Source organism: Chenopodium album, chromosome 18 (assembly GCF_948465745.1).
Source record: "Chenopodium album chromosome 18, dcCheAlbu1.1, whole genome shotgun sequence".
NCBI classification, from domain to species: Eukaryota; Viridiplantae; Streptophyta; class Magnoliopsida; order Caryophyllales; family Amaranthaceae; genus Chenopodium; species Chenopodium album.
The window spans coordinates 41,162,092-41,234,180 of NC_137851.1; the positions used below are offsets into that span (position 1 = coordinate 41,162,092).

The 72,089-nt window shown below is 35.5% G+C and overlaps 2 protein-coding genes across 3 annotated transcripts; one reads left to right on the forward strand and one right to left on the reverse strand.

Annotated features, from left to right (window-relative positions):
* The first annotated feature begins 22,318 nt into the window (after positions 1–22,318).
* Positions 22,319–31,480, forward strand: LOC145590882 (retinoblastoma-related protein-like). Its single transcript, XM_081647276.1, has 19 exons — positions 22,319–22,576; positions 22,710–22,814; positions 23,006–23,110; positions 23,352–23,494; positions 23,589–23,685; positions 23,756–23,802; positions 25,317–25,515; positions 25,758–25,824; positions 25,958–26,137; positions 26,223–26,416; positions 26,799–27,675; positions 28,204–28,360; positions 28,508–28,580; positions 29,697–29,891; positions 30,002–30,118; positions 30,227–30,371; positions 30,486–30,592; positions 30,945–31,060; positions 31,140–31,480. Exons 2-19 carry the CDS (start codon positions 22,716–22,718, stop codon positions 31,282–31,284), a joined length of 3,063 nt encoding a protein of 1,020 aa, XP_081503402.1. The 5' UTR covers positions 22,319–22,576; positions 22,710–22,715; the 3' UTR covers positions 31,285–31,480.
* Positions 31,481–32,382: 902 nt separating this feature from the next.
* On the reverse strand, positions 32,383–39,572 carry LOC145592412 (filament-like plant protein 4). 2 transcript variants are annotated; one of them, XM_081648862.1, is made up of 6 exons: positions 39,314–39,572; positions 37,234–37,362; positions 36,557–36,833; positions 33,962–36,389; positions 33,706–33,766; positions 32,383–33,346 (listed from the first exon to the last, which is right to left on the reverse strand). In XM_081648862.1, exons 2-6 carry the CDS (start codon positions 37,354–37,356, stop codon positions 32,906–32,908), a joined length of 3,330 nt encoding a protein of 1,109 aa, XP_081504988.1. In that variant the 5' UTR covers positions 37,357–37,362; positions 39,314–39,572; the 3' UTR covers positions 32,383–32,905. The 2 variants fall into 2 exon arrangements, with proteins under 2 accessions (XP_081504988.1, XP_081504987.1); XM_081648861.1 differs by lacking the exon at positions 39,314–39,572 and adding an exon at positions 37,824–38,342.
* Between the last annotated feature and the right edge of the window lie 32,517 nt (positions 39,573–72,089).

Below are 72,089 nucleotides of genomic sequence, written 5' to 3' on the forward strand. Positions count from 1 at the left end.
TGGTATAAGCTATACCCACCTCCCCATTGAATTTCTAAACTCCACACCTTGTGGGTTACAAGTATGGGTTTAGAAATTAGATGTTTCTTAAACAAATATTAGGAATGGGTTTTACTCATTTTAACCTATATCTCATACCTAAAATATAATCTATTAACCAAACACCCCCTTATGTATTGCTCCTTTGGGTTTTACCAAGTTAATTAATTCATTATTAAAAAAAGGTCACACCGAGTACAATATAGGTTTGTACAAAAATAAAATAAAATAAACGACAAAATAAATTATAAAATAATTGAATCAAATAATATTATTGGCAAAATCGTAATCGTTGTGGATTATTATTATTATTATTTTTTTTTTTTTTTTTTTTTTTGTGACAAAAGTGGGTGAAATTTGACATTGATGTATTATCTCTTTTATATTGTTGTTTTATACAACACTCTACTAGGGGGGTCTTTTGATCAATAATAGTTTTCAAATCATCAATCAATCTAATATATATATACATAAAAGGGAGTTTTTTCCCGAGTTTTTAGAGAGTCACGTAGGATTTAATTTTTTCAGCGCGCCATGTAGGATAATAAATTTTAGTGGTAGCCAATTAAATACGAGATTATTAAGTTCTTTTAGAATTAAATAATTTAGATGACACGTAAACAAAATTGGCGAATAAGATTTTCCAGTTTAAATTAATTAAATATAAAATATTATCTTTTGATATCAGACTTCATGTAGTATATAATAATATATACTAAAAGACACACCAACAATGACACGTGTCATCTCCTGGTGTGTCCTTAGTTTTTTTTGAAAAAAATTTAAGAAACAAATTTTTATTACTTATAAAGTATAATAGAAGATTTGGTGTATCCTTCCATAACATAATTTGCGACATATGGAGTTTTTTTTTTTTTTTTTTGAAAGACATAATATGTACTACGTTTATTACAGCAAGATCATATTTTTTTCTTGAATTTATTTTTTAAAATCTATCTATACTATATATTAAAAGGCGTTCCTTTTAAAGGAACAGTGCCACGTGGCACTCTTCAACGTATATGACAACATGTCACAATGCCACGTCAGCGACATGTAAGCTTGCGACTTTATTTAACAAAATTAATAAAATATGGTTTTATAAAGGCGTTCCTTTTAAAGGAACAGTGCCACGTGGCACTCTTCAACGTATATGACAACATGTCACAATGCCACGTCAGCGACATGTAAGCTTGCGACTTTATTTAACAAAATTAATAAAATATGGTTTTATCTAGATTCGAACCCTCAACCTCAAACAAATAAATGCTACACACTTACCATTTCAACCAACTTTTATTAGTGTTTTAAATTTCACACATTTAACATTATATATTCCTTTTAAATTAGAGGTTATTTAATTTATTTATTTTACACAAGATTAGAAAATAAATACATATGAAAAAAAAAAAACTGTAACATCCGAGACAACGTCCAAATCACACACTAGTTATACAACAGTTAAACATAATTATCAAATTAAAGAAGTACAAACTAGCAATCCGGGGTATTGCCCGGGACACACGCTAGTTATATGTTAAAAGCTACAAATTTTAATAATGAAATACAATTATCAAATCAACAAATGATATTTTTGCTATTTCTTTGAATAATTTATGATTAAAATTTTAATCAATTAATAATCTATAATTAATTAGGAATAATTCAATGATACTAGATTGTCATAAATACACATGCTGATTATTCTTAGTGTGATTTTTTCCAAGCATTTTTTTATTGTTGTTCTTAATCATTCAATTGATATGAATATAATAACATATGAAAGTCGAAAATTTAATATAATGTTAATTTGATAAAAGGTTATTGAAAATTACCGTACACGGCACGGAACCTAACCTAGTTGAATAAAGTTTGATGCGATTGACAGTTAACGTTTGTACGACATCGCACAAATTTCATCTATGATGAAAATTTTCTTGGTATTTCAAAAATATGTACCTCCAAACTCTCATTAGGAAAGAGATAAAACTCAATACCTAGGTAGATATAACAAAATAATTTGGTACATAAGATAAGGTAATGTGACTATGTGAATCTAGACTCATGGTGAGACACTAAAAGGCTATTAAGCATTTTATATATGAACATTTTAGTTTTTAATTTTTAGATATAAGTTAATGGACATATCAATCAATTACATACTACTAAAAGCGAATTTAAGGGGACACTTGACAATATATTATTGTAGACACCCAAAAGTGTCTCCCCAAAACCAAACCCGGTGATGAATACCTTTCACGTTGAATCATAATCGAATGAAGTGAAAGTGTGGAAAGTTTAGTGTTGCGGTTAGTTTTCATTTCTTTTCTTTCTCTCTGTTTTCGAAAACCTATTTTATGAAAATAGCCAATCCAGTTTAATTTGGTCCATGGTAAGGGTCCAATAATAATGTAGTTGGATTGGGGTCGAAGAGAGCTTTCCGACGATATATTATAAGCCCAATTCCGATGAAAAATGAGGAAGTTATGGCCAAAATACTAAACTGGGCCCGGTTTGACTTTTTTATGCGGCCCAATGATCTAGAGGATGGCCCATTATGATTTATGGTTCCTAATGCAATTAGGATTGATTATAGTCTTCTAGAATTTTCTAAAAGGTTCTTTTGAATCCTAATGTGATTAGCATTGATAAATGAGTTTTATTTGGAATAAAAGAAGCATTTTAAATAAAATTACAGTTTTATCCCTCGTACGCTAAATTTTATCAGAAATAGGAAAACGTGTGGAAAAATTGTCTGCAGCGCCGCACCACAGGCTGTCGCCTGGCGACAGCGTCGTGTTTTATTCCTTTTCGAACTCCGATTCCTTTTTTATCATATCCGGACTGTTTTCATTATAAATAGGGTCCTTAGACCTCCCTTTTTTTCAATAATCTACAATCATTAATTCTCATCTACAATTAGCTATCATCTCTCTCTTTCTCTCTCTAAACTTTTTACAAACAAAATTCCGCATTCACAAGATCTAGACACACCTAGCCAAGTTCGAAGTTGCCTTCACCCTAGACGTAAAAGGTTTAATTTCTGAGGGTTTGGTCCCAAATCTTTATTTCAATTATTTGATTTAATTGTTTGATTTTATAGTTTTCCTTGAAGTTACTAACGTGTGTGTTTTGTTATTAGAAAGAGATACGAGGCATCCAAGTAAGTACTTTAATTGTTTAATTGATATTTTGATATAGAAATCATGTTGAGATTGTTATTTTGGTTCTTGGTATCATGTTAGGATGCTTTCCTTAGTATGATATTTAGGGTGATTTGCTTATATCGATCATGATTTCTAGGATGCTTCCTATTTTCTTTCCTAATAGCATGTTAGTATCATGTTAGGGCTAAAATTTTGATTTTTATTGTTTAGTGACATGATAGGGTTTGTTATTAATCTTGTTAGTATCATGCCTAGGATCTTGCTATTAATATTATGCTTTAATATTATTATTATTATGATTATTAATATGATGATTGTTATCATGTTGCTTGATGATTATTTATTGTTATTGCTTGATCACACCTTTTATGCATGTTTAAAGGGAATTTATACTTGTAATCACGCTTAATAAGATAATTAATAATCTTGTTTAGGGTTAATTTGATTATAATTCAAGTGATCGCCAATAATAGTTTTGCCTGTGCATTAAATTCAACCAACATAGATAAACAGGTTTAGGGTTAATCTATTGATTGCATGTTAGTCAGAAAGTGCACATGAATACGAGTAGAATAAAGTAGAGGCCTATTATTAGGGCAGGTTCAATCTCTTTTAGGTTGAATTTGTACCTTCATCCCCGAACACCAGTCATGGTTCCAGACCTATTGGAGTTAACGATCTCCTGGATCGTTAAGGGGTGTAACCTTCACCTTGTGAACGGTTTACAAGTTCCTAAAACTTGTTGGCGACTCTTTTGCTCTAGCTTCCTTCTCTTTGGACGCCACCATGCTTAAGTGTATGATCACAGTGGGGCTCAAGCGTGGGATGCTTGAAATATTCCCTACAATTATTAAAAAAATTTCCGCCAAAATTACTTTCTAAAAAAAACATTGTTGTATAAAAATAAGGTTTACATCTAGATTAATTATGACTTTTATTTTATATAATTATATAAAATCTAATTCTTAAAATATTAACTTGCACTTTATAACTATTACATATTTAAATATTTTTTATCACTTGTTTGAAGAGTTTTAATATGAAGTATATTTCATGCGTTTTAATACCTGGTCAATCGATTCACTATTTTTTTTTTCTCTCTTTTTTTTTTTTATAATTATTACTCCGTGTATAATATTTTTTTTTTATATAATAATTATTCAGCATCCGTGCATTGCACGGGATTTAACCTAGAATATTATATAAGTAATTGGGAGTGTCGTATAAGCTTCTTGATTTCTAAGATTTCAGAATTCAAATATAAGTTTTTAACATTTTATATAAGTTGTTAGACATTGTCTTAGTTTTAATATTTCGTATAATTTTTTATGGAGTATTTGTCTATATTAGTATTCAAAATCTGGTATCAACTCTTCACTATATAAAATCAAATTTAAAATGTATTCATGTTATTGTAATCTTGGGGGCTGCCCAATTATTTTATCTGTTCTCATAGTCACATTACCTTAAGTTCCAAATCAACTTAATAAAATCAACTTTAAAATGTATTCACACAGCCACCATATTAAAACTTAGGGACTGCCATCGATTTTTATCGATGTTAAGCCCCAAATTCTTCTTTAATTAAATGTTTTAGTCAATAGAGATCACTGAGAGAATATGAGGAATGTTTGCCATGACTTCTCATTCATCAATAGATTAGTATATATACACCAAAGGATTCTAGGTTAAGCTATGGCTAAGCTAGGAAAGATATACATCAAAGTATACTAAGATAATTACAAAGATTTTTTACATAATCTAACGCACCCCCGCAGTCGAAATGGGAGGACTGCGAACGTTGAGACTGTCCCGAAAATCATCAAATAAAACCTTAGGCAGACCTTTCGCGAAAATGTCTGCAATCTGATAACGGGATGGCACATGTAGGACACGAACTTCGCCCCATTGTACCTTCTCACGAACAAAGTGTATGTCCATCTCTTTATGTTTAGTGCGCTGATATTGAACTGGATTACTAGAGAGATAAATCGCACTAACATTGTCACAATAAACCAATGTTGCTTTAGAAATAGGCAAACGGAGCTCGAGCAACAAATTTCGAACCCAACAGGATTCAGAAACAACATTTGCAACACCTCTATAATCTACCTCGGCACTAGACTTAAAGAAAGTGGGTTGGCGTTTTGACGACCACGAGATCAAATTATCACTAAGGAAAACACATTATCCTAATGTGGAACGGCGAGTGTCCGGCAACCCGCCCCAGTCGCCATCTGTGTATGACAGAATAGAAGAAACAGATGACTGATAAAGATGTAAACCAAATTCTTCCGTACCTTGGATATATCTTAGGATGCGTTTTAATGCATCCATGTGCTCAACTCATGGTGAGTGCATAAACAAGCAAACCTGTTGAACTGCATAAGAGATATCTGGGCGAGTGAATGTAAAATACTGCAAAGCACCACAAAGGCGCCGGAAAGAAGTAGGATTATCGCATAAAGCACCCGTTTGAGTGCTCAATTTGCCTTTGGAGTCAACAGGAGTAGGCGAAGGCTTGCAGTTTGCCATCCTTGCTTTTTCCAATATGTACTGTGCATACTTTTTTTGAGACAAAAATAAACCACTTTTGTCTCTAGTATCAGCAATACCCAGAAAACAGCTCAATTTACCCAAATCTTTCATTCCTAATTCAGAGCTAAGCTGTGAAATAACATGTCGTCGGAGAGACTCCAAAGAAGCTGTAAGAACAATATCATCAGCATAGAGATGAATGTAAGCAGTATCATTACCATGGCGATAAACGAACAATGAGTTATCAGATTTGTAGTTAACAAAGTCGATAATTGCCACAAAATCTGCAAACCGTTGGTACCAAGCTCTGGGTGCCCGTTTCAGACCATATAGTGACTACCATAACAAACAGACATGATCAGGTCGAGTAGGATCTTTAAATCCCATAGGCTGATACATGTAAACCGTTTCATTCAAATTGCCATGTAAGAAAGCATTTTTAATATCCAGTTAATGAATCGGCCAAGACTTGGATAGAGCAATGCTAAGAACCACCCGAAAAGTAGCCTGTTTGACAATCGGACTAAACGTTTCATCATAATCAATTCCTTCCCTTTGAGTTTTACCATCACCAACAAGACGAGCCTTATGTCTTTCAAAAGAACCATCAAACTTAGTCTTATGCCGAAAAATCCACAACGATCGAATAATATTCACATTAGTCAGCCACGGAACTAATTCCCAAGTTCCATTATCAATGAGAGCATCATATTCTTCCTGCATAGCAATTTTCCAATTATGGTCTTGAAGGGAATGAATTGGATTCTTTGGAATAGGTGAGATGGAGGTAGAAGTGTGATGTGCTTAATCTTAACATTTTGGATTTGGCTCAACAATTCCATGTTTACTACGAGTATTCATGGAATGAGATGGAGTGGATGTCGAATGGGAATGAGAGTTGGATGAGAAAAGTGGAAAGAGATCACGCTCGTTGGTCTTCCCTGCCAGAATGGACGTCTCCCACTCTAGCACCTGCTTGTGACTCGAGGGGGATGGTAGGCGTGGTAAAAAAACACGCTGCTGAGTGCTAGGGGGAGTGTCATGGGCTGGTGAGGTAAAACCGTGAGTGTGATGCTGCAACGAGGAGGTAGAAGAGTGAGGGAGTTGCGGGGAGTGTTGGTCCGAGGGAACCAATGCACTCCGCAGGGGCCGCGACATGTGGCAGTTCCCCGCAGGCAGCCCACCTAGTGTGTTGGCTGTGCGAGTGCTGCCCAGCAGAGGAAGGTGTTGCACTTGCCGAGCCAGCGCCCGTTGGAAAGCGAGCTGGTTGAGAAGTAGAATCCGCATGCTCTACCCTCCCAACACTAGCTCGCGCTGGTTGTGCTGTGGGTGAGGTAGGTGCTTGTGGCTGTCCTTGTGATTCAACTAGCTGTTACACCATAGAAACATAATCATTGCCCAAAAAAATCATAAGTGTGTGTTTGTGGAGAATGTATTTTAGAGAATGGAAAAACCGACTCATTAAACCACACATGTCTTGCTACAAAAAATTTTCGACTTGACATATCATAACACTTATACCTCCTATGATTGGAAGGAAATTCTAAGAAAACACAAGGAGTTGATCGAGTTTGAAGTTTGTGTATTTTAGAAGAAGGGAAAAGAGGATAACACAAACAACTGAAGACTCTAAGATGAGAATAGTCGGGATTCTTTTGATAAAGAATTTGAGTCGGTGATTTGTAGCTAAGAATTTTTGTGGGCAAAATATTATGAAGGTAGGCAACCATGTCTAAGGCATAATGCCAAAAGGAAGGAGGCAAAGATGCATGACATAGAAGAGTACGAACAATGTTGTTGATCGTTTTTATTTTTCTTTCGGCCTTGCCATTTTGAGGAGAAGTATATGGACATGAAAGACGAAAAGTCATGCCATTTTGATGACAAAACTTAGTAAAAGAGTCATTGTCGAATTCACGACCATTGTCACATTGAAAAGCTTTAATTTCTCTCTCAAATTGAGTTTTAATATATGTTCGTACACGATTAAACAAATTATGGACTTGAGACTTAGATGAGATCGGAAAAGTCCATAAAAAATTCGTGTAATTGTCAAGAAATAGAACATAATATTTGTGGCCTAAGGAACTTAGAACTAGAGAGGATGTCCATAAATCACTATGAACAAGATCAAAAGGCATAGTAGTATGAGCCTCAGAATCATAAAAAGACAATTTTATTAATTTTCCCAAAGGGAAAGAATGACAAACATGTTTAATAGCCTTATTACAATTGATAAGATTACTACTACACAAAGAACTTAAAACCACCTTTCCCGGATGACTAAAGCGGGAATGCCATACACTAGGAGAGATAACTGTAAAAGCTGACGGAATAGAAGTTGAAAATAGTTGACGATCGGTGAAGAAAGGATAGAGATCGTCATTGCTATTACATCTCACTATTTTGCTCCCCGTCTACAAGTCTTTCACAGAAGTCCCAAAAGGATCAAACTCAATAGACACATTATTATCAATTGTGAATTTTCAAATTGAGATGAGATTTTTGACAAGTTTGGGAACATGTAGGACATTTTTTAGTTGTAGTGTGTTGTGATTTGAAGATTCGTGACCATAACCGTGAATTAGAATTTTTCTACCATCACCAACAATGATAGAATTATTATTATTTATGCTCAAATTGAAATATGACGATAGATTACCTTGATAGTTTGTCATATGCGATGTAGCACCGGTATCCATATAGTAATTCCGGTCGGCAAGGGACATAGTATGCATTGCTTGCTCGATGTTGGTAGGCATATACCCCGAACTAGAAGACGGATTGGGAATGAAGTATGCTTGAGGAGGCCGAGGCCCAAGAAGACTGGGCTGTTGCTGGTAGGCTGCCTAACTCGGCCTAGCTAGCGCCCACTGTGCTGGACCCGGACCTTGTGTTGGGTACGGGAAGGGGGGGTGTAGGCCATGGCCCCTACTGCCAGTAGGCCCATGGTGGAGGGAACATCCCCCCTTGTGTTCCTGCTGAGATGTGGCGGCCGAATCTCGCTGCTGCTGCTGATGTTGCAGCTGGGTGTTCCGGCCAGCAGAACCACCGCCACCTTTGCCCTTGCTGCAACCACGTCCTTTTTTAGGTTTCCGTCCACTATTTTTTGCATTATTCCCACGAGAACCACCAGAATTTGGGAATTTTCAGCATGATTTTAGGAAGCCGAAATTGAGGATTGAGCCATATGCGCTTCCTCATGAGACTCAAATTGAAGGTCAGCAACATTGCTTTGCTCTTCCAATTCAAGCATCGAACACAAAGCATCAAAAGAGGGCAAAGGATTTAGATGATGGACAAAGATTCGAAAAGGTTTGTAATCCTCCGATAAACCTTTCAAAAGCTGTAACGCCATACGATTGTCAGAAACTTGATCCCGGAAATTTTCAAATTATCAGCAAGAGTTTTGAGATGGGTGCAATAGGGCTTCAAACCATAAAAATGTTCAAGCTTGGTATTTGTGAATCGAGCATTCAATTGCAATGCCCTAGCAGACTTATTATTGTGGAAAAAAATTTCCAATCGTTTCCATGCATCAACCGCTTTATCATCCAAATCAATGATGGAATTAAGAAGGTCATTGGAAATTGTTCCATAAATCCATTGACGCACAATATCGTCAAGTCGTTGCCAAAGATCCATGTCAACAGGTTCAACATCCTTAACGGCCGGATCAACAACGGTCTTAGGTTTGGGTTTAATATGGTCGATGACCAAATTAGCACGACAGTGAAGTTGGAAAAGGGTAGATCAATTGTTGTATTGAGTGCCTGGGTAATCAAGAACAATGGGAAGGGAAGCCTTGATATTAGGGACCATGGTGGCCGGATGGAGCTTCGAATTTTCAGCCATGGAGGAAGAGGGCCGAAAGTAAGGGAGGGAGAAGAGGAGAAAGAAGAGCGGAAGAGATTAGAGTTCAAGGTCGAAACCTAGACTCGTGATACAATGAGAGAATATGAGGAATGTTTTTCGTGACTTCTCATTCATCAATAGATTAGTATATATATGTAGACACCTACTTTTGGCCTCCTGTCTCGATAGGAAGTGCGATGATGTTACAAAAACCCGTTCTTCATGCTAGATCAAAGTTGAAGTGTTTATGGACTACTAAATGCATTATGAAGTAAGTTAAAACCCATATTTGAGACCAAGTTATCTTAGAGCCTTGTCCGATTACTAATTAGGCCTAAAATGTGCTCATACATGTTTAAACTTGATTAATAACGGACCCAAATGCGTCAATGCAATGATTAGGTTCAATGAATCTTACATTGTGAAAAATCGAGCCAATAAGATAAATTAACCATCAAACTTCTATTAAAGGCCTATACAGATGGATATCCCTTTCAAAGAGCTTTCAAACGGTATATTATAAGCCCAATTTCGAGTTAAAACGAAGAAGTTATTATCAAAACACTAAACTGGGCCCTAAAACCGACACCCTTGCACTCCAACGACCATATCTTTTGGTCCATAACATATTTTAACCTAATTCTAACGGCATTGGAAAGTAGACATTCAGAGATTTCTAATGATATCTTACACTCCTTAATCCAACTTCGCAACCAAAAGTTATGGAAGTTTTAAAAATGCATTTTCGTATAAGGCAAACCGCATCAAGCGCAGCTCAGTGAGTTGCGCGCGCAAGTCATTGAGATACGCGCGGCACCAAGCGTGACTCCTAGAGTTGCACGCGCCACCTGAAGCCGCGGCTCTAAAACCCTAAACCTATATTCCTACGCCTATAAATAGGGGTCTTCGTTCAACCCTAAAGAGGACCGAAAAATCAGAATTCAAAACCTTAACATTCTTAAAACCCTAATCTCTCAAGTTCTCTTACTATCATACTACTTTTCTTCTCCCTTCCCAAATATTTTTCAACCCTAATTGAATCCATTGAAGTCCTTGGAGGTACGAAGAAGAAAGAAAGTCCATAAACGCATTAAACGGAGATTTAGCATAAAAGAAGAACGGTTAGTTTCCTGAGCACTTAGATAAATCACTTTTTCTTTTATTGTTTAAATAACTTTAATTGATTAATTAGTGTTGTTTGATCACTTTAAACAAACTTTTAATTAATTTATTTCACATAGTATTCTTTTGTTAATCAAATATTAGAATTGAATAATTAATTGTTGTTTTATCACCTAAGTCAAGGCGAATATTGTTTAATTATTGTTCTTTTCACGAATTTGAATAACAAAAGAATAACGACTTTCGCAATGTAATTCCTACATGATTAATTCTTGTAAATAAAATAAACTAACTTAGTTTTTAGGGGCTACATTGCATATATTGTTTGGTGATGAAATTGTGAAAAAGGAAGAGCTAGTAGAGGCCGCACTAGGGCTAGAATAGCGATTCCTCCCTAAAAGGAACGTTATTTTAGTACCCTCGCTCCCAAACTCATTTCTGGTACACGTAGACCAATTTGGGCATGGGGTAAACTTATGATTCATGCTAAATATCCCTTGAACCCTACTTGGGAGAAAGGAATGAACGAGGTATATGAGTTTTCCTAAAACTCATTGGCGACTCCTTACTAGTTTCTTACAAAAAAGCATGATGATAGGATCAACTCTAATTCAAAGGTCTCCCAAACAGTCAAGAATTCAAATCCTAAAACACCTTAAAAAGTGTAAAGACATAGGCTTTTAAAGGGTCATGGGCATATAGGAGAAGGATCCCCTACGATGGGCACACCCTCCTTGCAATATACATCAAAGGATTCTGGGTTAAGATATGGCTAAACTAGGAAAGATATACATCAAAATATACTAAGATAAGTACAAAGATTATTTACATAATCTAACAATCACCATCAGTATGGTGCTTATAGTTAGTCCCTCCATGTAGGGTTTAGTCAGTCCCTTCATGTAGGGTTTAGTATTGTTTGCTTGCTTGTTTTTAGTGTGTGCGGGGATACAAATTTGGAAGATTTGTCTTGCAAATTTGTGGAATTGCAAGTCTGGTGGTATAGGGGTGCAGATTTAGAAGATTCGTCTTGCAAATTTGGAGATCTTGATGACAAATCAAGTTTTATCTCTTTTGCGACTATACATCAATAGAGATACGTCAAGAACGATGCAAAGACATCTAAAATTATCCAGGAGCAGTTCAGAAGCGATGCCATTAGTTTAGGGGTGTTTAATTCTTGTATTGAGAATTTAGATCTCTTAAGTGATGATTATAAGTGCCGAAGGACTATTATTATTTAATGAAATCACCCCTCCTTATTCCATTCAAAAAAAAAATGTTATTGTAATCTTTATGTCAAATACTTATATATAACCGAGGTATTTTTTTAGTACACAAAACGAGGCATTGCCAATCATTTTTTATAAATTTTGACCTTTAATCGGGTTTAAAGGGAAAAAATGATCCCCAAAATCTCTATAGAACATGTTTGTAACAGGCCCTAAATCTAGTGTGATCTTTCCCAAAAAGATGTGTCATAACATCAAGAAAGATTTAATTGTATTGGAAGGTCATCTTTGTAATAGGCGTGTGGCACGTTTGGAATCAAAGGAATTTGAATATTTAGAAAACAAATCAATAATTCTAACTTTCCTTTACACTTAAGTTTCTTTTAAATTATCATTTTACTAATGATAGGTTGTCGTACACCTGTCAAAAATAAATTCATAACAAAACCAACTAACAATGTAGTAGGGTAAGTAGGGTCGAATCCATAGAGAGATGACTATTCAATCTAACTTTTAAGGTATGGAGAAACTAAACTATGACACGAAATTGGGATAAGAAGTAGTCTAAATTAAAATAGGAATAAAAACAATTAATAAAAAGACCCAGGGTTATGGTTCACCATGTTTATAGTTATGAATCTATCAAACACCATTAACAATTCAATCAATCAATTATCTAGAACAATTGCTAAGCCTACGGTCGGGTCTTAACGCTTTCAGTTTCATATGTAGTTCGGTCGCTAACATAATCAGAATTGCTAATTGTAAGTAAGCCTCTGAAAGTAAGATCTTTCGATCAAAACTCTTATTAACAATAATTAATCAAACAATTGATCAGGTTGCAAGATTAACAATAAAACACTATCAATTAGAGAATTCAACAATCAAAATATCAATAATATCAATCAAGATTCATTATATAAACATATATTCCCAAACCCTAGAAATAAACTACTCAAACATGAAATAAATAATAAAAACTAGATCAAATAAAGAAAGCATAATTGAAAGCAATAAATAGAAATAAAAATATCTCAATGAATTAAAATAATAAAACCAAGAATCATCCATGGAAGAATCCATGGAGATGCCATGAGAAACTAGGGTTCAAGAGAAAACTACAATGAATGTAAAAACGGCATAAGGGAAAAATAAAATTAACCCTTGAGTATTTATATTATCCTAAAACTAATCTAAAAATAAATAAATAAAATAAAATTGAAAAATAGCAATTACATAAGTCATATAATGATTGGTCGTCGATTTAAAGGAGTCTTAGCCGAGGAAGGTTATTGTGACGACAAAAAAAAAAAAAAAAACGAGGCTCAAAGACGATCCTGCTACTGGGCGCGGAAACTAGCGGCCACTGGTTATCCATCAAGCCAAGCAGAAGTTGCTCGTGGCCTTGGAGTGCTGAGCTGCGGGCACTGGTCGTAACTGGTTCGCAGGGTCGTCTTTCAAGGACTATATCTTGAGTTCTAGGAAGCGTATAGGGGCATGTGACCTATCGTTGGAAAGCTCTTCAATTCTAGTTTCCAACGTTATTTGAATCTCTTCAATCCGATTCATAGAACTCAAGTTATGACCAAAAGAGTGAGAAAAGGTCTGTTTTGACACTTTGGAAACCATCGTTTTCCTTCGTTTTCAATTCAAATTCATCTCCGAAAGGTGCATAGTGACTCTTGTGGATGCTACATTCATTCCATATGCTTATAAATATCGACATATGATTCCACAAACACATATATTTCATTGAGCTATCTCGATTTATCGACTTTTCATCCTTTCATTGTCCCATTCATTTAAAACCACTCCAAAAGCGTCCAAATAGTTAGGAAAACTACCTAAAACATTAAGAAAAGACAAAGAAGCATAATAGAGCACAAAACGGACAAGTTATGCATTTGCAACCTAAAAAGCGACTGAAAGACCTAAAAAACAACTATAAAACTAGCATAAACGTGCCTATAAAACCTATATAAATGTGATTCATCAACTAATCATTAAAGTAATTTGTAACCTATTAATTGTATAAAAGGTTGACAATTCAAACTGTTCAATATGGCCGATAGGTGTACCTTAGTCAAGTTTATGCTTAATTCTTACCCGGTGTATTATTATTCTTCTTATTTTTATTTTAGATGATTTGGAAAAACAATGTCGCAATTGTTTATGGAATAAAGTAGATAGAACTAGATGCACTTCTAGGTTAAATTGGAAGCACATTACTAAACCTATGGAGATTAGAGGATTAGGAATTATTAGAAGATTAAAACCTTAGCCTTACGTGTATGGAAAAGCTAATGGAACATTCTTAATCGACCGGATAAACTTTGGGTTAGAATTTTTTTATGAAAAATAATTGTATAAATTAGCCTTTGTTACCGTAATCCAACTGCGTTTTAATCTCATATTTGAAAGTATATTTTCAAAGTTAGAGAGCTCTTAGCTAAGGGGATAAGAATTAGAATTGATTATGGAAAATCAACTTCTCTTTGGTATCACCATTAGATAGGGAAAAGTACCCCATATACTCTTAAAGTCTTATGAATAAATAAGTTCCCACCACTAAGGAGCCACATTGGAATGTACGTAGCTAATGTAGGAAGGTGCTTGGTATTAAAGTGATGTCATTGAAGTTACTCCTAATTTTGTCCATTCCTCTTGTTGATTAAATTTGTGATACAAAGGATTTCATAATATTGGATCTTTCATTCTAATCACGGAAATTTCACTGTTAGATCAATTTATCACTTCATGATTAAGGAGCATTGTACTATCTCTACCAATCTGCATTCATGGAAATCCATGTGAAAACTACATGCTCCTTATAAGAACAAAATGTTTCTTTGAATTAATTGTGCTCATACCGTTCTTCCGGTGGAAAATTCTTTAGCTCATTACATGCCTCTAATCTCTCCAATTAGTACTAGATGTGGTATTTATAATGAATCTCATATTTATATATTCCAAGATTGTCCTATTGTTCTATATATCCTATGAAATAATATTCTTTCAAAGTTGGATACCCCTTCAAACTTTGTTTTGTTCGTTTCAAAATAGTTCTTGGTTATATTGAATAATTATAATTTAATCTTGAATTTGAATTGGAAGGTCATCTTGATAACAAGTTTTGTGGCACATTCAATTCAGAATCTAAGAAATTTAAATACCTTTAAAAACAAATCATTAAGTGCAACTTCCGTTTATACTAAGTTTCTCTTAGATTATCATTATACAAAAGATAATTTGTCTAAAAGGTACTTATATGTTCACTTTTTTGTGAAGAAGGACCTTATAGTGGTGAAAAAGATCCTTATAAGTTACTTTTGTTGTGAGGAGGGACCTTGACATCGAAATATGGCTGTTGACTTCACTTTTCCGGCATAGACCATCATGTGACATGCATGTGATGTTTAAAAAATTTCTTTTCCTTCTTTTTTTCCCTTGATTTTGAGGAAATAGAAGGAATTTTGAGAGAAGATTTGGGGATATAGAAAGAGAGAGAATGTGAAAACCTACAGAAAAAATGAATGAAAGGGCCTTTTTAAAACATTACATGCCACGTGCGTGATGGTCAACACCGGAAAGTAAAGTCAATGGTCATATACCGACGTCAAGGTCCCTGCTCACAACAAAAATGATTTATAAGGACCTTTTCCACAACTTTGATTATATAAGGTCCTTCTTCGCAAAAAAGTGAACATATAATTACCTTTCTAACAAATTTCTCTTTTACAAGTCACATTTTACAAGGTAAAGAGAAAGTGGAGACTAGTAGTGCAATAGTGGGTTGTGTCCTTCGAAGGATGGGTTTTCAAGCTAAACACTAATGGATCACGACTTAGCGATAATGTTGCAACGGGAGAAGGAGTTATTAGATGCTCAAATGAAACTTGGTATATGGGATTCTCATGCAAATATAATGCCATACATAAACCTTGCAGTTCTAAACTCTACGCAATCAGTGATGGTTTGGCTATGGCTAAGGCACTAGGAATCACCAAGTTTGAGGTTGAAACCGATGTTGAGTCTTTAAGGTTCATGCTTGTTACTACTGCTTGTAATCTTCATCATGAGCTTTCGGCGACTATTAGTGATGTTGCTGGAATGATTATTAAGGGTTTCGAGGCTGTTGTACTCTCCCATGTTCCAAGATAAAAGAACGAGGTTACGCAAATGCTTGTTGTCTTTGGTTGAAAAATGGTGGAAGGCCATATAAGACCCAATTCTTGGTCCCAGATTGAGTTAAGGACGTTTATGCAGCATATCTGGCTGGTGTAACATCTCCAACTAGGGTTTTAATGGTTGATGGCTTTCTATGTTTAGATGGATTAGTAGGCTTTGATAGGACTTTTGATGTGTTATAGTCTACGGTTATGTAATCAACCATTTATTTGGCTTTATTTTTTACAATCACGTACTAGTTTTCATTTGTATTATATTGGGTGGTTTTTGCAATGTTGAACTTCTTAGTTAAAAAAGTGATTTATGAGTTAATGCATGCAAAAATTAAGAAACAAAGAATATTTTTGATGGACTTCAAGCGGCTTATGTTATGTCTGCGTAGAACTCTTTGCATCCGTATCAGTACATGCAACAACGTGATTTGGGATCCAATCAAAGGAGAGCAAGAAGACAAGAATAATACTTAAAGCGCTCACTATGGAGAATTAGAGACATTCTTTGAGTTTTCATTGTACTAGGGTGGCCGCAGAGGAGAGCAAGAAGACAAGAATAATACGTGTTGCACGCAGAGGAGCTATTTCTTGCGGAGAAGTTGTATTGACGTGTATTTACACGTTTGGTTTGGGTGGTAGACCTGGTAGTTTTAATACGTGCTATTTTGTTTATGTGCCTATGTGGTGGCTTTGTAGAAGTATAAGAAGGCCACCAAAATCTTTTATGAAAATTATTTTTTAAAATCCTCAAAAGTTTGACAGTGTTATTCAAAATTACAGTATATTAAATAATACTTTGCATTTAATTAATTTGCATCCCTTTCTATCTTAAGCGGCAATTATTAGTTTAGAACTCTTTATTGATTTACATGTTTGAATAATGCCTAGTTAATATTTTTAGCTTGCTCTTCAAATAATTTTTTTTTGAGCTTTAGTCATACGGAGTAATAATATGTGAAATGTTGTAGCTAAAAACTTAATAATGTAAGTTTTTTAATGTTCGACGACCATCTAAAATCTAAATCTAATACTAAAGCAATAACCACTTAGTTATATTTTTCCTCTTAATTATCTCTATAATTAGTACCAGTTTTTTTTTCCCTCCTATTATCGATTTTCCTTGATTTTAGGATTTTTAAGTTCTTTAAACCTCTTGATAATATTTTCTCAAATATCACTATTTAATATGAACCCCATTCAAATTTCATAACGTTATTTATGTGCCATCAAACAATGTACATTTCAGAAGCTAATTAATAAACCTTAACAATAGTTGGAATTAAAGGACGACAAGATTGTAAATAAGAAGAGCAACCACGAAGGAGTAAAAATAAATAGTCTTTTATGTGGAATTCATTCATCTGAAAATTATGCTTCAAAGTTCTCTGATTAAAAAAAAATATTCATAAATAGTCTCTTTGTACATACAATTTTTTTTCTTTTTAAATAATAATAATAACATATAAAGTATACAGTATTAGAATTTTTTTCATTCAAAAAAAAAAAAAACTTTAAATTAATTGATGATATATGTTTAATGAAAAAAAAAACATTAAATATATTAATGGTAGTAAACATATTAATGAGGGTAAAAAAGTAAATGCACATTTTTGTACACATTTTTGTACATATTATTAAGGGTATAGTTGGTAGCACACTATTTCTAAAGAGCTTCCTAAGAGCTATCTTCTACTTTTTATAAGGTAGGAATTTCTATTATTTTATTTATTTATTTATTTACTTTTTTACAGGAGTATTTCTATTAGTTTAAATAGTCTCAGTTGGGTCTTATTTTTTTCCTTTTGCCAAAAAATAAAAGTAACAAAAGAGTTATACTTCAGAGTTTTTACACAGTTTGTTTTTTCTTATAAAAAAATATAAATATTAATTAATAAGTATACGATCATCAAACCACATAAATATGGTAGACTAAAACATGTAACTATAGAGTATAATAATAACTGAAATATCTTTTATTTCCATCAATAATATTGAAATTCATAAATATGGTAGACTAAAACATGTAACTATAGAGTATAATAATATTGAAATTACATACTCCGTATTAATTTTGGCTAAAAATCTAACATAACTTAAGAATATGACCAAACATAATTTCCACCGTGCAATAATTAGATGTCATCATATACAATTTCCCTAGTTTATTTTAAATAATTATCATTTTAAAAAAAAAAGTTATAGCTTGTTAACGACACGAATTCACGTTATAGCCACTTCACAAATAAGATAATTAACTGAGTAATAAGGGTTGTTGCAATGAACAAGTGAGGTTACTTTGACAGATATTGAGTTACTGCAATGAAAAAATGAAGTTACCTTGATAAATAAGCAAAACTATTCTTTTATTAGTTGATAGACTTAAATTAGAAAAATAGGAATTACTTGAATGAACAAATAGGATTACTCATCTAATGACTTTGGGTTACTTGTATGAATAAAATGGCGCTACTCTTATGAATAACAGAATAAATGAGGCTACTCATACAAAACAAATACAAGTACAATTATAAATCAGTATGGCTACACTGTGTGGAATGTGGATGACCACCCCATAAGACTTGGATTTACTATAGAAAAATCAAGGTTACCAATAATTAATTAATTAGCAAAAATCAGGATTATTAATGCGAATTTCCCAAATAAATGAGTCATTTACCTAAATAATGTTACTTATTCATAGTCACTCTTTTAGAGCATTTTCAATGGTAAGGTACAAGGCTTGTAGCTTATCTCGAAACATCAAAATTTTGGACTAGTATATTATTAAGCTACAAGGTGCTCCAATGGTGAGAAATAAACTGTTGTAGCTTGTAAAAATAAATAAATTAATTAAATAACTTTAATTATACACATGTCATAATATAAGTAGGTGAAGTGTTTTTTGAAAAATCAAGCAATGCAGCTTGTTTGAGCAACGTTGCTTGATGTAGCTACATCAATATTGTCACTCCAATGGTAAGCTACATGCTTATAATTTAATTTAATTTGCAAGTATGTCCTTTTTGTAAACCATTGGAGATGCTCTTATAATTTCCCACCATACCAAGTAGATTTCTGTTCATCTTCTTACGTGGACAATGGTGGGAAATTATTAAAAAAAGTGACTGATTTTTTGGAATTAGATTATGGAAAAATTGATTCTAATAATCCCACCTTTAGCTAGTTCACTATTAATAATCCAACCTTTGGGTTATTATTTAATAATCCCACCTTTGTAGGGGATCTTCTTCTATTGGTCCTTAATCTGTTGGTAACCGATTTTGATTTGATAAGTTCAGATGCCACATGTCGTTTTGTAATCGGTTGGAAAAAAAAATTAAAAAAAAATTAAAAACTGAAATATATATATATATATATATATATATATATATATATATATATATATATATATATATATATATATATATATATATATATATATATATATATATATATATATATATATATATATATATATATCAGCCTAGCCCTCCACCCACCGTGACACCATAACTCTCACCCTAGCCCCACCGTAAACCGAACGACCGCCACCCTATACCTTCGAAAACGGCCGGCCAAAACCAAAGACCACCCTGCGGATCAAGTCCACCGCCAAAATCACCCCTGACCCAAACACCCTCGAAACCACCATAACCACCACAGCTGAAAACCCTCGAAACTCCACCGAAAACCGCCATAAAACCCCAAAACTCCACTGAAAACCCCAAAAAATCCGCCGAAAACCCCTGAAACTCCATCGAAAACCTCCTTTAACTGCTCTTAAAGGTTTTTCTATTTCTTACCTTTTTTTTTTTAATCGAAAATCGGGTGGTTTTAAGGAGAGCTGGCCGATTTTTGCTGGGTAGGGGTGGAAATGTGTGTTCCGGCAGTAGGGGCAGTATGGGGTTTCTGGTGGTGGCGATGGCAGTTCCAGCAGTGGGGATGGGGAGAAGGGGCTGTCGGAGGTTGGGGGTCTGGGTGGTCGTGGGAAAAAAAAAAGTTATGTTTTTTTTTTAAAAAAAAATTAGACCAATTATTTAGTGCCACATGTCACTTAAAGTAAAAAAAAAAAAAAGAGTTTACCCAATGTACAGGTTACAGTTCATAAGGGACCAATATGAGAAGATCCCCTATAAAGGTGGGATTATTAATAATAATCCAAAGGTGGGATTATTAAAAGCGAATCGGCTAAAGGTGGGATTATTAGAATCAATTTTTTCTTAGATTTATTAAGCACATTATTTAGGAAAAGAGCTCCAAAAATATTACTTCTTAACAAAAATCGTGTAACGTCGGAGTTTAAATCTAGGAGTTGGTCTGGATACATACCTATGATGTATGAGCATCACATGATTCTTTGGTCATTTTCTGTAAAATTTTAAATTTCAATGGTATATTTTGTGTACCAGTAAAAACATATATAGTATCATTAAAGCTTAGAAAAACTTTTGTATACACCCGGTTTACACTAATATTAGTGTACATCAAGCAGTATAAGGGTAACTTTTAGCTAATTTTAGGGTAACTTTTTGCCTTTTTTTGGGTAACTTTAAACATAATACAATATTTATATAAATAGACAACAAGAAAAGTTTTATAAAGGAAATTTAATTACATTCAACCACTAATAATTGATTTTTAGTCATTTAAAATGTGATTCTTTACCAATAGAGCGTAGATAATTTTTATTTGTATTGGGTTACTTTTATGCATATTGGGGTAACTTTTATTCATTTCAGGGGTAATTTTTGATCACTTTATGCTATCTTTATAATAGATGTACAATAATTATTGTACACCCGATTTTCTTAAAAATTTGTGTAAAGCCTTAATGTTACATCATACACCACATTAGTATATTGAAATTTGTCTAGCCCATAAAACTTTATTATATAACTAGAAAGATATCATGATTTATTTTTAATATCTCGTTAAAAGTTCATATTATTATATAGCACTAAGGATGTCAACGGGACGGGGCGGATGTTGACTTCACCATCCCCATCCCTACCTAACATTTTCATCCTCATCCTCATCCTCATTTCTGCAGCGAGCCCAAAATTCAACCCCCATCCCCTCTCTGAAAAGCACAATTCCAAACCCATCCATCTCCCCCCACTTGGATATCTACCCCCACCTAATCCCACCCAAGACTAGCCTAATCCCCGCCTCCCAAATACAACAATACCACATAATATAGATTACAATTAAAAAAATATATAATTGTTAATATTACACTTTTTTTTATTTTAATATTAGTATATAAAACAATGTATTATATTTATTACTACTTTACTTTAAATAATTTTTTAATATAAAATAGTATAAAAGTATATAATTTTATTTTTTTAAATATATAGATGTGGGGATGGAGCGGGGATGGGGCATGTACAACTTAAAATCCACCCCACTCCATCATCACCCATGGTGAATATGGTTTTTATCCCATCCCCGCCCCACCACCCGCCAGACTGAACCCCATCCCGTCCCAATAGGACGGGTCTCCTACTTGACCCGCCCCACTGACATCCCTAGATACCACATTAGTATAATTATATTGGTTCGTATCAAACAAATGTACCAATACTTAGGACCTATTCTCTTCAGCTTAATTTCAGTTTAGTTCAATTCAGTTCAATTCCTAATTTTCTTCTCTCATAAACAGTTCAGTTCAGTTCAGCTTAGTTTAGTAAATCAAAACAGACCCTTAGATATGTCAAAATTTGACATATCTAAGGGCCTGTTCTCTTATCAAACAAATACGTACCAATACTTAGGACCTGTTCTCTTCGGCTTAATTTCAGTTTAGTTCATTTTAGCTCAGCTCAGCTCAGTTCAGTTCAGTTTCTAATTTCCTTCTCTCATAAACAATTCAGTTTAGTTCAGTTCAGTTTTGTTAAATTCTGTTCAGTTCAGCTTAGTTCAATAAATCAGAATAGGCCCTTAAATATGTCACAATTTTACTCAAGCGACCCGACTTGAAACCAACCCGAAAAGTACCCCATTTAAATTTTGACTTGACACAATTATCACAACTCAAGTTTGAAATGCACTCAGCTAGAGTCGCTTGACCTGACCTCACCAATCCCGACTTGAACACCCTAATTAACACCAATACCAATAGTTAAATCTAAAACTAGTACATCGTAGTCCGTGCTTAAAATATTGTTATGTGTGCAGAGTACTAGGCTAAACAATACAATTACCCGCCAAGCTCAGTTCACCAAATGCTGTTCATCTTCTCCAATTTCTCTCCTTTTTCTTTCCCAACCGCCGACGACATCGCCGACCTACAAAATCTCCAGTGACCCTTCAACACCCTCTTCGCCGACAACTCCATTGATAACCTTTAAAGCTTTGTTTAACCTTCAATACCCTGCTCTCGATTTTGCAATTGTTTTCGATCCAAGGCTTTGTTCGAGACTCATTTTGTAATAGTGTGGTAAGTTTCATACAAGATTGTAGCCTTTGTTTTTGTTTATCATTTTATAGGTTATTGTTGTTAGTTTTGTTGATTTTGTGAATAAATTTAAAATTTTATCTTTTTGGGTGATTTTGGTTTGGGTTTTGGTCAGAAATTCATGAGTCATTCTGTTGTGAAAATGGAGGAATCAAGCTCTGTTGATTTGAATAGTGATAACTATGGTGAAATTGAAGCTCGATTCACCGACCTTTGCAAGGTATTTGTGTTTATTCTTGTTTAATTTTATTGAATCTTGAGAAATTTCATATATTTTGTTGAATGCTGAATATTTAGTGGTATGAGAACCCTATTTGTAAAACATTTTTTTTTTCAAATTTTTCCGTTCAAATTCTGCCTAGTTTGTTACAGGATTTGGGGTTTAACTATGTAATTTAAACTTATTCGCAGAACCAATTTTCGTTGGATGAAAAGATGTTTTCAGATGCAGTGAAATTGTTTACTGATAGCAAAAGTATTTTGTTGAATAATGTATCGCCTATCGGAAGCACAACGGTACTTTTTCCATCTCGAGTAGGCTTTATAAGCTATGTTACTTGGACTCGAGTACTGTCATATATCTTGATATGACCCGAAATGGACTATGGAAGTGTCCAGCTCCTTGTCAGATCGTCTAGGATTGTACTCGGGTTTTAAGGTGAATTGAAGAGTCCAAGTAACGTGGTTTATCATGATAGTTGTTGGTTATTCATGTTTACTTTCAATTTCTTATGTTCCTGCACATCTCTGATTTCAGCCTGAGGAATTAGAGAGATATATGTTTGCCTTTGTTCTCTACACCAGTAAGAGACTGGGTGAGGGAACTACAAGTGATAAGAATGAAGTTGGTAATCAGAGTGGAGTTACTTTGTGTCAGATACTAAAAGCCGTGAAGTTGAAGTACTTCGTCTTCCTATGATATTGATTATCACGTTTTTATAAGTGGACCGATTTTGCTGTTCAGGATGTGATTGTTTCTATTTTCTTTTACCAGTCTTGTAGATTTCTTCAAAGAGCTTCCTCAGTTTGTTGTTAAGGTTGGCCCAATCTTAAGTAACATGTATGGTGAAGATTGGGAGAAGAGACTCGAGGTACGTGGAACATCTGACTTCAGATGCTTTTTTCTTTGTTAATGTATTGATCCACTCATTCTTTGATCAGGTGAAAGAGTTGCAGGCCAATTTTGTGCATTTGAGCCTTTTAAGCAAGTAGGTGTCCTCTTGCTGTACTGGTTTTATTTCTTAGTATAGTCTTTGTTTTGTGGACTAAAATTCACTAAAACTGGGCTTTTGCTAATCATGCCAGATTTACTGCGTAGCTTATAATTATAGTTAATATTGAAGTCCCAGAGCTCTTTGTGCTGATGGCTGTATTTGGGATGTCATCGTTCATAACACTTTGTGACGGATATTTGTCTGTCTTATGTGGTTTTCATGTAAACCTGTAGTGTAAACTTTTGAATTGGTAAAGTTTCCCTTATACCATCTATGGCGGACGTAGTAAGTTGGGCTGCGATGTTGTTGATCATGTTGTTGAAGAACTTCATTTGAATTATGACAAGATTGACATATTAGGGTAAACTGTTATTTTACTTATCTGATTTGCTTTTACAATGGGCAGAGACTTGCTGTTAAACCTCAGAGTCCTACCATAAGCTTTCTCAATGTTTCCATTATCTTTTTTTTTTTTTTCCTTATACCCCTACCTTTTATAAAGTATGTGAACACACTTATAAATAGTGTTTAGACAATTATATCCTCTAAAATGTGTATTTACTTATTTCCCCTCATTAAGTCATTATTAGTGTTAATTGCCTCTTTTTCTGAACTCTTAAGAATACTGTGCGGACATTTATACCCCAAAAAATATTTGTTTTCATATTTTCCCTCGTTAATGCTGTCAACAACTAAATTTGTGACATAAGGTCAAGTCAAAAGAACTCCCTAGACATGGTAGGGTTGCATCTGAGTTGAAGCTTGAAGTGTCAAAATATTCTTAGGCCATCTTCCACTTAAGAGTGTATGCAGCTTATTTATTCTTGGCCTTTCTTAAACTTATCTATTCCCTTTTTTTATCCGTGGACTTAAAATTTGTTTAGGCAATGATAACTTTTGAAACTGTGTGTGTTTGAATTGAGAGTTAAATTGTATGCAGATTTTTAGTTGTCTACCATGTGTAAATGCTCTCAAAAGTCAAAACTGATGATGCCACCGGTATAATTCAAATAATGTAAGCTGTATGAGGGGGAAACTAGGAAGATAAATCCTGACTGGAGTTTAAGACAGATTTGAACACTTGAGAATAGTAAAAGCTTTCTTCATTATTGGGTACTGATACAAACCATGCTAAATACAACTGTGGGAACTAGGAAGAGGGGAAAGCCTTTACTTCGTGGTACTGAGTACTGTGGTTATAGATATCATGTTTGGCATTGCAGAGCATACATGCACTATGTAGCATTTCTAATCTTCTCTCATTGTGAATGAGCATACATGCACTATCATTATGATGAGGTCAAAATTCCAGTTTGGATTTTGTGTTGGGGACATTTATCATTTATGCAATGAACCCTTTGGAATCAATTGTTCCTAATGTTAAGTTACCTTATAATCTTTTATACTAGAATCTTCAACATGTTTTCACCCTATTTTGCAGAATTTGCTTGAACAAATTTATTGTGAGATAATGATTTGGACTAATTGCTGTTTCATGTCTCTTTAAGGTACTACAAGCGAGCATACCAAGAATTTTTCAAGACGAATGAAGCTGATAAGGAAATTGTTGATGCAAGCACCTTCTCCTCTGATAGCATTTCAGACTATTATAGGTTTGGATGGCTACTGTTTCTGGCCCTTCGTGTTCATGCATTCAGCAGGTTTAAGGACCTAGTAACCTGCACTAATGGATTAGTCTCTGTATTGGTAAGTTAAGACTTATCACCTCTTGTAGTATTGACTTGTGGAATTGTGGGATGTTTTCTGTCTTAAGGATTTATTAAATGCAAGAAACATGAAGACTTGAATGAGTTTACGAAGTGTTCTGAATTTGTATAGTGTGATTACTTTCATAATCAGGATTTTATATTTATGTAAAATTCTTGAACCATCAAATATACATCAAATTCACTGCTAGCTGCCATTTTAAAAAGCTAAATTTGATGCAGGCTATCTTGATCATTCACATCCCTGCTCAATTGAGGAAGTTCAATGTTCTTGACTCACCATTATTTGGTACAGTGCTCATAATAGATTTATGTTCTCTTTCTTTGGCTGTATTAACCTCTTTCTTTGGTGTTTAGAGAGGAGGGGTAACTCTACTATCTGAGGTTAGCATTAAATTGATGGGAATAAGTTTCTGTTTCAGAAAAAAAAAGTGATCAAGGTGTGAACCTGATAGCGTCACTTTGCCAAAAATATGACACTTCTGAAGATGAGGTGAAGCAAATGATGGAGAAAGCTAATGAATTGATTTTAGAGATTTTGAAGAAAAAACCATGTACAGCATCAGAATGCAAAACTGACAATCTTGTTAACATTGACCCAGGTCAGTAAGATTTATGCTCTTGTAGTTGACTGTTTAACAGTAATTTGACCCAGGCTAGGTCAATTACTATGTTTATTGATTGCAGATAATTTGACTTACTTCGAAGACTTGTTGGAAGACTCGTCACTTCCCAATTGTATTAGCATGTTAGAGAAGGATTATGATGCTGCAATTAGGAACAAGGGTGATATAGATGAAAGAGTCTTTGTTAATATGGATGACAGCCTACTTGGATCAGGGAGTCTTTCTGGAGGTGCCATTAACATAAGTGGTACTAAGGTAATTTTGATTTAATTATGCAAATTTATTATATAACCCTTTGTGAATATCACACTATATTATATGATTTATATCATTTTTCCCCTTGCACTTTTGAGTCTCCTACCAATTGGAGAATGGTTATAAAATATAAATCCCTCAAATAAGTTTTACAATGTTATAGATTATTTTTTTTATATTTTTTATTATTATTTTTTTTTAATCTAGTATATTTATTTCTACCTGTACCATGAATTGGAAAGGCTTAAAGTGGTGTGTTATTTCATTATATACTAAGGACTGAGAGCAATGTATAAGTAATGTTTTAATGCATTCTAATAATCCTTTCTTTCTTTCTTTCCCTTTTTTTTTTTTTTTTTTTTTTTTAAACTCATAAATTCAGAGAAATTTAGATGTAATGACCTCTCCAACAAAAACAATTGAAAGTCCACTTTCACCTTGCCGATCACCTTCACTTCATTTACATGGGGCTCGTGGTGGTGTCAACATAAGAATGATATCTACGCCAGTGAGCACTGCAATGACAACTGCTAAGTGGCTTCGTACTTACATTTCTCCACTTCCATCCAAGCCATCTGCTGAGCTGGAGAAGTACCTTATGTCATGTGATAGGAATATAAGTAATGAGGTTGTACGTAGAGCTCATATTATTGTGGAGGCCATTTTTCCTAATAGTGCTCTTGGGGAGAGAGGTGTTTCTGGGAAACTACCAAATTCTAACTTGACGGACAACATATGGGCACAACAAAGACGGCTGGAAGGTTTAAAACTGTACTACAGGGTTTTAGAGACAATGTGCACAGCAGAGGCTCAGTTGTTGCATGCAAATAATTTGACCTCTTTGCTAACCAATGAAAGGTTTCACAGATGCATGCTTGCATGTTCTGCAGAACTGGTTTTGGCCACTCATAAGACAGTGACAATGTTGTTTCCAGCAGTATTAGAGAAAACTGGCATTACAGCTTTTGATCTTAGTAAGGTGATTGAAAGTTTTATCAGACATGAGGATTCTCTTCCAAGAGAGCTTAGAAGGCATTTAAATTCCTTGGAAGAGAGACTGTTGGAGAGCATGGTTTGGGAAAAGGGTTCCTCAATGTACAATTCTTTGATTATTGCGAGACCAGCTCTGTCTGCTGAAATAAATCGTTTCGGATTGCTGGCTGAGCCAATGCCCTCCCTAGATGCAATTGCTGTACATATTAACATGTCCACTGGAGGCTTACCTCCACTGCCATCATTTAAAAATGAGGCTGCAGCAGGTAAATCAGTCATCTTATTTTTCTTCCCCCACAAATTAAAATTCTATTCGGTTTTTAACATCTTCAAATAATTGATAAAATACATAATGTGAATTCAGACTGTTTGAGCTGTTTACATATGGGGTTTTGTGACTTGGGTTTTGATTATGTAGTTTTCACGACCGAATCAGTTTGGTGCAAGCTTATCACAATTTGTGCAACTGTTAGGTTATGTAACAATGGAGAAAAGAGGGTTCTAGGAAATTTAGCATGAGGATTATGGAGGTTTCGGGATTCTTATGTTTCCTGCTTCCCTACATACATTTTGTCAAAATAAGCATATTCTGATCTCTGCTCTCCTAGTCTCCTGGCCTATAGATTGCATTGTTTAGACAAGGGATTGAGATAGTATCGTATCATAAGTAGAGATCTATGGTCAAACTTTCACCTGTTGGCTGTTGCTACTTGTTTTACATTTGTGACAAGTATGTTATTGCAGTGTAAATTACAAATTTTCTGACTATATTATCTCCGTGCTGTCATTTGTAGCAACAAATGGAGATATTAGGTCTCCTAAAAGAGCTTGCACAGAGTATCGTAGCATTCTTGTAGAGCGCAGCTCTTTTACATCACCTGTGAAGGATCGTTTGATAAACAACCTCAAGCAGAAGCTAACTCCTCCAGCTTTGCAGTCTGCTTTTGCAAGGTACTGTAAAGTGCAAACTATTAAGTTAGTTGGAAGGACCTGTAAATTCATACTTATTTACATATATTTTAGTGTTTTGGAAAAGGCATCTTTCGTCACATTGATTTGGAAGATTTATTTGTACTTTGGGTTATGGTGTTTTTTCAGTCCAACAAGGCTGAGTCCTGGTGGTGGAGGAGAAACTTGTGCAGAGACTGGGATCAATATATTCTTCAGTAAGGTATGAGATGCTAGTGCATTTTAACAGCAAACTGAGTGTTCTTGGTCATTTTCACTCTGTTTGTGGAGTATCTTGACTTAGTTTTATTGATCTGATCATTGGTGAGCTCTGGTTGTGGAGTTTCTTGACCCATCTATATTGATTTTAACTGTTTTCTTTATAACTAGACAGCCTTTTCTCCAAGCCTTGACTATGCCTGTGCCCATGGGTGAGCTCAACCGGGGTACCCGATCAAAGTTTTAGGAAGTGGAACAGAACCAATATTGAAAAACTGGTTCCTAAAACTTTGGAACCACCAGTTACCCTGGTTATAGATATGATTGTTAGAAGAAAAAAAATAAAAATAAAAACACAAATTTTAATATTTATTTTTGTTATTTGGCTTTTAAAAATTCAATTTTAATTCAGGTAACCAAGTGCCAACTAGTTTCTAATTATTTGGAATAGAAATATTAGTATTTTTTTACCAAATCAACTTGTTTCGTCTGATACAAGTTCTTGTTACAATAGGTTATTGGCCTTAGGAGTTACTCCTTTCTAAAAGGTCTTTGTTGTTGTCCCTGCTCTTCCTTGTCCAACTTAGCTGCCTGATTTGGCGCCTCTTACTAAATGCCACTCGGTTATCTTGTATTCGAATTTCACATATTTACTCTGGCGTTTTTCTCGACCCCTCTCCCTTCCCTAAAAAAATACGTCCACTTTTTATTCTCCTTTACAATATTCATATACTCCACTTTAACTTATACACTATTTATGTACTCCACTTTGACTTTTACACTATTCATATACTCCACTTTGACTTTTACCCTATTCATATACTCATACACTTCCCCCAAAAACACTAGCATTGATGACTTTTAAATAAGGAAAAATAGTCATATGGGATCTTATTAGATTACTCTTGATTTAAACTTTCATAATATCAAATTTTATAATTTTTAATATACCGGTAATTAAATATATTGGTGATTGAAATAGTGCATTGGCAAGCGTGAAATGGAAAGTGTTGCAAGTAATAAAAGCAAAAGTATTACTATACATAAAATTGTTGCTTGGTTTGGATAATTGGACCTTCTGCTGGAATTGTGACTTGGATATTTTGCATTCTTGTATCAGATTGCAAAGTTGGCCGCTGTCAGAATAAATGGTATAATTGAAAGGCTAGAAAAGCCTGACAAGCAATCTGAGACTCAACAAATGAGGGAGAGTGTATACTGTCTGTTCCAGAAAATTCTTAATCAGCGGACCTCACTTTTTTTCAATCGCCACATTGACCAAATAATCCTGTGTTCTGTGTATGGAGTTGCAAAGGTCTGTATATTTTATTTTAACTAAAACAAAATTTCAATAATATAATGGGTCTTAATTTGGCTCTCACATCATGCTTCTTGAACATTTTGAATAACTTTGCTTGTTTTCAGATTTCTCAATATGAGCTTACATTCAAGGAGATCATTTTAAACTACCGCAAGCAGCCTCAGTGTAAACCCCATGTTTTTCGCAATGTATTTGTTGACTGGTCTTCTTCACGTAGAAATGTAAGTTCAGTGAAAGCTGCTTAGCTTAGTAGTACTGTAGCTAACAAGTGTTTTTAACATCATTGGTAAGGTGGCTAAAATCTGAGCTTTCGTTTGATCTTCTAACAGAGACAAGGGCAGGATCATGTTGACATCATAACATTTTACAACGAGGTCTTTATACCTTCTGTGAAGCCTCTTCTCGTTGAGCTTGGCCCTCATGCTGCATGCACGAGAACTGATATAATTCCCGAAAGTAATAACGACAAAGATGGTATGCTTTGTGATGAGTATTGTATTTTTGCTTATATAGAAAATGAAAAGAAGAAAACATAAAGAAACTTTCATTGTTAGCAAGGCTTAGCTTCATTTTTTACTTGTTAATTAGGTCAATGCCCTGGATCACCAAAATTATCTACATTCCCAAGTCTTCCTGACATGTCTCCGAAGAAAGTGTCAAAGAATGTCTATGTCTCCCCATTGCGCTCATCCAAGGTACTCATTAGTTCTCATACAAAGTATTTATATTGAGTTTAATTCTTTTGTTTAAATTGAGGCATCCTGGAAGTCTAAGTATATAAGTAGCCAGGGAAAATTTCTTCTCTTTATAGGTGTATTCCATGGATATAGATCGAGATTTCTCTAGAGGGCTTTAACATAAATCTGTACTCTGGAATCTGAATCTATTACAGGTTCAGTTATATCCTTTTGCAAGGTTCTGCTAACCAAGATTCACAGCCGTATCTTGTCCAACATAAATTTCTGAGCCGTCTTTGACATTGCCAAATAGTTTTAGTTCACTAAACACTGACTCTCACGTATCTGATTTTCACAATTTCCACTGTAGATGGACGCTCTAATTTCAAACAGCTCAAAGAGCTACTATGCTTGTGTGGGGGAAAGCACTCATGCTTTTCAAAGCCCTTCCAAAGATCTGACTGCCATAAATGATCGTTTGAATAGGTATAGATTTGATTCACTGACTTCAGTAAGACTTATGCTACATGTGATGATGCTGATTGTGCACCTCTAATCTTCCCAGGAATGTTAGGGGCGCACTGAATTTTGATACTGATGTTGGCCTGGTAAGCGACTCTCTTGTGTCAAACAGTCTCTACGTTCAGAATGGAAACGGTGCCACTACCTCATCTGCAGCGCCCTTAAAAACAGAACAGCCTGATTTTTAGTTAAGCGGTTGTACATGAATGATGTATATTCTAGACTCCTCACACTTGTCTACAACCATTTTCTTTCATTTTTATTTAAAAGCCAGACCTGAAGTGAAAGAGCTATATGTTTTTAGCATAGCTGCCATCACTTTCAGACGTTTGTGTATTATCATTTTTTGTTAATAGTAGTTTTATGTTATCGGTTGCCTTTGTTTTTCTGAAGTGTAAATTACCATGTGTTCATCGCCTCTTTTGTCTGTTCTCATTGTTAGATATTGATCTAAGGACCAAGGTCCTCTCCTCTTCGACTTTTGAATATAAATTTCATTAAATATTGATTTAGATACAGCAATCTGAAGTTCTGTAAGTTAAAATTTGACAAGTAAAAGTTCAAGATTTGACAAAAACCAGGGTTTGACTATATTTTCACTATTTTTTCTCTGACATTGTGTAGTTGAAGTATGTGGCCTGTAGGAATCTCAATCAAAATTGTAATAACGCAAAGAAGCATCAAACCCTCCAAGTCTTCAACAAGAACAAGAAATAACTGAATCATATAAACATCTACAGTAGTTAAAATGCTAATTACAATATGAATTGTTTTGGGGAAAAATACCCCGAAAGATAGTTATGTATTAACTCTTAACTCCGTTTTATTTCTAACATGTAAAAATGTCTTGTACTTTAATAGTTGGGTTGATCTCAGTATATATTTTTTCAGAAATTTAATGTTTTATTATTAATGACCATATTTTTTTGGTTGGTAGTGTAAAAATCTATGGTGCATGTATGGTAAAACAGAGAAAGAACAAATATTCATTTTTGCTATAATAATAACATATAAACAGTCAAAAGTAAAAAAGAATCATATTATATAACATTTTGTTGCCTTTCATTGTTGAAACCTACAGGCTACAGAACATGCTGTAGCTTGTAAAGATGTATTGACAGTTCATGTTCAACCTTCTTAATATTGAACTTTGTTCTTATTATATGATACTACTATATGAAAAGTAGTCATTGTTTAATGACTGGAAAATTCAAAATTACCCCTTGTACAGTGAAATGATAGCAACCACCTAACAAGAAGAGAACCACATCCGTTATCACTAATACTTGAAAATTCCATCTGTATTTATATGCACAACGTAAACATACAAAAACACGACAACAAACACCTCAATACAACTTAACAGTTTCAAGAGTTTGAAACTTTACCAAGTACCAACAACTCACTACAACGGGTTAGACTTTCATCCGGGAAGGAAGGGAATACATAATACGATCAACACTGAAATTTTTGAAGGGTGTTCACATCATATACATCCATATTTCATACAAAATTTAACATCAATATGATCATCAAAGTAAACCGAGAACTAACCAGCTGATCTTCACAAGTACTCTGTATGATTTTCTAAACTCTATTTGACATCAGGGGAACCTAGTAAAAATTTGACCTTTGTCAGTCACTACGACTTCAAAGAACTCAACATGCTAACTTGAGTATTTCTTCACAAAATCCAAGGTAACTGTAATGAGTAAGACAGCATAACAACCTGGGCAACAACCAAATTTTTATGGTCAAGGGTGGTTTTTGTCCCGACACAATTCTTCCTTATGTCAGCATGCTCAATAATTAAATGCTCATTTTCCCCTTTGATGAAAAGAATCTGCTAAAGCCACGTGACTGCTTCTCAGGGGTTGGAGTGGAAGAAGTAGAAGATCCGGACTTTGTAGGCCGGTGCCTGGCATTTTTCGAAACAGGCGATTTCAAGCTATTTCCTTCAGTGTCTGATGTACTAATTGATGCATTGTAGAGGTCTGAAGGTGAACTAGAACCTAGCCTTTGCAGATTATTGGAAGTGGCAGTATCCATCTCAACGTGATCCAGATCTTGCAGGTTCATCCCGCTCGTTGTTGGTTCTTCATTAAAGCCTTCATTTCTATGACTCCTCTCACTTATGGGTGAACCCATGAATTCTGACTGAGGGTGTAAGGTTTTTAGCTGCTTACCAAGAAGGAATATGGTTTCTTGACACTCTGCTAGCTTCTCTGCTGCAGCTGCCAGGTCCTTTTCCTGTACAATTTTGAAATGGAAGAATTTAGTGTAAGCCTTCTGAAACAATAGGATGAACGAAAATCACATAATAACTTTCGGTGTTGGCGTGCTTAACTCATCCCAGATGCTTATGTTTGATTCATTTCATGAAAAAAAATTTTGGTTCAGGCAAATGAGGTTTGTGTGTTAACAATAGGAAGTAATAAGAGACAAAGGAAAGGAGCCCAAAATTGATCTTGGAAGACAATATTATAATTGTGGAATGATACCTCAAGTCTACGAAAAAGGAAATTATTACTCTTTGTTCTGATTTATGCTTATAAATTTACATTAGTAATGTCTGCAACAAGAAATAGTTTCTCTTATCAGCTTCATACCTGTTTGCTTCTGTCATCTGCATCAGCAGCTAAGGACGAACACACAGAACATCCTTCATTCCTATAAAAACACCACATCCGGAAGTTAGCAATGTATAACATCTTATGAAAACTATCAACTATATTTTCATCTAAAAAATAAAAGTTGAAATTAAAAAGTGGAAATAGTGTTAGCATTTTGATTTACATGAGCAATATTTGTAACTACTGTAATTACATTGAAAATTGCCAAAGGTAACATAATGGTCAAACTAACCTTTGTAATTGTTCTTCAAGATCTTTGCATCTGACTAAAGCATCTTGGTGACTCACTTTTTCAGCCTCAAGTTCATTATCCAGAGATTCCAATTTTGATTTCAGGATACTGACTTCACACTGCAATTCTTCAGCGCGTTTTTCAAGCATCTTGTACGATTCTGCCATGCACTTCAGCTGAGTCTCAGCCAAGCTGTTCATGTTCTGGGAAGAAGCCAGCTCTGAATTAACTCCGGCTAGTTGTTGTTCCATTTCCAGCAACTGAGATTTAGCTGTCTCCAGATCTTGACAGCATTGGGAATATTCCCTTTCCAAATTATCTTTCCCCGCTTTTAGCTGTTCAAATTCCTCTACAGAGAATTCACATGTTTGTGGCTCGAAGCCTGACATAACATTGGCATCCTGAGGAACCTCAGGATTTGAAGAAGAATCAGATAGGCTACAACCATTAGAATAACTTTCTCCTTGGGGTGGCTTATTTTCAGGCAATGCAATTTTGTCTATACAATCTGGACTGTTAACTTCCGTTTCGTTGCCCTTGTATCCCAGGACACTAAAGTTAAGCTCACTAGCTTTAGCCATGAAATCAGAAAGGGAGAAAACAAAATCATCCAGGCTAATTTCATTGCATATTACACTGTTAAAGGAGGCAGAGAACTGCTCAACTTTAAGGCCTAGTGCATCATTATCATCACACAGACCATTGACTGCTCTAGATTCCTTCTCCAGGAATAATACAAAATTGTGAATCTGAGAGATGGCAGCTGCTAATTCTTCACTAATCTTCTCAATCTGGCCATTTTGCCTACCATTTTCAGACAAATAAATTTCCTTTTCTGTAGTAGCCACAGCATCCCCTGGTACAACTTGCTGATTGGTAGCACCTTCTGAGCAATGTTTCTCCTCAAAGACACAATTAATTGAGTGTGGATTAAGGGTCTCATGCACCTCTTGTACAACATGCTTAATGTCCTCCAGAACTTTCACAACATCAGAATCATTGGAGACAGATTCAAAAACCTTCGATATTCTTGATTGCAAGCTCACCAATGGCAATGATTCTGTCTCAACTTTGGAACCTGATGCCAAATCTTCTAAAGCAGGACTAGCCACCGAATTTGATCCAGGCACTGCTTTGGATGGGGCATTTGTGCCATTTACATCAGCGACGGCACTGTTTGAAGTTACAGATTTATTGGCTGGGCTGTTAGTAATAGATATGGAGCAATTCGAGTCATCAGATAATAGAGCCAGTTTCTCCATTTCCTCAAAGTCATCCATAAGCTCCAAATGTTTCCCATTCTCAGTTTTCATAGACTTTTCCTTGCTGTTATCCTTAATATGAGATAGCTCTGAGATTAGCGCAGAAGCCCATGACTCAGCACAACTTACTGTATCATCATTTCCATCTTCAGAAAAGGACATCATACTTGGAGGATTGCTAACATGCTGACTAGAAGACCGATCAGCTTGAACTTGAGTATCAGGTTTTACAAAGCCCTTTTGTTGATTGAATATTTGTACTTGTGCTTCCAGATTTTGAAGTTTACTAGCAGTCTTGGCACAAATGCTCCTAGAAGTTTGCAATTCACTGTTACGTTTTGCCAATGCCTCCTTAAGCATCTTTGTTTCTTCTTCCATAGCCAAAAGGCGCTCAGTGAGATACTCATTCTCCTTCTGGAATTTCTGCGAACCATCAAGGGAAAATTCAGGCACTGGTGACATGTGGGAATTTGATGAATACTGGGGGCTGGCAGGTCTGGCAGGAGACCTTCTCAGACGACTTTCTCCATGGTCTCTACCCAGGCTTTCCACTTCCAGCTTCATTTGGGCCAAAGCAGCAGGTCCTGGCAGCTTCTTCCTTACAAGACCACGTAACCTTTGACACTCTGCTTCTAACTTTGTAATTTTCTTCATACTTTCCAGTTGCTGCTTGTTGGCTGCATCTGCAGACTTGACACTCATATTCCTTTCCTCATTACGGATTTCTAGCTCCTTAGAAACAATATGGAGTTCATATTTTAAGGAATTTATCTCCCTTTCACAGGATTCAACATTGCTTTTCAAGTGCTCAATCTCAGCCTCAGCCTTTGACTTTTCTTCGTTAACTTTCATAAGCATGTTAGAACGCTCCTGCAATGACCTGGAAAGAGCATTGCTCTCAGCTTCTGCCCTCATGAGCTCTTGATCCATGCTAGCAATCTTTGCTTCTAGCTCATGCTTCATTCTATCATACTGCTTGTTCTTTGTTATCCCAAGTTCTTGGAGCTTTTGTTCATTCTCTTCCTTCAAATTTCTTATCTGCCTCATGCATTCTTTTAGAGCACCATCCAAGTGTGCAGCCCTGTCTTCAGCCGTTAATTTTTCCAGAGTCACAGACTCAAGATGATTTTTCAAAGACAAAGCTTCTGCTTCAGCCTTCTCCCAACCTGCAGGAAAGCCACGCCAGTAAGGATGTGGACTTGACAAGCTTACACTGAAAAAGTATCTTATTTGAGAAACTCATAAAGTAATGAATGTAAACTCTGCCATAAGTAGTCATTTCTTACAAACCTAGGCTTTGCAGCAAAAAGTTCTTCAGAAAAAAATTCCATACCTGAAACGGCTTCCTCGGCCACCTTTGCGTGCTGTTTGACAAGTTCTTCCTTGGTGGTTATCTCCGAATTAGCAGATGAGACCTTCTCATTTAGTTCATTGACTTCTTCCTCCAATGTTTTGACCTGATCTTCATATGTTTGTGCTTGCTCTTCATATGCTTTTACTTGTTCTTCATAAGTCTTCACTTGATTTTCCAGTCCACTCAAATGAGTGTATGATTCTATGGAAATTTGAACATAATTCGCCTTCTTGTGTTTATCATGTTTCTCCTGTCCCTGAGATGATAAACATGGAAATAACAATTACAATGAATGACTAAGAAAAATTCCTAGATCAATATCATAAAATCCTTTGCTTATCTATTACAGCAGAACCTAAAAAATGATCAAAATGTTACATTACAAAAAAGAAATATAAGGTGCTTGAAAATATTAGTGCAAGCTGCCAGAGATAACAATGGAAACATTCATTAAACATATCATATTCTGAGAAAATTCTCGGGAAATCTTAACATAGGAATTAATAACAGAGTAGGCATTCTGAACATTATTGAGAAGAGGCATCTGGTCTGCATAATATAGATAGATGAATAGAACAGATAATTAAGATTTGTATATTTAAAATTATATAAAACCCCACAGCACATTTATACAAGAAACCAATTACAGAACCAACCTTATCTGGCTGAGATCCACCAGAAGGCAAAGCGGCACCTGCAGAATCAAGAGTAGCAATGACCTTCTCTGCAGCTGACTTCTCGGATGACTTTTTCTTCCATGGCCAACCCCGACGGTCCATCCTAGACTGCATTTCACCATACAAGACGAGTCAGCAATAAGCGAAGCAACAAAAACAAACTCATCACAGACTACCAGAAATCACAAAGGGCATGCAATATTGCCAATAGTTCAATCAAGTATAGAGTAAGTACTATGTAAAAACCCTTTTATCTCCAAAGTTGGCGTATGATTTCACCAAAAGCAAACACGCAGTTCACTCGAGTATTCGTTGAAAGCAAACCTTCCTTAACAAGATCAACTATCAAAGCATTCATCGCGGTAAGAACACAGACTATACAGCATAAGAACATCCAATCTAATACATTGCTAGGAATGCACTAAAAGACAGGCACATCAACGATAGATCAACCACCTAAATTCACTGAACTAAATAAAATAAAGGTGCAGTTAAAAAAGCAAAATCCTTACAAAGCAGAAAAAAACAAAAGGGCCCAAAAATGTGGAAGTAAGGTAAGGTATCTCTACCCTTTCAAGGACTGAGCAACTAATATCAACACTGTAGCTCATGTCATACCACCCAAATCAAAATAAACCCAAAAAAGAATTTCCACTTCAGCATCTCACAACTTTTTGACGGTGATTGTTTCGCAACAAATAATCGCATCAAAACAGGAAGAACTTAAAGAGACGGGAATAGCGTCGGTTTTTTTTTTTCCCTGTTTAGGACCTCTTTTGCTTTCATTTTTAGGAACTACACTATTTGAGTAAAGTAGCAAAAGAGAGCTCAACTACCAGACTAGCAGCAGTGGTAACAACTACAAGCATGCTTCCTTTATATCATCACAAACAAACAGAAACATTAACAAAATTTAAGGCGGATGCTTGGGAATTTAAAGCACAAAAATCAAATATAAACTGTTCAAGAGTTATTATTATAAAGTCACCCACATTTTATGCTCTTTCCCTATTTTTTTTTCTCTCCTTTATATTTTTCTTGTTACGATTTATTATGAGTTCAGATGAAAAATAAATAAATAAAATTAAATAAACAACCGAAATTATAATTTTTGGGGGACCAAAAACGACAAAAACATTCAAGGGCATTAAATTTAAAGAATATGATGGTGGATTCTATTCTTATCTTTTTTTTTTTTCTTAATTTAATCTTTCCTCGGTTAATTCAGTAGGATCCAAACAGAGTAACAGCCTGTTCATAATGCATTCAAACACGGTAAATCTCGTTCATAGGAATACCAAATTTATGTTTCAAATGCAACTATTTTATAGTTTTCTCTTGGGTTAAAGGATTAAAATCGACGCAGCGAATCATTTACCGACTAATAAAATGAGAAACGAGAACTATATTATAGGAAGGAGTAATAAAGTAAGATTATTAAACATTGAGTACGGCTCGAGTATTAAAATTACCTAAGTATATTTAAATTTACTCAAAAAAATTTAAACAATTGTTTTAAAATTACAGCAGATTATGAAGAAAAAAGACTCAAAAGAGTTGCCTCGAAACTTCCAATACATCCAATCAAAGTTAAGTTCTAGTTCCTACTCCATTAAAAATACTTGCATTATTTAATTAAAGCTCAGGAAAAAAAAAAAATTAAACAAATATTTTTAAATAATTGAAATTAGCATTCTAGTGATAGCGTAAAATTCCTGATTAAGCAAAATTGGAAACAAATTAATTAAAATTTGTTCAAAACTTCGAGGATTAGGAAATTACTAAAAGTAAAATTAAAAAAAACACATCCGGATTAAAAAACTCGATACTATCGAAATTTAAATTAAGTAGCACAACATTATCAACTTGAAATCAACAAACAAAAAAATCGAAATTCAAAATAAAAACAACGATCCAATGTAAAAAATATATGCTACTGATCAATAATTTAAACTACATTTTCCAAAAATAAAAATCAAAATCCACTCCGATTACGAAAGTGAAAGTAGCAATGTTGAATCATTTTGACAAGCATTTGAGCACTAAAAATGCAACTTACCAGATTATAAAGAGGTTGAAGAAGAATATGAAGAAGATCTGGAAATCTGAGTAGCTTTATAAAAGAAATTGATAGCTCAACTTATTTTGAGCAGAATTGTTTTTGGGTTTTTTTTTTTTTTTTTTACAGGAGAGAGAAGATGGGAGGGAAGGAGGTGGTGATGGAGTGGAGGAAAAAGAGTTGGAGAAGGTGGAGAGAGAAAATGAATGAAAAAGAAAGAAAAGAGAGTGAAAAAGAGGAGAGAGAAAATGAAAGAAGAAATAGTTGTGTGTTTAGGTGTCACTTAAAAGGCTCCAAAATAGTACTAGTACAAACTTTTTAAACTATTTGGGAAAATTAAACTTTCATTTTTCTACACATTATTACTCCACTCCATAGGGTTTGTATATAGTATATACAATATAGTGACCATAGGGTTTGTATTTTACTCTATTCTCGTAGCTATATTTTGTCAAACATGGTCATAATTAATTTTAATAATAGATTGATTAATTTGAGTAGTATTGTAATAAAAAAAAGGATTTAGGGCATTATAACATTACTAGCGTTGAAAATAAAATTGAAGTTGTGCTTGATTAATTAAGAGCTTAATGAATTGTCTTGATAACAAAATTATGCTAATAGCCTTCATTTATGATTTTATGGTCCCTTAAAAGTACAAAAATTGGACAAATTATTTTCTCTAGATACACATACCATATTGTTTTTTCATTAATGGTTTTCTTACTATCAATCAAAGCACAAAAAAAAAAAAAAAAAAAATATATATATATTTTGTGGTGAAGAAGTAGCTAGTGTAAAGAGTAAATGTGAACAAGAAACGGTTTTCTAATGGTGCCACATGTTGATAAAAATTTATCCTCACTTCTCTAGTACATACTAAGTAGTGACGAATGCACTTAAGTTATTTTTTTCAGTTTTCAATTTACAAAATGTTTTTTTCTTATGAAATTAGGAATATTGAAACTCTATGTTCTAATACTATTTGTGTATTTGTGTTAAATTGTGTATACAAAATGCATATGTTACCCAATTGACAGAAATTTCTTTCATTTGTACGTGAACAATAATTTTTAAGTAAAACTCTTTCATGAAATTTGTTGCATATGAAAAAATACAACTAGGGCAACCAACCTAAAATACAACAAATTATTACATGGTTTGAATGCAAAACTATTGTGATTCCATTTTTGGCAAGAATTACCATACATTCATTATTGACTATTGACTTATTGAATGACGTGTATGAAAGTTGAATTACAACAACTCTGTAAATATTGTTTGTATATTTATTTTCATACTACTAGTAGTGTAATGGAATATTACTATGCTCCATGCTTTGATCAAGAGGTCATTTGTACACTTTTGTAATGGAGTTCTATACTCCTCTTTTAAGAGAAGTATAGAAAAGTGTCATGATATACGGAGTAAAATTAAACTCAAAAATCAATCCTAGTGCAAAATTAATTTTAGAGACTAGATAGATCTTTCGCACCCTTGACTCCTCGAGAATAGGGAGTGGGGTGAAATAATGAAAAAAGAAAATATTCAACTCCAAATAATTTTACAAGCGTTTAGTAAGAGATAAGGATAAGAATCATGAGATAATGAGATAAAAATAGGACACTAAAGAGTAAAATGAGACAGATTGTGGTTTAAGATTGTTTTGTATTGATAGTGAGTAAGTGAAAAAATGAATGAAAAGTTAATGATATTCGTATTGATTCTCTCCCTATATTCTACTCTGTATAATGTATTTCCTCTTCACGCTCCACCTGACTAACTCTACTTAGATGAGATAAAGAGGTTTTTCTATTCTCACCACCCTAATTAAATCGTCGTCTTTCTAAACAAACACGAAACGTCTTTTATTTGTACTCTCCTATTATCCTTAAACAAACAATCTGATAATGGCAAAATTTAATCCCTTGGTCATAAAATAGGAAACCCATCATTTAACCAAACTACCTTGATTTGTCAACAAAGGAAACCACAACATTACAACTCTACCTACTACTAATTTAAAATTTAAATTTTATATAAAAAAATTCATAAAACAAAACTTAAAGTAAAAAGGACAAAAAAATGACAATTTTCAAAGGAAAACCTGGTTGAAATCACCTTAACTATAAATCACTTCAGTAAATTCTTCTGAAACCAAATAAAAAAATATAAATGCAATGAGAATAATAATAACAATAATGAAAAATAAAATGTGACATAAATATTTTTGTATATTAAAATTGTGAATATATGTAATGGGTTGGCATTAAATAATGGGAAGGGCACGCCTAATTGTTGAGTAAATGATTTAGGAAGGGAAAAGACGAAAATACCCCTAATGGATTATGGAATGGCAGAAGAATCCCAGGCGCTTGTGGTAGAAGCAACAGCAATCGAGAAGGGCGGGGGGGTGACCGTGAGCTGTACTCAAATTGTTACATTTTGGACCACCGTCACTCCAGCTCATTGTGTTTTCGGTTTTTCCTTTAACCTTAACCTTTGCGGCTGTTTCCTCCGTCAGATCTTCTGCTCTTGCTTAATCATCACCGTCCATTCGCTTTCTTTTTCTATTCATCTATCATTTTCATATGTTATTGGATTTTATGTATATTTGTGTATATACAATATGATTGAATTTATAGTGAGATTATTGTTATTTACTTCCTCCGTTTCTATTTACTTGACATATAACATTGGGCACAATATTTAAGGAGAAGAGAGAGAAATTGTAGCTTTGTGGCCATTGTTGCACATGGCCTTCTTTATTACCCCCAAAAGTTGTCTCCATGTGTACTTTTTGAGGGTAATTTAGAGAATTTATCCACCTAAAGTTTATCACAAATAGTATAGGTCAAGTAATATGACATTTTCATTTTAGGAATATTAGTCATGTAAATAGAAACGGAGGAAGTATATGATATTGTTGTTGTAATTGTATGAATAGTCTTTTTTTCGATGTGTTTTATTAAAATGGTTGACTTTTGTCATATTAGCAAATATGTTTACGTTTTTTTCCCCTACTCGACATAAATCTTTGTCTTATTATTAATTAAAATTACATATTTAAAAATTCAATTAAAAAAAAGTGAGCAAGTATATATAAGAAGTGAGTAAACAAACTATGTGTGTTACCTAAAATATAAAATTGAGTAAGTAGAGGTGGATATAACAAAAAATTACAGAATACCTCTCACAATCCAAGTCAGGGATCGATACAGTAAAAATAAAGAATGTAAATAAATAAAATTAGATCATTCATTTATGATATACAAAGTAATACACAATTTGCCTACAAAAATTCAAGAACATTATGAAATTAATGAATTCAAAAGAAAAGAAAAATGTGAATCGAGAAGTCATTAGAAGAGTATCATCATCAAAAATTTAAAAAAAAATGAGTATTATGGATGATTAGTAAAATACATATTAAACTATGTAAATCTAGTATTGTGAATCATAAAAGTCATTAGACATGTGATAATAAGTTCTTGTTATTATTTATTAAAATTCTCGTAAATATTGGTATAAATATGAAATATTTATTAAGTCGTGTGTACTACTTTTTAAAGTGAAATACATTTTATTGTAGACATTTATCATATAAAATACAACATAATCTAATGTTAATATTGATTATGATTATATTAGCCAATCTAATCCTTCAATGTCACATGAAATTAGTTATTAATAATCGTACTTTTATTCTTTAATTAGTTTTGGCCAATCGTGTTGAAAAGTAAAAAAAAAAATAGGCAAAAAGGAAAGACATCACTTTCTTTATAGCTAAAAGCAAAACTACATGATCATGTTGAGGTAAAACATATCTCCAAATGGCTACGAAATGATTCTCAAGTTTGGAAATTGGATGGTGGCTTTCTAGCTACTATTTCACCTCACTTGTTATATTACTAATTTTTTTTTTCTTTAAGTAAAGAGTACTTATTTAGCAATCAAAAAGTAAAAGTCTTTATTCCTTCCTTGAAAGTGCATGGTATAACTCTCATGTACAACTCAGTGACTCACCCTGCATGTCTTCATACGCACCTAAGAATATGATAATTTTACCATACTCTCTACTAACTCTATGAGTACTAGTCTACTTATATTATTATGTTAATCGAGAATCAAGGAGTAGAAGGATGGCTAGTGGTTCCATCTCCCTCCAGTGCAACCAGGGTTCAATCCTCACCGTCACAGCCTCACCCCTCTTGTGATAAGAGGGGCACCCTCGTATCTTAATGCATAAAAAAAATGATAATTTAATTTAGTCAACTCGTATGAAAGTGAAAAAAAACTGTTATTCACTGCCCACTACATAAAATATTTCTATTATTAATTTTGATTTTAATTTACTTGGATCATAGATGATTTTTTTTAAAAAAGTATAGCAATTAATTTGGATATTTGGGGCGGATTCGATTTGGCTTATATTAGGTCTCGAGTCATAATGGGGTCCGTAGCCTCTAGGTCAAGTTCAATTCGAATTAGGGTTCGAGTCAAGTTTTGTTCAAGTTATATTGGGCCGTTCACCCTTTCGGTTGCTATTGATCTAAGGTTTGGTTTGAGTCAAATTCAAGCGGAGTTTCTCTTCAAGTTTAGGTCGTGTCAAGTTGGGTTTAAAGAAGCCTTACAGTAGACAAATTAGGGTTTAACTCATATTTTGGTCGGATAGTTAATAGGTTTATTGATAAATACCATTAAGTAAGTTCGGGTTGAATCGAAGAGGAGGAGATGAGGATGCCTATATGAGGAGATAAATAGTGCGGTAGGGCGTTTATTAAGGTTATATTTGAAAATTTTATTTCGTTATATGTCAAATTTAAATAATAATTGCAGGACTACGAATGGTGAATCACTATCAATTATGCCAATAATAATTAATTGTAGGGATATAAAAAAAATTACAATATTCAAATAAAGAAATTAGGGTTTTCGACAAGATGGATAATTGAAATAAATGAATTGTCAATTGAAGATACAAAAGAGGGAATATAAGGGGGTGAATAACCAAAGTTTTTATCTATGTAGTGGTGGCAATTTCTTGGTGGTTGTAATAGTGGTGAGGGCATGCAAAGTTTCAAGGGGGCTAGGTTTGCAATGCTGTTAGGTTTGTATGTTGAGCTGGTGATATAGAGATTTTTTCTACATACTAAATATTTGGTGAAGACCTAACTGATTATTATACCATATATACATACATGAAAGCTTACCAAGTTCACCATGAACATTCTATTTATCCACAAAAATGCCGCTCGCCTACCCATGAGCTATGACAACCACATCCTATTCACCAATCACCATTATAGTAACATCAGATCACCACCATCTTCGATCCAAAGCAACTAAAAATTTGAAATTAACTTTTTATACATTAAAGAAATAGGTATAACGGATTTATAATTAGCGCATATGCTAGCTAGACGTCGTACAGAAAGCTATAGTTTCTAAGAATAGAAATTAAAAAGAAAGAAAATATAAACTCATTCATTATACATTAGACTAATTGCTTCCCTTCCTTTCTTTCTCTTGTCCTTATGAAATCTTATACAAGTATAGAAATTTTTTCCCTACTATAATAATTTAAATGAAAGATGTAATATGTACACACGTTTTAAAGCCAAAATGTCTATAACAACTACTTGAATTAAAAACAACCAAGTATCAAAATCAAACTATATAACTCGATCAAATTACTATTACTATCTACATTACCAAATATATCCAACATCATACCATTTATTAGTACTTAAAAATGATTTAGTGAAATCGGTCAATTTTTTGCCCCAAAATCAAAATTGTCAATTTGCATCACTATCCTACGGTACTAAAATCCCTAACACTATCAACCAATTTTGTATATAGTGACGTGATTAAGTATTTTGGCCACAAATTTAATTAGAGGTCAAGCTTCTACTTGATAAATAGGTCACCATAATTAATCATTATTACAATTAATATTTTCTTTAAATAATGCTCTTTTTTTTAACCTTGTTTTTTTTTTTTTTTTTTTTTTTTTTTTTTTTTTTTTTTTTTTTTTTTTTAAGTCTTCAATTAAATCATTACTACTTTGTTGTTGTACATAGTCAGGTATGTATTATTATTAATTTATTATAGCCTTACTACACTATATATTGCTGTTAGAGGAATTTTTAAATCTTGCTAATATCAACTTGTAATTAAAGTTTTTTCAGCTCCACAGAAAAAAAAATAAATTAATAATGGAAGGTTGGGTAATTCGCTAATTTGGGTTGTTGATATGTTGTAGTTAGTTGCTGAATTATGATTTATTCTTCCTACAACAATGCATAAACAAACAAGACCGGACAAAATGTTTTATGCTTAGTATAGTATTAATTTTTAAATTAAAAGTTATGCAAAATCTTAGAAAACTTAATCTATCCTATAGAATAATTCTTAAGTAATGGAAAAAATACAGGACAATTAGAGCCAATATTAAAATACAAGTATATCCCATCTTTTTATATGTCAATGACATGTATTGTTTCTTGGTCCGTTCACACTAGGGAGAGTTCTATTCTCCCGTACCGTATTTTACTTAGTTGAACTTATCTTATTTTATATTATCATTTAATAACTACATACTATGTACTAAAAAAATACCAACAAGGACACATGTTACTCTGGAGGGTGCATTTTATTCACTCGATTTTTACTTATTTAATTTGAACTTGTCCTATTATATCTTAAATTACCTATTAAACTTATTTAAAACTTATTTGAACGTATTATCAAGATTTAATGTAGCTGTAAAATAAACTTAGGTAACTATAGGGTTTTTCCCATGGGCCCCTCGAGGGGGCGGAGGGCTAGCTCTCATTACGATGATTTTGAAGGTTGGTTCTCATATATATTGAAATAGAGAGTTGCCATCCTGATTATAGAAACTATAGAAACTGTATAATGACTCTATCGGATAGGGCATTGTGATTTAGAAAAGGTTTAATAAAAAAAAAAGAATATGATGACTATGGAATGAAGATAAGAAATTCGAGTGTCAAAACCTTTTTCTTTCTAAGTCATAGAAAATACTAAGTGTTTCAGGGTTTTTTGGAATCCCTCGGAATACAGGTCTTGAATATAGTCCGACAGTCGTGAATACCTAAAAAACAATGAATATTCCGTTTGACAGAATATTTGCCTCCGACTAGTGATCGAAAAACAAAGTATTTAGAGAGAGAAAGTAGAGAGAAGTTAAAGCAAATTGCTTATGCAATAAATGAGATGTCTCAATCCACCCCTCCCATCATAAATGATTGGGTTATTTATAAGGGTGGGAATGTGTCCCCCTTTAGAAAAGGAGTGACCTGATTGGCGGTGCAATCAAGTAAGGACGCATGTCCTTTGGGGGCACTGTTATGGTGCCTTTTTCGGGATTTGGGCCTCTTGATGTAAGGTGACCTTCTCTCTTTCCGGTGCTCTTTTGTTTGCCATGTGTCATCTTCCAATTAGGACACGTGTCGCCCTTTATTGGGCCACGTGTCACTATAGGATTGGACCACGTGGAAGGGTATTTTTACCCTAAACGTTTACCCCTTATAGGGGGTGGCTCGTATCATATGGGCCGCCTCCACTGATTTTCTCCCGTCCAGGCATGTTTGAGTACTGGGCTGTTTAGGCATCGTTTTTGAAAAGGGACAGACTGTACCGTCCGTTTAAACATGGGATTATTCTTTTGGGCGAATTGCCTTGAGTGGTCCGCTTGATTTTAGTTTTAGACTTAAGTCTTGAACTCAGTCGGACGAATGGTGCAACTTGATATTAGGTGAGACACCTGTCCTCCGTATTTTCCAGATCAATAGTTTGAATTTTTTGACCTGGCCGTCTATTTTGACGCGTCGTTTGGGTAACCGTATGTCTTCCAGGTCTATATTGACGGATGGTTTAATTAACCATTTGAGATTCTAGGTCAAGTTTTTGAAAAAGATTTGTTTGAGCTTCTAGACGGGAAAAGTGATTTTACCATTTTTCCCCCATCAGTTTTGTATTTTTTCCTATATATAGGACTTGTTTGACTTCATAAAATCACTTTAGAACTTTGCGCTTTTTAGAGAGAGATCAGAGCTTCTAGAGAGATAAAGTGATTTCCTTTCCATTCTTCAAGAGCTCAACCGTGACCTTGAGTTTTCCGTTTGAGTTACTTGAATTTGTTGGTCATTTCATCAAGATCTTCAAAGTTGCTCAAGTTTCCTACTCGTACAGAGGTAACAATCTTTGTTGTATATATTCGTATTGTGGTTTGTACGTCTTGGCTTTCTTAGACTTGGTCTGTTTGCAATCAGCCACTCAGACTACTTTTCTTTTGTTACCTCCTTCCTTCTTTTTGTCGGCCGAGTCTTGCTGAGAAGATGACTTCTTCTCGGCGCCCTTGGCCGACTCTTCCGCTTTTGTAAGCGAACATAAATCAGCTGCCTCTATATATGATTCAGCCTCCCGCAGAACTCCTGTGTATGTGTGAATCTTTTTTCTATATCAATCCAAACTTAAAACCATTGTGCATTAAACCTTGAAGAAACTCAGAGTAGGCTATTTCATCCGGCAGATTTTGAATTTGTGCTTTCTCCATGTTAAACCTTTGAACGCACGAATGAACGCAACCCCTCTTTCTTCCCTTAGACGATAGTCGCCAAGTTAAGACTAGTCTTCCGAAGTAGTATATTATGAGAGAAGTTTCCAATGAACAACAAGTTGAGAGTTGTAAAGCAATAGCCAATTGATGCATCCGTCCGACAGACTGTTAAACAAGTCTTAAGCCACACCCTTGAGGGTGACCGGGAAGCATTTACACCAAGTGGCATCATCCACACTTTGCAAGTACATCAAATTTCTGTATGAGGAAATATGTTCTTCTGGGTTTCCCGTACCGTCATAGGCACCCACAAGTACACTTTTCAGTTTAGCTGGATGGGGAGAGTTGAGAATTTCTTAAGAAAACGTAGGCGGCTGTAGGGAATTATTTCAAGCATCCTACACTTGAACCCTATTGTGATCATACACTTAAGCATGGTGGCATCCAAAGGGAAGGAAGCTAGAGCAAGAGAGTCGCCAACAAGTTTTAGGAACTTGTAAACCGTTCACAAGGTGAAGGTTACACCCCTTCACGATCCATGAGATCGCTAACTCCATAGTGGTCCGGAAACATGACTGGATATTTGGGCATGAAGGTACAAATCCAACCTAAAAGAGATTGAACCTGCACTAAAATAAGCCTCTACTTTATTTTTCTCATATTCATGTGCGCTTTTTGACTAACATACAATCAATATATTAATCCTAAACCTGTTTAATCTATGTTGGTTAAATATTAATGCACAAACAAATCTATTATTGAAAATCACTTGAATTAAAATCATATTAGCCTAAAATCAAATCATTAATTATCTTATTAAGCGTGATTTTAAGTACAAATTCCCTTTAAACCTGCAAGAGAGGGCGTGATCAAGCAATAACAATAATCTCAAGCAACATCATAATATTGATACAACAAACCATCATAATATTCTCATCAAAGCATAATATATTAGAAAGATCCTAGGCATGATACTTACATGATTAATAACAAATCCTATCATGTCACTAAACAATAAAGATCAAAGCTTTAACCCTAACATGAACTAGCATGGATGATATAAGAAATAGGAAGCAACCTAAGCATGATACCAGAAACATACATGATATTAGAAATATTAGTTAATACCCTAAACATGATACTAGGAATCATAAAGACATCCTAACATGATACTAGGAATTAAAATAATCTAAGCATGCTTTCTAAAGAAGTAGAGCAATAAAACTACTCACTTTGATGCCTCGTATCTCTTTCTATCAAAACAATACACACGTTAGTAACTTCAATGAAAAATATTAAATCAAATAATTAATTTAAATAATTGAAATAGGGATTTGGGACCAATCCCTCAGAAATTATCAACCTTTCACGTCTAGGGCGAAGGCAACTTCGAACTTGGCTAGGTGTGTCTAACCCTCGTGATGGACAATGGACGAATGGTGCTTTTGAAAAGGCAAGGCTTAGAAAGAAAGAAAGAATAAGCTTCTAGATTAGAGAGAAAAAGAGAATAGATGTTTGTTGATTGTTGGTGATTGTTGGTGATTAAACTTGTTGATTAAAAACAGGGAAAATCGACTCTATTTTTAGAGAAAAATGACCGCAAACAATTAGAAAAGAGTCAGAATTTGAATCTCATTAAAATTGGCTCCATCGCCTGGTGATAGATTTATCGCGGCGCGATAAAGTCATCGCTGCACGACAAGACAATTTTTTTGTGGATTTTATTTTTATCATAACTTTTGATCCAGAAGTCGAAATAAGGCATATAATATGTCGTTGGAAAGATATTGAAGTCTAATTTCCAAACCAATTAAAATCAGATTAAAATATTTTTTAGAATAAAAAATATGGCCGAAATAGTGGAAGGGTGTCAATTTTGGATAGAGTTTGGTATTTCTTTCATATCTTTTTCGTTATAGCTCGGAATTAATATTATAATATATCATTGGAAAGAAAATTTCAAGAGCTATCTAACCATCTAATATTTGGATAAAAATTATGAGGCATAAAATTAATATCTAATTATCTTTGAACGTCTTTCATTTCGAATAGAATTAGGACGTTTAAAAAGAGAAGTTTTATTCAATTTCAAACTCTTTAATCTTATCTTTTCAAAAAGGATAATTAAGATCTTGTAGAAACTTATAGAATCTTATAATTAATCCTAATTTGTTTAGGAATATAATTAAAATTAATGGAACCTCCACATAATCATTGGGTCGCACATAAAACTCATTTTAGGCCCAATTTAGTATTTTGACCATAACTTCCTCATTATAACTCGGAATTGGGCTTATAATATATTTTTGGAAAGGTCTTTTAAAACCCCAGCCAACTACACAATTATTGGACACTGATTATGGACTATACTAAATTGGATTGGACGTTTTTCATAAATAGGATACGAAATGAATGATTTTTGAAAACAGAAATGAATTATTTTTATTAAAACATTTTAGAAAACAGAAGAATTCACGATACTATCAGCATTTCACCTTACTCGATATCAATGACGTGAAAAGTACTCAACCTGGGTTTGGTTTTTGGGGAGACATAATCTGGTGTCTACAGCGGCTTGTCACCAAGATTCAACAATCGCATTTGCCAATCAATAGGCTGAGGTTGTGCGGTCGGTCAGACAAGGTATGCTACCTGATTGTACGGCTAGTCGTATTGCCCATAATGTCCGCATGCAGAGGGGTAAGTGGCTGAATTGCACCATAATTGTGGGGCATTTGAAATTGAGCTAGTTGGGATAAAGGAACTAGAGTTGGAGTACGATGAGCTTAACTCCTGCTGGTCCTAGCCGAGCTGGTATGCTTAGAGGGAGTATGGTTTGAAATTTTATCCGAAATGGTGGGAGTTGATGAAGCAGTGTCCGAGTAGTAAGAATGTGCTCGCTCCTACTGCTTGTGCCGAAGATAGTCTCTAGCATCCTTCCAGCGTTGGGATGGCTCATTGGGCTGCCTCAGAGGCTACTTGGTCTGCCTCCCAGCCAACTTCGATTTCTCGAGCAGTCTCGACCAGTTCGTCCGAGGCACCCTAGGGGGCCTCGGCTACCTTCTGAACGGAGTGACTCTTACGTCTTCAGTGTTGGTCGTCTTGTCATGGGGTTTTTTTCCTGATGCCTTCTCCTTCTCTTTTGGACGGTTGTCTAGAAGAAGAGGGTATCTTACCCTAAAGCTCCTTTTGGAGCTTGTTCAAGGCGACCTGCAAGGATCCGGCTGTTACAGGAGGATCCTCGGCCTCATGGAATGAGGCGGTCAGAGGATCTCTATTGTTGATTGTCACAATAGTATTCTTTACATGTCCGTCCAGACCAGGACTGGGTATTTGACCATCTTTAGCCATTTCAGACGTGTATCCCTACAGATAGCGCCAAATGTTTTAGGGTTTTTAGAATTCTTCGGGATACATGTCTTGAATGTAGCCGGACAGTCGCGGACAACTACAAAACAACGAATATTCCATTTGACATAATATTTGCCTCCGACTAGTGATCGAAAAACAAAGTATTTAGAGAGATAAAGTAGAGTGAAGTTAGAGAAAATTGCTTATGCAATAAATGAGAAAATTGGACTACATGGAGGGGTATTTTTACCCTAAACACTACGTAAGAGAAATAACATAAAGGATGTATAAATTCTCACTTAGTTAAGACACTACAGATCGAGTGATGTTGAAATAAATAAAAGACGACTCCTAAAGTTGTAAATTATCCTAGTTCGTGAAGGATTTGAATTCCTCACTTGGACATCCTTGGATAATATCAAAACAATGAAAAAAAAGACCTTGAAAATCAATTTCAAGGATATCTTTCATGAGTGACTGATCTTTAAAGGATGCCCTAAAAACCACATCCTAGCTTGGAAAAAGGATTGCCCTCATAACCAAGTGTCCTTAGATTAAATTAAAAAGTAAAGTGATAGAGAATTAAAGAATAAAAGTGAAAAAAAATAAAGAAGATTGGATGAGATTCACTAGGGGTGAGCATGGGACGGGTACCCGTTCCGTTAGTACTAACGGTTCGGGTAACCGATAACCAATATCACTAAAAGTGATATCCATAAACCGAACCGATAAGTTCGGGTATCCGGGCTTTGGGTATTCAAATTTTCACATCGGTTATCAGGTACCCAATAAGATATTCAATAATGATAATTAAACTTAATAATGTAGTTATTATGATATCATTTAACACTAATTAACAACACCACCACATGATCTTGACCAAATTATTAATGATGTTACTAATCATTGATATTATAAAGTAGGAAAAAAAACAAAAAATTTCTTATCGGATCGGATCGGGAAAACATTAATTTCAAAATGATACCCATCAATAACCATATCCGATAAAAAATTATCAGAACAGATCCCAAACCGTTATGGTTATCGAATCGAATGCCCTAATTTTCGAAACGGTCACGGATTGGGTTTTCAGGTTTTCGGTTTTTCGAGTAGTTTTGCTCAGCCCTAATATTAAGGATCCTTTAGTTGTACCTTGTATTCTTAGGTCTTGAATGACCCCTTGTATAAATTAAGAAAACTTAACTAAAATATAGTTGGGGACCATCCGACCATGTGAATAGAGATAAAATAAAAGTATAAGAGAAGATATCTAAAAAAGGAAGCTAAGTAATGCACTTAAAAGGCATACTAGGAAGTAATACTTAAAAACGAAATGGAAGGGGTACTTATTAATATATTTCAACATTTGTAAATTTTGTTTTAGATCTTACATTATGCCTTTTTCTTAAGAGCAAGATGTTTGCAATAAAATTGGTCCTTCTTCTAGACTTAACCCACATTTAAGAACAAAAGGTGAAATAGGAGATATGTAAATGAAATAAGGAAAATATTATACATAGCCTTTTGGGCAATATATAAGAAGCTAGAAATGAAAAAAGGCACTTAGTAAGATGGTGAGATCCAGTTTTTTCTTTACAGAAATAGAAGCTGAATTTTGGACAAAATTTTGAGTTTAAAGGTGTAAAAATTGGAACAACTCCGTTCCATTCAACTTGTTCTTATAATTTATTTCTAAAAATTAATTAGAATGCGCCCCACGCACGAGTGAAAGAAACCCAAAACCAACCCCTAGTTTTATCAAACCAGGATCTTACTCTCTCAGATTGTAGCTAGTAAGGCCGCTGACGATCGGATTAGGTCAACCTTCCTCTTCAGTCGTCGGCACGCCCCCCTGTCAAGACTCCAACCCAGCCATGATTATTGGTTCCCCGATCTTGTAAGCGGTTCTTGCGTTGGTACCACCTATTTGAATAAGTGTGCTTGCTTTACGATCATCGGCAGTTTATGTTGTTCCCGCCTCCCCATGTAGTGATCTGATGAACTCTTTCGCATGGGTATCGTCCCTGGCTGCCCCTCTTTTCTCGACAGCTATCTCTGCTTTGGTGGTGGATTTCTGTTCACCACTTGTTCAAATTCTCTCCCTCCTCAGCTCTTGAGGAGTCCGGTTGCCATTTAGTGTTGCTTTGCTAGCTGCCTTTTGTTTAAACTTTTGACCCCTGTTGTAGACTTGTAGTGTTATGCCCTTCGAGGGTTTGTGTTTCCTTGGTAGTGATTGTGCATATTTCTTTGTTCTTTGTTAGTTAACTCTACTTTCGTTTTTAGTAGTTTTGTTACGGACTGCTTGAAATTACTAATGAATAAAAAGTAATGCCGCAAGTGCACGGTGTCTGTTGTTAGCAGAGACTTAGCAAATACGGGTTGAATCCCATAGGGAGACAGGTTCTATTAGTTTTTGCCCAATTATATAAACTATTTCAATAAACAAAGAGTGATTTGATGATCAATTAACTAAACTAGGATGAAAATGAAAAAAAGGTTGTTCTCAAATAAATAAAGGTCTAGGGCATACGTTTGGTCCACCATGCTTATACCAATCCAAGAAATGCAAACAATCCATTAGTAAACAAACTAGGTGGAATAATTAAAGCACTTGTTAATCCTATGGTCGGGAATTAACACGTACGAATTAACATATGTAGTTCGGTCGCTAACATAATCAAATTCACCAATGTAATTAAGCCTCTAAAAATATGATCTTTCAATTCTAATTTTTATTAGCTAAATAATCAACTCAAGATATTGGCCAATTACATGAATCAAACCATAAAGCACAAATCAATTGGAATTATTCAAACCCTAATTCATAAATTTATAAATAATTAAGCACAAATAATCAAGGTATAAACATGTCTTCCCTCACTTAGCCCTAGAAAATGACTACTCACTCATAATTGAAATAACTAAAACAAAAGAGAGAAATAGACTTGAATTCATAATTAATAAAATAAATAGAGAACGAAAAGAATAAATGAAATACCTTGATGATTGAATTAATGGAGAATAAAATTAGGGTTCAACAATGGAGAGAAAACTAAAGAAGCGTTGTTTCTCGAAAAATAATCATAAGAGGCCAAATAAAATCCTCTCAAGTATTTAAATTCAAGCCTAATTCTAAGCTAATTAAAATAGAAATAAGTAAATAAATACATAAGCTAAAATATTATTGGATGATAATTGATGACGTGGCACGAGAGAAACAAGCCTGCGTGGCTCATCATCACTCGACCAAACCCGCGGCCGTAGGGTGGTTCCCGCGCCTTGGTAGTGGCGGCAGCAACCTTCGAGTGGCCGCAGGACAGACCCACAGCAAGATCCGGCGGGTGGCTGACTGCATTACTTGGATTCAAATGCTCACAACTTCTGTTTTAGAAAGCTTCTTGGGACGTGTGACCTATCATTGGAAAGCTTGTCAAGTCTAGTTTCCAACGCAACTTGAATCACATCAATCCAATCTGTAGAACTCAAGTTATGGTCAAAACAGTTAGAAAAGGTCATTTTTGATACCTTGCAAGCCTTCGGTTTTCTCCGTTTCTAACTCAAATTCGCTTCTGAAAGGTTCATAACGACTCTTGTGGATAGAGATGGAAATGGATCGGGTTCGGGGAAGGTGGATCGTCACCCACATCCATCACCCGCCTCCATCCACCCTACCCGATTCATCCATCACCCGCAAAAATATCCACCCGAATCCATCCATCCATCACCCACGGGTGAAACGGATGGTTCGGGTGATAATCGGATGTACAATATGAGCATTTAAAATTTAAAATTAATTTTTTTTTACAATTGTTTATGGGAAGAAAAAAGGGGGAAATTGATGAAAAATGGCAAACAATGCCAAAAAAGTTGCCATTTATCAATGCTAAGGAGCTTTAATAGTAATATTTTGTCATTTAAGACATTAGCTTAGAAATTACAATATTGAATATATATGTATGTATTTATTTTGAAATATTCGGGTGATGGGTCGGGTTAACGGATCGGGTGATGGGTGAAAATTGTCCACCCGAATCCGATCCATCACCCGCACCCGTTAATCCGTCACCCGCCTACCATCCGTTTAAACTGGGTTTTTCACCCGTCCAATAAGGCAGGTGAAATAGGTGAGCGGGTAATCCACTGGATATTTCCATCTCTACTCGTGGATGCCATATTCATGTCCCATGCATAAAATCCTTAGAGCCAACATCCACAAGCATGAATCCTTCGATTAATGAACTCGATCCATCGATTTCCATTCAAGTATCATCTGAATCATCTCCAAACAATTCGAAAGCATCCAAATGACTATGAAATCACCTGAAACATTAAGAAATATACAAACGAAGCGTAATAGAGCGATATATGATGACTTATGCAAATATGACCCTAAAAACAACCAAAAAGACTAAGAAAAAGAAATGAAAACTAACATAAATGTGCTTAAAAACCCTATATAATTATGATTCATCAAATTCCCCCACGATAAACCGTTGATTGTCCCCAAGAAACACTGGACTCAAGACGGAGAAACAAGACAAAAAAGACTTCCAGGGAACCAGAATAAGACCGACTTGACTCTCGAGCAAACAATCAAACCAAAGTTAGCGAAACTGAAATCTGGCTCGGATACATATAGAACCACGTAGCATTCATAGTCCTGCAACTAACTCACCAATCTAGAGGCCACAAACAGTCTCTTTCCAAGCTAGTCTCCGCCGATTTCCTGTAGATATGCTAAAGTCGAGCACGAGAGGTGCCCTACCAGCTTAGGGTTATAACAAACACTCAACCTATACCATGTCGACTCGGAATGCAACAAATACTTTTTAACTTTGACTCAAAACTCGATTCACTCAATCATAACTTATGCATGAAGATCAAAAGGTCTTTATGAGGGTTGTAATGGGGCTAGGGTGAGAGGTAGGATAGACATTTTGGAAAGTGTGAGAGTTAAACTAGATGGGAGAGTGGTAATGACAGTCCATAATAACAACACAACTAAATGCATGTCGAAGATAGCCTCGTTTAGCATCTAGCCTCTCCATACACCATAAAAGCCAAATCAAAAATCACTATACACCAAAGTAATTTGATTTCCTCTTCTTCCCTTCTTTCTTCAACTTTTTTGTTGTTTTTTTTTTTCATACCCCATTTATTCTACTTTTTCTCTTTCTTTTTTTTTCTTTTCTTTTTATTTATTTTTTTCATTTTTTTTATTTTTTGAATAATAACCTTGAACTTCCATTCAAAATCTCCTTTTTTTTTGCACCATAAAGCAAATATTCAGCCAAATAAAAATCACAAATCATAATATGAACCACTCCCCCAAGCTAGGCTTGGGAATAATAACCAATTGAGGCTCAAGGCTTATAATGTGGCTAATTCAATGAAGGGTAAAGCTCAACATGGGTAACAATTAGGGAGCAAATGTACAAAAATAACATCTGGAGGCTCAAATTAAGAAAAATAAAGACCTTTATCATTTCAATCATGCACTCATCACAACCAAATTACTACGAGTCTCAAGGCAAAATCAAGATCAAAATTGCACCGGGAACTATCACACTGTTATAAATGTGACAATCAATCAATCAGGTTTTAAAAACTCACATGGCTTGGGGTCTACAAAAATCTCGACTAGCTAGACTCAAAAAGAGTAAAACATCTTGCCACAAACCAATTAATCGCAGGCTACATTGCTACGCAGTTATCAACGTATAAAGCACACCGACCGAATTTCAAAACCATAACTATGATGAGAAGAAGCTCAAGAGAGTCTAATCTAATCCGCACAAGGTTTGAAGTCAAACATATGTAAAATAGGCACAAGACTGCATTATTCGAAAACACAACTAAACTAAGAAAGCAATACATTTTTTTCGTTGCACGTAAACTCCCACTCCTAATGAATGGTACAAACCGTACAATAATCCTAGAAAGCAATTAAAACTACACTATGAAAGCAATTAAAGATAAGTATCCCTGCCCCAAGCTAGAATGAAGCAAAGTGTCCTCATTGTATACAAGCATACAAAGGAGAAAGGAAAGGCATGGCTCACTCAAAGTGACTCGCGCTACTACCATTAGGTATGGTAGCAGTGACAACAGCAGAAACAGTGGCCCTGGAAGCTCCAACAAGGGGATGCAAATCATGAATATCAGCATATAGATCCTGCACTTGTCCTTCAATGGTGATGAGTCGTGTGAGAACTGAACCTTGAAAAGAAAGACAAGAATCCATAAAATTTTTCAGTTGCTCATCAAGAGTTAGTGGAGCTGTCGTAGTACTAGAGGTTGGGTTACTAGAAGATGGCAGAGAGTGAGACGGAGTGGTATCTTTAACCACCGGGCTAGATGGTCTAGCGGCCGCCGATTGACAGTGTGAACAAGGGAAAGTACGTTGCACTTCACCGTATACCTCTATTTGCTCGGTGATCTCACGTGGTTTCCAACTTAAACTACTTGCATCATGGGGTGTATCATTCGGGAAAATGCCGTACACCAACTTTGCATCGGAACTTCGACAACCCTTAACGAACCAAACATATCGACCCTTAGACTGGTGAAAGCCAACCAAATCTATCCATTGCAGCCTGATTGATGTAGTTGGTGGATTCGAATGTCTCTCTATTTTTCAAATCAACATCTAATGCCGCACAGAACACAGAAACAAATACACCCATGGATATATCACCCTTCTTCATATCCCGCTCCCATAAAAATGCTTCAATGAGGAATTTGGCGAGATTGAGGCTCGCATTTCCATGAGATCTAGTGAGCCACCATAGAAGTTTCAAGTCCAATGTAGTTACTTGGCCGGCCTCACTCTTGGGTCAAAATAACTGAAGGACAAATCGATGTAGCATGCGAAGAGCTGGACAACCAATAGAGCTAGATTTTCTAACACCGGACTCCCAATTTGTTCGACCTGTAATTTGTTTCCAAAAAGTGCTTGAGTCGAAAAGAGAGTAGCTTGGATTATTGCCCTTGAATTTCATAAACTCTTTAGGTCCCATGACACCTTTATTAGGCCATCCAAAAGCCATATTCACATCGTTTCAGGACATTATCCGTTCCTTTCCATCCAAAGAAAATACCACATCTACCTTACTTGATTGAACATCAAGTGAGGCAATAAATTGAATGACAAATGATGGACATATATCATTATCAATACGAAGGACCTCACTCCATCCATGTGTTCTGGCAATGCTATCAAACAACCATTCAAACCCAAGCTTTTTAGAGTCTGAGAGAGAAAAGTAAAGAGTGTGTCCCATGGTTCGATCTTTAAGCTACTTTGCACATTTTTTTTGGGACTCGGTAACCAAGAAAGTGGAGTTGATGGTGACGGAGGTGGAGGTTGTACTCTAGATGGTGGTTTAGGTGTGGCGGTTTTAGAGGTTGGCTTTGATTCTGTAGGTCGTTTTGTGGGTTTGGTGGGTGGCTTTTTTGTGATCTTTCGAGAGTATGCGTTAGGGTCATAGAGTGTCTTGGGTGTCAAAGAGGTTCGTGTTCTTGTCCTCATGGTGTGAGTGATGAGAAGTTTAATCAACAAAGAGTCACAAACCAATGATCATGAATAATCCAAAGCCAAATATGTGTCACCCAAAAAATTCACACTCAATCCACACAAAGAATGTATACATAATCAACACTACCACACCAACTTGCAAAATAAATAATAAGAAGGTGAAAACTCAAGAATAAGCACAATTGTAGAATAGTAGGAGATGAAAATTTTGAAATTTATACCTCTACAATGAGAATTGTGCATTAAAAATATGTCAAACCTCTTATAATAGTCCAATGATACTTTCGAAATTCCCAATTTGATGTCATACACCTTGCAATTTCAAAATCCCAATTCAATTTGAAAAGTTAGGGTTTTTTTGAAATTCAAAAGGAAGAGAAGGATTATGGGGAGAGTGATGAGAAGGTTAGAGATGGTTAGGTGGGTGGTGGTCGCCGGTGATGTGGGGCGACAGTGGGCGCGGTTGTGGTGGTGGTGGTGGCGAGAGAGAGGAGGGGATGAAGGAAGACTACGTTCTACTGTTTCACTCTCTTTCTTTTTCTTTTTTTTTTTCAGTTTTTAATTTCTGGGTTTTTTTTTTACTGGGCTGCTTCGCCAAAACCCGCGGTCGTAGGCTGGCCTGCGGGCTGGAAGTGGTTGTGGAAGAGGTTGGGGGGCGTGGGACAGGGGCGCGGGATGGGCTGCGGGTGGGGCTGCTGCTGCAGTTTTTTTTTTTAAAATTTTTATTTTTATAAAAACCTTACTAAGAAAGAAAAAAAATAAGAAACAAAAACAAAGAAACATTAATTAATAAAGTTAATGAAAAAGAAACAAAAATAAACTAAAACTATAAAAAAAAATTAAAAAACTAAAAATAAATGTAGAAAAAATAAAAGAAAAACTAATAAATCGGGTTGCCTCCCGATAAGCGCTCGTCTAAAGTCTTGAGCTCGACTCCTTACCTCACTATCAAGCATCAATTGGTGGATCGGAGAGATAAATCGTCTCCAATTTGCCGATAAAAGCACCCTCGGTATATAGCTTTAAACGTTGTCCATTTACCTTGAATTTCGTGCCGTTTTCGGTAGCAACCTCAATGGCTCCATGTGCTTTAACATCGGTAACTGTGAAAGGCCCGGATCATCTAGACTTAAGCTTTCCATGAAAGAGCCGAAGTCTTGAGTTATAAAGCAACACCTCGTCGCCAATCTTAAACTCTCGTTTTTGGATCATCTTATCATGAAACTTCTTCGTTTTCTCCTTGTAGAGCCTATGATTCTCGTAAGCATCGAGCCGAATCTCAGTTAGCTCGTTCAATTGAAGAAGTCTCGCTTCACCAGCCTTCTCTAGATCTTAATTAATCTCCTTGACGGCCCATTGTGAAAGATATTCTATTTTGACCGGTAAATGACAAGCTTTGCCATACACCAACCGATACGGAGTTGTCCCTAACGGAGTCTTGTAAGCCGTTCGCAATGCCCACAATGTATCATCCAACTTCAACGACCAATATTTTTGGGATTTATTGACTACCTTTTCAAGAATTCTCTTGATTTGTCGGTTAGACACCTCAACTTGGCCGCTCGTTTGAGGATGGTAGGCCAAGCTGACTTTGTGGGTAACTCCATGTTTCTTGAGTAGAGCTTTAAAAGTTCGTTGGTGGAAGTGAGAATTGCCGTCACTAATAACAACTCTTGGAACTCCGAAGTGCGCAAAGATGATCTTCTTAAATAACTTCATAACGACCTTCGAATCGTTAGTTGGCGACGCAATAGCTTCGACCCATTTAGTGACATAGTCGACGGCAACCAAAATGTATCTATTCCCACTAGAAGAGGGGAATGGTCCCATGAAATCAATGCCCCACACATCAAAAGGCTCAACCTCAAGAATTCCATTTTGCGGCATCTCTTGCCTCTTTGATATATTCCTTGTTCTTTGACACTCATCACATGCATTGCAAAAGGCACGAGCATCCTTGAATAATGAGGGCCAATAGAAGCCACATTGAAGCACTCGATAGGCAGTTGCAGTAGAACCAAGATGTCCACTAGAAGGTAGATTATGGCAATAATGAAGGACACCATGAGTATCCCAGTCCGCTACACATCTCCGAAACATCCCGTCGGCACACTTACGATACAAATGAGGGTCATCCCAAAAGTATCGCTTAGCATCATGATAAAACTTCTTACGTTGTTGGTACATCAAATCCGGAGGATGTGAACCACCTACGCAAAAATTAGCAAAATCAGCATACCATGGAGACATAGAAGAAACAGAAAATAAATGATCATCAGGGAAAGAGTCATCTGTAGAGATATCCGAAGTAGATTGAAATCTCAATCGAGAGAGGTGATCCGCAACAACGTTCTTGGCACCCTTTTTATCTCGAATATCTAAATCAAACTCTTGAAGGAGCAAAATCCATCGAATGAGCCTCGATTTAGCCTCTTTCTTTGCTAGGAGATACTTCAGAGCGGCATGGTCAGTGTGGACAATTACTTTCGAACCAATGAGGTAAGTTCGAAACTTGTCAAGAGCATACACAATAGCTAGGAGCTTTTTCTCAGTAGTGGCATAATTCATCTGAGCCTCATCCAAAGTTTTGCTAGCATAGTCAATGGCATGCAAAACCTTGTTCTTTTGTTGTCCAAGCACGGCTCCCACAGCATAGTCACTCGCATCACACATGATCTCGAATGACAAATCCCAATCCGCAGGTTGTATGATTGGAGCAGTTATCAATGCCTCCTTAATCCTGTTGAAAGACTCCATACAAGCATCAGTAAACTCAAATGTGGCATCCTTAAGCAACAATTGAGTGAAGGGTTTCACTATTTTTGAAAAATCTTTTATAAATCGGCGATAAAACCCCGCATGACCAAGAAAACTCCTCACTCCCTTGACATTCACGAGAGGGGGAAGTTTCTCAATCACCTCAATTTTTGCCTTATCAACTTGGATGCCACGATCAGAAATAAGATGACCAAGTACCACTCCTTCATTGACCATGAAGTGGCACTTTTCCCAATTCAAGACCAAATTTACGTCAGTACAACGTTTAAGCACCTTAGAAAGATTATGCAACCACATATCAAAGTCAGAACCATAGACACTGAAATCATCCATAAATACCTCCATGATGTTCTCAATGAAATCAGAGAAAATGGCCATCATACATCTTTGAAACGTCGCAGGGGAATTACACAACCCAAATGGCATTCTGCAATAAGCAAAAGTACCACAGGGGCATGTGAACGTCGTCTTCTCTTGATCTTCTGAATGAATAGGAATATGAAAGAAACCTGAATATCCATCCAAATAACAGAAAAAACTATGTTTTGCTAATCTTTCAAGCATTTGATCTATAAAAGGTAAAGGGAAGTGATTTTTTAAGGTGGCTGTATTCAACCTGCGATAATAGATACACATATGCCAACCTGTGACAACACGAGTAGGAATTAGTTCATTCTTATCATTTTTAACAACTATTGTCCCCCCTTTCTAAGGAACGACTTATACCGGGCTCGTCCACTTAGAATCTAAGATGGGGTAGATGATGCCCGTGTCAAGAAGTTTCATTACCTCTTTCTTCACCACCTCTTGCATATTAGGATTCAATCGGCGTTGTGGTTTGATGCAAGGGCGATGATTCTCTTCCAAATTAATTCTATGCATACAAAAATTAGGACTTATCCCTGTAAGATCATCAATGCTATACCCGATTGCCTTTTTATGCATGCGAAGCACAGTCAAAAGCTTAGAAAGTTGGTTATCTTCAAGTTTAGCACTAACAATCACAGGGCATTCCTCATTATCATCAAGAAATGCATATTTAAGGTGAGAAGGCAAAGGTTTCAACTCTACCTTTTTTACCTGTGACTCAGAAGTAGAACAAATAGTTTCCATTACCTTAAACCCATCAGTGTTAGGGGAATCCAAGTCACGAATCAAAGAGTCAATCTCTACATCTCCTTCTCCTTCAGAAACCTCCAAGGTGAGAACAACTTTTAATGGATCATTAGCTAACTCACGAGGCGTATCATTTCTCACAACCTCATCAAGCACATCAATCCTGCAATAAGTATTCTCAAGCATAGGCGACTTCATCGCATTGGTTAGATTAAAAGTCACTGTATTATCACCAACAGACAAAGTAAGAGGCCCAGACTTGACATCAATAACAGCACCTACAATACACAAGAAAGGTCTACCTAAAATGATTGGGATATTTCTATCCTCCTCCATATCCAGAACTACAAAGTCAACAGGAATGAAAAATTTCCCAACCCGAATGGGGACATCCTCCAAAACACCTAAAGGATATTTTATAGAACAATCCGCCATTTGCAAGGTGATTTGTGCATTTTAAAGCTCCCATATTCAACTTGTTACAAACAGAAAGAGGCATAACAGACACACTAGCACCTAAGTCACATAAATCTTTATCAATGAATAATGCACCTACATGATATGGGATGGAAAAACTACCAGGGTCCTTAAGCTTAGGTGGGGATTTATTTTGCAATATAGCAGTACACTCTGCAGTTAGAGCAAATGTTTCTACACCACCAAAATCTTTCTTCTTAGTAATCATTTCCTTCAAAAACTTTGCATACATTAAACCTGAGAGACTAAATCAGTAAAAGGAACGTTTACCTCAAGGTTCTTGACCAAATTCAAGAACTTACTAAATTGTTGATCTACCTTGGTCTTTTGCATCCGATGTGGGAATGGTAGCTTTGGCTCGATGGATGGAGTCTCGGAACCTTTCTTTTTCTCTTTCTCAGCATCACTTGTTTTAGCTTTCCCATCCTTCGAGGTGGGAACATCATCCAAGGCCTTCTCTACAACCTCACTATTGTCCTTCTCAAGATTTGCATCATCAATAGGCATTTGTGGCCCTTCATAGCTAACACCACTACGAGTAGTGATAGCATTGGCGGTCTCCTTAGGGACAGGTTGTCCCGGTAAGTGGCCAGGTTGCCTTTGGATATTGGTACCTACTACTTGTGCGAGTTGGTTCTCCAAATGCTTTGTCATATTTTTCAACTCCTTGATGCTATCTTTAGTGCTTTGCTTCATGAATGTCATCATTCTCATGAGGTCAGACATAGTCGGCTCTTGAGTGCTAGCATTGCCTTGAGTATGTTGTTGCTGAGGCGACCTAACAAATCCTGGAGGACCGTGATGAGAGGCTCCTTGTTGATGAGGTGGAGGCCTTGCAACATATTGCTGAGGTTGTGACCATTGTTGCCGCGGTTGAGGATTTTGGACATTGTTGCTTTTGTATGAAAGGTAGGGATGATTCCTCCAACCTGGATTGAATGTGTTAGAATATGGATCATTTGGTTGCCTTTGTTGAAAGGCATTCACCTACTCCATCTGATTGATGTCTTGAGAATTCTGAGCACATTGATATCCAAATTAAAGTGACCCTGTATACCACACAATTCACAAAAAAAGTTAGTTTGCAGAGGTTGAGAAGACATAGCATTAACAAATAAAAGAGAAGAGTCTTGAGAGGCCTGTAATGCTTCAATCTTTGCAATTAATTGAGCCATTTGAGATGTCATTAGTGAATAGGCTTCAACTTCCATCTTCCCTTTCTTAGTTTGAGTTCTTAGAGAGGAAAAATGGTTGGCTGCAAGATTTGCAAGGAAATCATACCCTTCCTCGATCATTTTGTCAAGGAATACACCACTTGCTGTAAAGTCAACAATACATTTAGTCTCGGGTTCTAGTCCGTTATAGAAAATACGAACAAGATTCCACTTCTTAAAATTGTGATGCGGGCATGATCGTTGAAGATCTAGGAATCTATCCCACACTTCCCTAAGAGATTCCCTCGACTCTTGAGAAAATGTTGATACTTGGTGTCGAATCTTTTCAGTTTTTTCAGGAGGGAAATACTCTTTGAGGAATGCTTGAAAAATCTTGCTCCACTCCGTCTCCTTGACAGTATTCAACCACTTTTGAGCTCTATCGCGAAGGGAAAATCTGAACATCACTTTCAATTAATCTTGAGTGACTCCTTTGTGATGAACAGTGGAACATAGTTGTTGGAATCGCTGCAAGTGATTAATTGGCTCGTCAGTAGGATGGTTGCTAAATTGATTTTGTTAGACCATACTGAGCAATGCGGGTATAATTTCAAAGTTCTCTGCAGTAATTGCTGGCATTTTAAGACCTGTTGGAATGCCATCTTGGGATGGTACCCCGAAGAAATTAAGAGACCTATTATCAGTCATCTCTTTTTGTGTGTCAGACTGTGTTGTAGAGCTCTTCTGTGAGTGGGTCTTTTTCTGCTTCCCTTTCCCTTGTTTTTTGAGTTGTCTAAGGGTCTTGTCCAAGTCTGGATCTGTAGGGATCAAATCACCTGTTCGTTTTGACCTGGGCATAAACAAAAAGAAAAGAAAACAATGAGAATGCCCCAATTGGAACTAGAAGTTCCAATGAGACAATGGAAACAGTTCAAAGAATCAAACTAAAACTAATAGAATCTAGCCGTCTCCCAGGCAACGACGCAAAAACTTGATGAATAAAAAGTAATACCGCAAGTGCACAGTGTATGTTGTTAGCAGAGATTTAGCAAATACGGGTCGAATCCCACAGGGAGACATGTTTCATTCAATAAACGAAGAGTGATTTGATGATCAATTAACTAAACTAGGATGAAAATGAAAATAAGGTTGTTCTCAAAAAAATAAAGGTTTAGGGCATACGTTCGGTCCACCATGCTTATACCAATCCAAGAAATGCAAACAATCTATTAATAAACAAACTAGGTCGAATAATTAAAGCACTTGTTAATCCTATGGTCGGGAATTAACACTTACGAATTAACATATGTAGTTCGGTCGCTAACATAATCAAATTCGCCAATTGTAATTAAGCCTCTAAAAATATGATCTTTCAATTCTGATTTTTATTAGCTAAATAATCAAATCATGATATTGGCCAATTACATGAATCAAACAATAAAGCACAAATCAATTGAAATTATTCAAACCCTAATTCATAAATTTATAAATAATTAAGCATAAATAATCAAGGTATAAACATGGCTACCCTCACTTAGCCCAAGAAAACGACTTCTCACTTATAATTGAAATAAATAAAACAAAAAAGAGAAATAGACTTGAATTCTTAATTAATAAAATAAATAGAAAACGAAAAGAATAAATGAAATACCTCGATGATTGAATTAATGGAGAATAAAACTAGGGTTCAACAATGGAGAGAAAACTAAAGAAGTGTTGTTTCTCAAAAAATAAAGCATAAGAGGCCAAATAAAATCCTCTCAAGTATTTAAATTCAAGTCTAATTCTAAGCTAATTAAAATAGAAATAAGTAAATAAATACATAAGCTAAAATATTATTGGATGATAATTGATGACGTGGCTCGAGAGAAACAAGGCTGTCGTGGCTCATCATCACTCGATCAAACTCGCGGCCGCAGGGTGGTTCCCGCGCCCTAGCAGTGGCTGCAGCAGCCTTCTAGTGGCCGCAGGACAGACCCGCAGCAAGATCCCGCAGGTGGCTGACTGCATCGCTTGGATTCAAACGCTCATAACTTCTGTTCTAGGAAGCTTCTCGGGGCATGTGACCTATCATTGGAAAGCTCTTAAAGTCTAGTTTCCAACACAAATTGAATCACTTCAATCCAATCTGTATAATTCGAGTTATGTTCAAAACAGTGAGAAAAGGTCATTTTTGATACCTTGCAAGCCTTCGTTTTTCTCTGTTTCTAACTCAAATTCGCTTCCGAAAGGTCCATAACGACTCTCGTGGATGCCATATTCATTTCCCATGCATAAAATACTTGGAGCCAACATCCACAAGCATGAATCCTTTGATTAATGAACTCGATACATCGATTTCCATTCAAATATCATCCGAATCATCTCCAAACACTTCGAAAGCATCCAAATGACTATGAAATCACCTGAAACATTAAGAAATACACAAACGAAGGGTAATAGAGATATATATGATGACTTATGCAAATATGACCCTAAAAACAACCAAAAAGACTAAGAAAAAGAAATGAAAACTAACATAAATGCGCTTAAAAACCCTATATATTTATGATTCATCAATTACTTAGTGCCCTTATGCATACTCACTTAAATGACGAAAGCATTATAAACTTTGTTAAGAATAATTGCCCCCAGAATATCCTCAATCAAGCAAAGATTTTGAAAGAGAAGGGCAATGTTCACTTCAAGAAAGGTGAAGTCGTTCTTGTTGGGGCTAAGTATGATAGACGATTGAAACTCCCGTGTTTTTTACTGCCAAGAGATGAAGATGATTGTGTTTTAATAAAGAATCTTGTCATATCCCTTGAGTAACCTCGCAGTTTGCTTCTTAAAGGTTCGTGATTATGAACAAACTAAGGAGCTCTGTTCACTAGTCATTATGATTGATGATAATAACACTAAAACCCTATACAAAAAGGCTTTAGTTGAAATCAGGCTCTACCAACTTGAAGAGGCTTTTGAAGACCTTGGCAAAGCAGCCAAGGCTAAGCCTAACAACCAGTCCACCGTGAAATGGAGAAGGTGGCTAAGAAGTAAAGCTAGCAAGATCAAGGGCAAGAGAGGCATCTAGGTTTCCGACCTACCACATGCCATCTTTAACAAAAAATGGGAAGATCGGCAAGTCATACGTCAACCCAAAACCTGAAAAGTTTTCTAGTATTGATGTTCAAAGTGATGTTACGAATTTACCCAACACTAACGCTGCTAGTGAGATGGTGGTGAAGAGCCTTATCCCAACAGTAACTGTAACTCCTCCTTTGGAAAAAGGGGATGATGAGGCTACCAGCTCCCCCAAACAACCAAGATTATAGGCATGCTAAGGATGCCTAGAATAAGGGATCGAGGAAAATCTAGATTTTCCTCAACAGATTGAGAAGTAATTAGTCCCTTAAGATTTTAAATGTGTCTTACTCGGACCCGAGTCAAGGAAAAACCTTGAGTTTCTTCAAACATTCTGTTGTTTCATGGATGACTGTACGAATGAAGGTAAAGATCGCCCAAGATAGGCATCCTGATTCTCACAAGGCTAAGGACTCCAAAGTTTCTGAAACCTTGTTAATTCCCACTACGTTTGTGGGGTTGGAAAAGAGGAATCTTGTCAAGAAGAGCTAGAAGAAAAAGGCCAAGCGATTTCTGGGCACCTTCGTGGTCAGTCATACTGTTGGACTTCCCAAGCCTAACACCGCTACTTGAGAAGTTATATGATCGTATATCTACTGGCCTAGCTTCTAGCAACAATGATGGTTCAAGTATCGAAGAAGGGAGTGAGATTCCTACGATGATTTAACTACCACTGATATTGCTGAAGTGGAATCCGTAGGTTCTAATGAGGAAGACCCCATGATTTTTGAACTTGAAGAGGTACAATTATCTCCTCCACACCCTACCTTCACGTTCTCTGCCACGCTGAGGAAACATGTAAGACTAAGCAGGTCAAAGGCAAAGAACAAAAAAGGCAAAAGGTAATCTAGGTTTTACTTTTACAGGATCAAGAAACGCAAGACAACAAATTTGGAACACCCTATGACTAGTACTAGCAATAGACCCCCTTAGTCCTCTTATTTGCATTCTCAAGCAGTTCACAATGTTTATTATCCCAATCCCCACTTTAGTTCTTGTATTAGCTTGGCTAAGAGAGTTAAACTTTCACATTGTAATCTTGAGTCAATTGGGAGCTAGCCTTCTTTTTGGACCGTTGTCAAAAAAGAAAAAAAAAATCAAAATATAACATTAAATGCACTGATTTTGCACGTGATTTTGTTATACATGTCTAAATTAATATCAAATTTGAAAAGAGTTTAAATATTTATTTATGCCCCTAAAGGATACATATAGTATGACCAATATATGACATAATACAAAGTAATCTTCTTGAAACCCATTCCTTGATTTCTTTGTTGGAATGATATATTTTTTTTAATTAAAAAAAGATTTCACAATTACTCACAAAAGTAAATTTGTTTTAGAGTTTCAATAAAACTATTATTATATATAAATCTTCCATCACACCAGAGCCATACGATACACATAATTTAATTACATTATACATGTTCATAATCTATGTTAAAAAGTCCTTAAATAATGGGATTGAGTTGTTTCTACTTTCTAGTAAGTTTTAATGTCCCAAAGTTATATTTCCCCCTTTAAGAGAAGAACAACTAACAAAGTATAATTATATTATTGATACATTTTTAGTACTAGGTGACTTGATTATCTTTATGTGAGCTTGAAATTAGTGATAATGTTTTATCTTAACTAATTACATAGTATTTTTTTATGTATGTAAAAATGCAAATAAACACGAGAACTAGCTTATGACCTCCATTAACATTTTTCTAATCCAAACCCGACACTTTTAGAGTAAAACTACTATTATATTCGATCCTTTTTTTTTTTTTTTTTTTTAAATGCAACACTTTTTTTTTCTTTTCTTTTGCACGCTTACATGGTCCTACTTTTTTTTAAAAAAAAAATTATTTCTCCCCTATCACATCCCTTAAAATTTCATAAACTATACCCCACTATCTCTTTTTTATTACTTCATATTTTTTACTTTCAACAAAATCCACTTGCACGATATTTTTAATCGTTCAACTCCCTTTCTCAAAACACTGTGATGATTAGAGCAATACATTTAAAAAAATAAAGGAAGTATTTACTATGTAGTGCAAATACTCCCTTCTCGCACAAGACCTAATCGATACCCTATATTATCTCAAAAATTACACGTCCACCCAAAGGAAATTCATTTTCTTGCTTTGGAGCATTCAATTCGGAAAGAACGTAATGTTATATATTATCGTCCAAAGTGATAGTTTCGATTCCGTAAGATATATCACAGATAGGGATGTCAGTGGGGCGGGTCAAGTAGGAGACCCGCCCCATCCCCGCCCCACTGGGGCGGGGATGGGTCTCGGTTTGGCGGGTGGTGGGGCGGGGATGGGGATAAAAACCATATCCTCCATGGGTCATGGGACGGGGGTGGATTTTAAGTTATAACCGCCCCATCCCCGCCCCGCCCCACCCGCCTCACTTCGTACCCGCCCCATCCCCACCTCATACCCACATCTATATATCTTTTAAAGTAAAATTACATACTTTTGTAGTATTTATAAAATAATTACGTAAAATACAATATTAATTATAATACTTTGTACGACACTTATATTATAACACGAAATGTGCGTAGAACGTTTATTTTATAATTCGTATTAATTATGTAAGATTGTGTATTTGAGATACAAAGATTAGGTGGATCTTGGGTGGGGATTAGGCGGGTCTTTGGTGGGGATTAGGTGGGGATGGATATCCAAGTGGGAGGTGGGGCGGGGATGGTTTTGGAGTTGTACCCGGTGGGGCGGGGATGGGGATGAAAATTGGACCTGCCGCGGGGATGGGGATGGGGATGGGGATGGAAATGGGAAGGTCAACATCCGCCCCGCCCCGCCCCATTGACATCCCTAATCACAGAGTGCTACTTCCTCCGTTATTTATAGTTGCAACACTCCCCTAAATAAAATTGTCACGATAGTTACAACATATTATTAAAGGAGATTTTTATGGTAAAAATTCTACTATTACCTTTATTTAAATCTCATGGCCTACTTGATTATACTCCTAACAACCTTTTAACCCCACTTAAAGTGTATTACATCATGTGAGGCCCACTTTTCTTAATTTCTTAAATACAGTGATAAAGTGTGTACGTGTTGCAACTATAAAACAAGAGAGGAAGTATTTGCGTTTATTGAGTGGGAACAACGAAGCGTTATCAATGCCTTCTGTTCCGGGTGAGTTCCGATACCGAGATGTCTTGGGGGTTGGTAAAGGTTTACCGTCCAATTTGATACCTGCACAGTCAGCATAGATAATCTAGCCCGGGGGTTATCCGGGAATAACCGCTCCGATACTAAAGTTAGTAATCTGAGGAAGAAGGTTTGAAGAGAGAGAAAAAGTGTAGAGAGAGAGAGAGATTAAAAGATTGTACCTTCAACAGGAAAATGTGGCTGGGTATATATAGGGGGATAACCAAGCAGGTGCCACATATCCCTATAGGTGGCGCACCGACCTTATAGGTGGCGCACCGACCTTGTAGGTGGCAGGTGCCTGCATGGTTTCAAGCTGCTCTCCACGTGGCCGAGAAACCGGCTATTGTGGATGCTAAGCTAGTTTGCTAATTGTACATATAATTTATAACATTAAGGTGTTTATCGGCCAAACAGCTATGCTGTCGGTATCATCCCATACAACTAGCCCCCCAAGTGGGGACGTTGACAAGTAGTCAACGTTCGCACTTGAACGGCAAAATGCATATGTTCAGAATTAAAAACTTCCGATTTGCTTCCAAGTGGAGCATAGTACCGATAGCGCTATGCTCAATACTAAAATAAGTGTTTGGAGATAAAAAATCTCCGATTTACCCCCAAAGTGAACAAAGTACCGATAGGCTACTTTGCTCAATACAAAAAATAAGTGTTTGGAGATAAAAAAATCTCCGATTTACCCCCAAAGTGAGCAAAGTACCGATAGGCTACTTTGTATAAGTATGCTCTATTTGGAAATTGTTATGGGCGGGAAAAATTGAAAGTAAGCAAAAAGTATAGGGGCACGTGTCAGACGTCTAGCGATATTTGATGAAGAGGTGCTTTAATCCTCATCGTTGGATTTCATGCACCAAACGTCAAATCAAACTACTGTTCAATGGGGGTATAAATAAGGAATACGAACAGTTTCTCATTTCATCTTACTTTTGCGAAAAAATTTCTCAAAAAATTCCCAAAAAATTTCTCAAAAATTCCCAAAAAAATTGTTCTGTTGTTACTCCGAGTGATTGTCAGTGTGAAGATTTTCTTGGGTCATACGTTGGTAAACGGAATTTAGCTACTTTGAAGACTTAGTTGCTCCGCCCTATTTTTGCGATTTGTCGAAGTTGTTCGCTTCGTGTAGAGGTAAAAAACTTTGAATTTCTCTTTTTAATTTTATTGTTCGATGTTTGTGACTTGTATGTAGTGGGTTTTGATGTTTATGTGTGTGTTGAGTTGGTTATGCGTGATTCTATAAAAAATTCTATTGCGGGTGAGGCCTGTCACTACTAAAATTCGGTCAAATTACGACCGTTTTTTTACGACCGTCATTAAAACGGTCGCAAAATATAATATTTGCGACCGTTTTTAAGGCGGTCGCAGATTTGCGACCGTTTTTAGGCTATTTAACGGTCGCAAAAGTATTTAAAAATTTCTTTAAAATAATATGCACTTTAAAAATAATTCTAAA

Bases quoted from the DNA above. Each gene is read 5' to 3' on its own strand.
- LOC145592412 (XM_081648861.1), bottom strand. From the start codon at position 37,865: ATGAGCTACAGTGTTGATATTAGTTGCTCAGTCCTTGAAAGG. The intron at 36,834-37,233 runs GTTGGTTCTGTA...TTATCATCTCAG, and splicing joins GTGGATCTCAGCCAGATAAG to GGACAGGAGAAACATGATAA. The intron at 33,347-33,705 runs GTATGAAGCTGA...AAAATTGTACAG, and splicing joins CAGATGACAGAAGCAAACAG to GAAAAGGACCTGGCAGCTGC.
- LOC145590882 (XM_081647276.1), top strand. From the start codon at position 22,716: ATGAGTCATTCTGTTGTGAAAATGGAGGAATCAAGCTCTGTTGATTTG. The intron at 23,495-23,588 runs GTACTTCGTCTT...TTCTTTTACCAG, and splicing joins CTAAAAGCCGTGAAGTTGAA to TCTTGTAGATTTCTTCAAAG. The intron at 25,516-25,757 runs GTAAGTTAAGAC...AATTTGATGCAG, and splicing joins ATGGATTAGTCTCTGTATTG to GCTATCTTGATCATTCACAT.